Source organism: Pieris brassicae, chromosome 11 (genome assembly GCF_905147105.1).
Source record: "Pieris brassicae chromosome 11, ilPieBrab1.1, whole genome shotgun sequence".
NCBI lineage: Eukaryota > Metazoa > Arthropoda > Insecta > Lepidoptera > Pieridae > Pieris > Pieris brassicae.
In genome coordinates, this window is record NC_059675.1 from 2,250,191 (window position 1) to 2,311,138 (window position 60,948).

At 33.2% G+C, this 60,948-nt stretch overlaps 5 protein-coding genes across 10 annotated transcripts; 2 read left to right on the forward strand and 3 right to left on the reverse strand.

Moving 5' to 3' along the window:
- Positions 1–21,722: 21,722 nt before the first annotated feature.
- On the reverse strand, positions 21,723–27,506 carry LOC123715965 (chaoptin-like). The gene is made up of 3 exons (XM_045671369.1): positions 27,417–27,506; positions 26,612–26,638; positions 21,723–25,470 (listed from the first exon to the last, which is right to left on the reverse strand). The coding sequence occupies exons 2-3, from the start codon at positions 26,625–26,627 to the stop codon at positions 22,190–22,192; spliced, it is 3,297 nt and encodes a 1,098-aa protein (XP_045527325.1). The 5' UTR covers positions 26,628–26,638; positions 27,417–27,506; the 3' UTR covers positions 21,723–22,189.
- Positions 27,507–28,046: 540 nt separating this feature from the next.
- Positions 28,047–31,899, reverse strand: LOC123715964 (toll-like receptor 6). The gene is made up of 2 exons (XM_045671368.1): positions 31,706–31,899; positions 28,047–31,553 (listed from the first exon to the last, which is right to left on the reverse strand). The coding sequence occupies exons 1-2, from the start codon at positions 31,716–31,718 to the stop codon at positions 28,267–28,269; spliced, it is 3,300 nt and encodes a 1,099-aa protein (XP_045527324.1). The 5' UTR covers positions 31,719–31,899; the 3' UTR covers positions 28,047–28,266.
- A 2,719-nt stretch (positions 31,900–34,618) lies between these two features.
- LOC123716611 (leucine-rich repeat-containing G-protein coupled receptor 5-like) lies at positions 34,619–38,174 on the forward strand. The gene is made up of 3 exons (XM_045672443.1): positions 34,619–35,026; positions 35,427–35,467; positions 35,952–38,174. The coding sequence occupies exons 2-3, from the start codon at positions 35,458–35,460 to the stop codon at positions 38,081–38,083; spliced, it is 2,142 nt and encodes a 713-aa protein (XP_045528399.1). The 5' UTR covers positions 34,619–35,026; positions 35,427–35,457; the 3' UTR covers positions 38,084–38,174.
- Positions 38,175–38,924: 750 nt separating this feature from the next.
- Positions 38,925–53,589, reverse strand: LOC123716235. Of its 6 annotated transcripts, none has more exons than XM_045671873.1 (13): positions 53,445–53,589; positions 52,831–52,934; positions 52,201–52,272; positions 50,531–50,683; positions 49,212–49,410; positions 48,874–48,993; positions 47,754–47,899; positions 46,700–46,831; positions 46,098–46,166; positions 45,272–45,412; positions 43,956–44,081; positions 42,506–42,597; positions 38,925–39,292 (listed from the first exon to the last, which is right to left on the reverse strand). In XM_045671873.1, the coding sequence occupies exons 1-13, from the start codon at positions 53,536–53,538 to the stop codon at positions 39,094–39,096; spliced, it is 1,647 nt and encodes a 548-aa protein (XP_045527829.1). In that variant the 5' UTR covers positions 53,539–53,589; the 3' UTR covers positions 38,925–39,093. The 6 variants fall into 6 exon arrangements, with proteins under 6 accessions (XP_045527829.1, XP_045527828.1, XP_045527830.1 ...); XM_045671872.1 differs by having other exon boundaries at positions 48,874–49,026; XM_045671871.1 differs by having other exon boundaries at positions 38,926–39,292; positions 48,874–49,041.
- A 542-nt stretch (positions 53,590–54,131) lies between these two features.
- Positions 54,132–60,239, forward strand: LOC123716422 (eukaryotic translation initiation factor 3 subunit J). The gene is made up of 7 exons (XM_045672162.1): positions 54,132–54,449; positions 54,527–54,612; positions 54,748–54,858; positions 55,818–55,956; positions 59,022–59,186; positions 59,372–59,511; positions 59,840–60,239. Exons 1-7 carry the CDS (start codon positions 54,434–54,436, stop codon positions 59,900–59,902), a joined length of 720 nt encoding a protein of 239 aa, XP_045528118.1. The 5' UTR covers positions 54,132–54,433; the 3' UTR covers positions 59,903–60,239.
- The last annotated feature ends 709 nt before the right edge of the window (positions 60,240–60,948 follow it).

Genomic DNA, 60,948 nt, shown 5'->3' on the forward strand with positions numbered 1-60,948 from the left:
AGGCTGTAGCTAATCAACGCACAAAAATCCTCGTTCCGCGAAGCCTGTGAAGTGCCCTCTGTGCTTCTGGAAGGAGTTAGGCTGGCTAAATTAGCCAGGGCTTTTACGCACAACGGACCAACTACGCGTCTAAGTGCGGAAATTGAGTCCACCTTGGTCAACACTTCTCCCCTATTTATTAGTTCTGTGGTTCCTCCTAAATTGTGGGTCTTTATATCTGTAGAACTCGGATGTATACACGTAATTCCTGGCACTCCTGAAAACGCTAGTGACGCCATCGTAAAATTACTAATAAGACGCACCCTTACTGTCAAGTTGACTCACAGCTTATACTTGACATTAGGTTCTATTACCGACAAATCAATTTGTGCAAAAAAACAAATGTTTTAAATAAGCACGAAATATATAATAATATCATGAAAAAAATAGATAGAATTGTAACTGAGAATTTACAGAACTTCAAACAATAATTATAAATGTTCAATTTTTTTTATAGCAGCGGGTCAAAGCCCACGGTATGCCTATTTTAGCGGGTGCGTTGCCAGCCTTGGGGAGTCGATTCCGCAGTTTACTAGTTCGCAACAGAAAAAGACCTGTGAATCATGAAAGTCATCCAGCCATCAACTATTCAAATTATAAATATTAAAGATTATAGTTTTATGCGCAAAATTCTAACAAGTTGTAATTCAAAATGCTTTTATATTAATTAATAATCAATTAATCATATGATAGACGATCACACACAGTTCGAAAACGCAAAACCACAGACTAAACCAGTTGACAAGGGCCCAGCTTAGATCTGTCATCGAAACACGAAGCGTCTGTGAAAACAATGGATTAACTAGGTTTAAGCAACTGTTTGGCTTAGCAACCATTCAAATACGTAAATGTATTAAAGAAATATTAATAATATTTGTATATAATATATCTGAATATATAGCTCAAAGTTCGCTTCTCTGTATTTATATTCTAAAAATGTCTTTATTAATTCAAAAAATCATATATATATAGTTCAAGTCAACTGGAATGGATGACAGCCGAAGTAGACACGGGGAGAAATTGCTAATGGAAAAAAATTATTTGGAATTGTATAGGAAAAACGCCTATTGTACGGCAATTAAGATTTATAATAATTTACCAAAACATTGAAATAAATACCCACGAGAGTTTTTAAAAATCGACTTAATATACTTTTGAAAAAAAAATCTACAAATGATTATTTGATTGAATCATTATAATTAATATAAATTTTATAATGTAAACTTATATTTAGTAATGTGATGATGTAGTGATAAAATAATATAAGAATTGACGATAATTGTTATGATTCATAATGTAACTATGTAAAATTCTACCTTTTAAGACAAATCACGCCTTTATGTGTGGCAGAATATGGACAGAACCTCAGAAATCTTTGGCAAAAACGTGCTGTGTGCACGGTTCTTTTATAATATAATGTTTGTATATATATTATAACGTGTGATAATGCTAAACATTACAGTGACTTATCTATTAACAATTCTAATTAAAAAAAAACGGGTTATGAGATTTTGGCTGTAAATATTGTCTTCCGTTCTATACCGAAAAAGCGCATATAAAAAATACAATTGCGTAATAATAAAATAAGTTATGCAATTGTATAAACTATACAAATAAAAGTAGAAAATTCAACGTTTGCATGGAGAACGCGACAAAAAGGCAGCAATGGAAATAATTACAGAACTTTCTCGAACAAAAACTGTAACAATTAAAGTGAATAATTTGAGCGCAAATGAATTCAAACGGCTTAACTTGAAACTTAACTACGCACTCGGCTTCGTTTAATGGACCTGTATATTTGACCGTTTAAGTATTGTTGGACACTGTTTCGTCCACGAACCTTTATAAAATGTAAACTGACCTATCAGCAGTTATTTTACACTAAAGTTATATTAAAAACGTTAATTACTTTCCGACACATTAAAACATTAACAAAATCTTAGAAGATGTGGTGAAGCTGCTCTTCCTTCGACCTGTCTGACCACTGACTCGCCGGCACAAAGTCCTCGTGGCTAAAGTCAAGAAGTTTAATATTATATTAGCGGTCGGAATAACTTCGTTAGCGCGGTTCAGAGTACAGCGTAGTGATTTTCAACCGTAAATTGTAGGTGTCACTACAAAATACCCTGTAAACTCCTTCTTACGTCTTTCGGTTTAACGACGAACCCCTAAAACGTCGAAATCAATAGGCTTTTGATGGTTTAGCTTGTCTTCCATACAATGATACACTCTACATAGCATTACACCCACTCTCAATAACGACAATTAAGTAATAATATACTTTTTAAGTTGATAAAATTAGTAAAAACTGCGCAGCTGTGTACGTTCTTTTGTCGCTTTATAACCCTAAATAAACTCAACTGTCGGCATCATGCATACGAACTTTCTAAGAAATTCGTTTATTTGTTTACAAATTGGGATTGGATTAATAGGAGTTATGGCTTATGTATACGTTTTTCTTCTCAATACTTAGCGACAACTCTCTACAACGCCATAAAATACACAGTCTCTTCAGTGTTGGTATATAGAGTTTATACTGTATGTTATGTATCTATAGTTTAATTGTGTCGTCATTATATTTTTTAGCTATTTAAATCTTTTTAGCGCCGAATTTTTCGACTCTTAAACACTTATTTTATTAAAGAATGAGGCTATTTGTGGGACAAGCTAGAGCTTTTTACCTGAGTGCACGAACAAGATGGCCGCACGGCTTCCAACTTTCTATGTTCTCCAACTACGTTCCGATAGTGATTTGATATATCTGAGACACTATAGTATCTTCAAAAAATTAATGAATCAATTTAACTATAGCTACACTTATGAGGAAAAATCGATCTTCTCGAATCGAGCATCTTTTCGATTTATATACAAGATGTTACTGTGATTAACATAGTTTCTATGTCATATTTTAAAAAAAACCTCTAATATTATTTAGGATCTATTTAAAACGGTACTCTGATTATTACCTACAGTATTCTATCATTATGTAATCCCATAAGTACTGTACTCAAATCTTATGTTATGAGTAGGGCTAAGTAGTCGATGTTTTAATCTTAAAACTGCAAATATAGATAAACTTTGGGGGTTTATAAATGAACTGTGGCTCAAACATCAGTTATCTGCAATACAAAAGAATACAACCCATAATTTAGGATTAATAAGCCACCACTAAGTAACTAACTATTTTTTATTATTATTATGGACGATATTTATTAAAATGTATACAATTAAATAAATTTTATTGTCGCTTCCTCTATATGTGAACACTAACCAATCAAACCTGCGATCTGGAATAACAATTCGTCAAAAATCGAACCCATAATTTGAATTAATAAGCGTTAACCACTTAATTGGATAACTATTCTTCAATGTATTTATTGAAATGTATATATTTTAATTGTCATATATGAACACTGACTAATTATTCGTATCACAATGATCAATTTGTTCATCGGTGAAGGTTTTCTAAGCAACAAATTTGTATGCACAGAGTACCATACAAACGATATTCGATGGTATCCATTCCATTCGATTGACAAGATAACTCCACAAATGAAGGCATCGACAAGTTATCTGAATGGGGCCAATTAACTATCTCTCCGCGTCATTTCAACCCTTCACTACCATACTCACTATACGGAATAGGGTTAGTGCTCTTGTTACTAGTGACAATTTATTGCGTTCATTTTTAACGTTATGAAACTCGAAACGAGCTAACGAGATACAAAGGTGCGTTTCATTAAAATTTTGATTAAAATAATACGTACGAGGGCTTAGCGTCGCACGCTTTTGATATTAGACGTTTTTAATTACAGTTTCTAGATGTATTTTTATGACACATATTTGAATGGCTACAATATTACGAAACAAAGTCATATTTATGTTTTTTTAAAGCCCCTAAGGTATCTAGAGATTACCTTTTATTTTGTAATCGTAAATTAATTTTTGCTGCTTAATTTATTAATAAACATTTTTTTACTTACATACAACAGTTCCTAACCATGTCATATACGCCTGTTACTCACAAGTTGTCATTCAAGTGCCAAGTGTTGTCATTTCCCATCCAATTTTTTCTACATTTTATCAAATATGTGTCCAAATTGTTAATTATATTGCGCCCAGGGCTCGACTGCGACCGAAATGTTATTAGTTCAGGAAACTTACTTTAAGTTCGAACGGCTCATCACCAACATCATAAAAATAGTTTTAAAGGTATATATTCATGTGAAGCTATCATGTGTGGTTTTATTCAACTTCTCGTGAAGAATCGAGTGCGGTATGTTAATTTAAAACACTGTTTAATCATACCAATGTATATAAAATTTCAATGCTACCTTGTACGATTCATAAATAACATTTACTATAATGTCAAAATTACCTGGCCAGTGTATGGGCTATTTACCTTACAGATACGCCACTTTTTCCGCCATTGAATCGATCTATTGAACCTAACAGCCAATGGGGCTTTTCATCGGGCAGAGAAAAAATTAACTTTGTATCTCTCGTATTTAGTTTGCGGAACAATGCGCTATTCAGAAAGTAGGCTAACGGTAACTTGAAACCTATATCTAGTGTTCTTTTTTCAAATTAGTGAGCCTTTATTGAATAACTAGTTTCCTGGAAGTCGATTGGTAACTTGTAAGTGGACAAATATGTAGGGTAGGTATTTTTGTACTACTTCAGTAAGTACCAGTCTAGTGGTAAGGTTAGACTCCTTAGGTCGTGCTTTTGATCCCTGTCCCATTTTTTGAGCAAAATCAACACTTGGATAGCAAATAAAACTTACTGATAGAAGGCCTCGTATCGAGGCGAGATACTTCCATACATAAAGCTTCCCTCCCCTGGGTTTGATTCCCCGTGGATGAGATTTTACTGTGTTTAAACAAACACGCTGATAGAAAAAATTAACTTTGTATCTCTCGTATTTAGTTTGCGGAACAATGCGCTATTCAGAAAGTAGGCTAACGGTAACTTGAAACCTATATCTAGTGTTCTTTTTTCAAATTAGTGAGCCTTTATTGAATAACTAGTTTCCTGGAAGTCGATTGGTAACTTGTAAGTGGACAAATATGTAGGGTAGGTATTTTTGTACTACTTCAGTAAGTACCAGTCTAGTGGTAAGGTTAGACTCCTTAGGTCGTGCTTTTGATCCCTGTCCCATTTTTTGAGCAAAATCAACACTTGGATAGCAAATAAAACTTACTGATAGAAGGCCTCGTATCGAGGCGAGACACTTCCATACTTAAAGCTTCCCTCCCCTGGGTTTGATTCCCCGTGGATGAGATATTACTGTGTTTAAACAAACACGCTGATCGCCTTCTTGTCTTTAATAATGTTCATGGGTACAGATTTCTTCAAAGGATAAATTATTTTCAAAACAATATTTCGTTTTATTGTACGTCACGTGTCTATACGAAACCATAGAAGCGTCGTAACTTTATATAAAACTGCTATAATGAAAGCTCTTATCTTATAAAACTATGAAATCATAAAGGAAATAAGCCGAAAATAATACGTAGCTGACAAAAGGTAGAGAAAATATGACGACGTCAACAATATTTTGAAAAGCACCTGAATTTAAAAATGTTGTTGGTTCCGTACCATTTTTATAAGACCATATTTTATATTAATCGTTCTGATTTAATAGGTATCTTTAAACTTTTAAATTATCTTTAAACAACTGAGCGTTTTTTAATGTGGTTTTTGCTGCTCTATGTGAAACCTGCCCACTGAAGTATTTCGGAAACACTAATACTGTACTTTACTTTATTCAACTATCATAGGACATCGTTATAAGAATTAAATTATACCACATCTCCAGAAACAATATCATTTTTGAGTCAAAAGCGACCATATTTCACAGTTATTGCACTCCTAGACAGTATTTTGATGCCAGATGCGCTTTTATACGAGTATATTTAAGAAAATATTGTGTTCTTTATCAAAAACCCATCTACGTTTTACAAATTGAGTTTTGCAGTACACAATAGTTCATTTCTAAACATTATAAAATATTAGGACGTAATTTATTCTAATAATTTTTACAAATGTAATAAAATAATTCCACTAGGAGTAGCTGGTAACATATTCTAAATTCAAATTATTTGTTGTTAGTAGTAGTAACGATAATAACGATGTTATTATATGGTAATCAGCAGACTGAGTAGGCTGGAGCCTAGGGCGGCAAATGTGGGAAGCAAATTTCATATTTTTTGCTACCAAAAAGATTGCTGCATGACGGGTTTGTGATGTTTTACAGATAGTCTGCAACTAATTTTGCTGACGACTTTCTCCTTTCATTTGTACGTGTAACAATCTTCCATATTCTAAAGTAAAACAGCTAGTTCGCTGCCCACCAACCATGAAAAGACCTCTGCAGCTCAGCTCACACTATAAGTGAAAAGAGCGACATGCAGAAAACGTATTCTCTCTTTCCCTATGTCTACGTTTAACCCACATATGTCATTCCTACCCCTGGTTGGAGGCTGCGAACTGGATGTTTTTACGTGAAATTTCAACGAAATTGTTGGATTTTAAAAATAATCTTGGATATGACAATTGTAGAGGCAAGGGCGGCAAAAACTTCAAAAGCCTATAACTGATTTTTTTTTTAACCGCCACTGATGGTTACCATAGTAACAACACGCAGTTGTTAATGTTTCAATATTATGTTACTTATTTCATTTTTTTTGACAATTAATAAAATGCCTTTAAATATTTAATTGTATAACTGTCTCTGTGTATTGAAACGACCAACGCAGCGGTCGTTCAAAATCATACATTAATAACAGGAATGCTTAGTTTTGTCAGACGAGATTGATTTAAATTTCGCAAATCGCAATATGTGTAAATATCGCAAAATAGTGTAATGTTAATTGTATGCCCTCGTAACAGCGTAAAACATAATTTGACAGAAAATGACGGAAGATAACAAAAAACTGGAAATCAACTCAACTAAAAATTTGGTAATTAATGTTAGGATTATAGTATTAAAACTAGAAACAATATTGTAGGGTTGCCTCGAAGAATGTTAGCGATATATGCGCTTGTTAGCGATAAGGCCACTTGTTGCCTAATAACTTATGTAACCTACTTACTTTTTACTACTTATAATTATGTATATTATGGTAACAAAGTATAAATAAATATGGATATAAATAACTAGGCAAAATTTCCACCGGATCCCCATTGCCTGAAAGCCATCTCGCAAACACTCGAAGAAGAAAATTGCAACGACGTCTAGAGACTCGCTTAAATTCACAACTTTACATCATTTAAGAGATGGACGACATTAAAAGTGCAAGAAAAAATGTTATTATTATTCAGTTAACCTACCAAAAATTGCCTATCTATATTGAACACGTCCGTCTCTTTTCATTACAGCTTTAATTCAATTTGATGGAAAGAGATAAAAGTCTAAATTTTGAATTTTATTCATTGTACATGTGTAGTGTGTTTAAGTTTACTCAAGATTGCCATGTTATTGGTAGTATTAAAAAGAGAGGATTTGGTATGTTTTGTAAACCCCAAAAGAGATTATTCTTCTACAATTTGTTATTTGTTCTATACATAATAAAAACTAATTCAGTTTGATTACACCGTTTAATACGTATATAAAGTGTTTGACATGGCAGTTATTAGAAATAAATTATCTTTTATAATTGACATAACAAGCGATTGTATATCGATAGGAATGTAAAAATATTATCATATGTCATTCAATTAGATCATCTATTATATGTATATATATATATATATATATATATATATACCATTACATTACCATATATATATATATATATAACATTGACAGAATGCGGATGTAAGAAATGCGGATGTAAGAAATGCGGATGTAAGAAAAATTAATATCGTTTAAAACAAATGCTTCGATCGGAGTTATTATATTGATAAAATACATACAAAAAATTACAATCGCTAATTGTTTGTGGCATTAATCTTGAAAATCTAAGTTTTTCACATGTCGCCTGTTCCCGTGTCGAAATACCAACAAAACTATTTAGAAAGAAACAAAGAATGTTGTCAATCATAAAGCATTAAAATAATAAACACTTTGTTTCTGAAATATTTTTAGTTATTGTACCAATTCGAAATTAATATTCATAATTAAGACAGTACAGCGTCTGTCGGGTCCACTAGTACATATTTAAAAATGCACACTTGATAATATTTAATTATACGATTAGGTGATGCATTCAATCATTGTGATATTATTTTTATCTATCTTCTCATAGTTAAATTAATTTAGTCAGCTTTACAGTGTGATGGAGGCATTTATGGCTTCCTATGTTTACTTGGTTTTGTATATTGTTAAAATCTTATTCGATTGACTTATTGTTCGATGTTATACCGATCGAACTCGCCGTCCTATCGTAACACAAATGTTTTTTTTTTAGCAGTACGAAAGGAGGGCTGGGCTGTCCTTAATTACATTTTTGCTATTGTATTGTACTGTATTGTAGCATAACAATTTTCTCAAGGATTCTCTATTCTCCTAATTTCTGATCACTGAAGTCGTGCATTTTTAGTTATCAGCATCACCTCAATATATAATAAATAAATAGCGCGGCAAGCAAATATTGCCTTTGTCTGTTAAAAATCCTTTGTTGTACAAAAGGAAAATAAGAATTACTTTACTCATCATATTATATATTATACTAGCTGCCCCCGCGAACTTCGTTTCTCCTTAATGTTGTTTTAGTTAGCCTTAATACCGTGACACGAAAGAATAATTTCACTGTATTGTCGTCACTATAATTTGAATTTAATTTACACTTCGGTCTAAGTAACACGTGGTTGGCTATGCTAACACCAAAAATTAAAAAAGGAGAAATAATTGAATTTCACTGTATTTCGTTTAATTTATACTTTAGCCTCATTAACACGTGGTAATCATGATATTTAATTGTAGCTTATATGACACGTTTGTCGGTTTACCATAGCAGTGCCATCTATTGATTACTTACTCAATCCAGTCGAAAAGTATCGACATCTGTTAGAATCTCTTGGAGTTAACAGATAATTGTGACTGTCAATTAATTATAGACAAATAATTTGCAATAAAGTAAAATTGCGACTATAATTAAAGATCTAAGCTATCCTATCTCTTAAGTTGGACCAGACTGATCACAGTGTGCTAATTTAATTTGAAATCGGTTAAGTAGTTTAGCATCGTGACCGGAGATTTATATATATATTAAGATTTATTATTAGCATAGATTAACATACATAAATAGAAACAGACTGTCAAAAGACATTGTAAACAATTGACATCGCATCCAAAAAAAAACATAACCATAAAGCCTTAATTATGGGTACGCTTCGGAGCACACGAATTGGTCATAAGTTTCTATTAGAATCGAATTTTTGGCGTTCAAGAGTTTTTGTGTTTTTTTTTCGTTTTTCAGTTTGTTAAGTTTGTTACACCTTAATAAGGTATATTTACTTTTCATTGCTATTATTCGCAACAAAACCTTTCATCTATTGTAGACCTCAAATGTGAGAGTAACAAATTACTAAGTGTTAACTTGCAATATATATCAAACTATTTAATATTTGAAGTTGTCTTATCAGTTTTTACCATCCATATGACCTCGACATCCGTCGTTCCACAACTAGGCAGTTTTTACCGGGCTCCATCACTATGTGAAAGCAGCTGCCCACTCGACACACATCAATTCGACTTAATGTACTTCAAGAAAATAGCGTATCAATTCTTAATAGGCCCACAACGCACTCGCAAGCCCTCTGGCATTAAGAGTGTCCATGGTGTATCACTTACCATCAGGTTAGCTTTCAGGCCACGTTCACTGTGTTCGTTACAAATATGCGAACTATGGTAAAATGGTTGCAGCTCCTTACGAATATTTTCTAAAACAAAAAGCTTGGCGATTAAAAATAGTGTTATTGCCAGTTCTTCTCGTCCGTTTGACGCCCTTGATTTTAGAACTGGCTGTTTAAATGTAAACTTAGAAGCATTTAATACGTATTTCTTTATGGACCATAAGGGAACATTGTGTTACCTTATGATTTTGAATTTGAACTTGAATTTATACAAATCGCAACCCTTTATAATATTAGTGTAGAAGAGGTTCATGCATAGCAGGCCCATGCGGACAAGGCTACGCTTTTACCGTATTCTGCCTAGGGCAATTTATGATGCTTTTGTTCAGTAGGTATGCAATCCCACATTGTCCTCCATAAAAAGAAGAAAACATGTCACATAGTCCTCCGAATAAAGCAATCCTGGAGTCAAGCAGATTTTTTCGTCACATTCTACAGAATTTACTCCAAGTAATATTGTTAAACTAAGTATGTAGAGAATAGTCTCCAAATAGTCTCGAGGACGTACAAATTTACTCAGCGCCAGAAGCGCCATTTAAGCGTCTCTCGCTCACCCTGAATATTATTGCAAGTGAGACAGATATATGTAGTTGCACACTAGTTATTTTTTTAATAATAAATACGTTAGCAATCATAACAATCAAATATATAGTATTTACTATATTCTTAACCTACATGCTGACAGCGGTAAATTTATTAGTTACATATTAGAACTTTAGTTCGTTGTAGTAGTAAAAGTTGAGGCGTTACGTAGAAAGAGACAAGCATATATATCTCTAGGATTGAACGTGTAAAAGAATGATTTCATCTCATTCTCTCTCTAAAATTGGATTTGTATAAATTGAACACAATTATTATTGTTATTATTATTATTATTATTTATATTGTTTTGTAACATACTTTATGTAATACGCTTTATTGAAGTAATATAAATAATCCGAATAATTACAGATATATGTTTGTTTCTCTTATCATTTTAGCAGATGCGTTCATTTACCCTTTTTTTCTATTCGATATAAATCATAATTATCGTTCGTAAGGAGTAAACTCCAATCGTGCGTCGTAGCTGACACACACATTTTTTATTATTTATTTATATTACCATTAGCACGTATACAGTGTGTAAACAGTGTGAATATAGATATACAAATACATGGAGTGATCATATACTGGTACACGATCATCTATTGGGGCGTTAGTAGTTTTTTTATCTCTAGTAAATTAGTTATAAAATAGACTTAAAGGTATTCCTATATTTAATGTTAACGTAACATACTCAGACCCCAATTGAGATATCTCTGATAGTTTAATTTAATTCCATTTGCAAAACAGTATAACTCACTTTTGAAATGTTTAGTAATCCTTTATTACTTATTACAGTTATTTTACATAGTACAGTACAACATACTTAATGTTCGTTATTATTGTTTTATATTCTGGATATTCTAGCGAGTAAATTTGTATTTGTTCATTATTATTATTTTATTTTAAACCTTAAATTATTTCCCGATCCACTAATATCTGGTTATCCTATGTGTTAGTAAATATTTTTGACAGTTAGTATGTATCAGGAACTCGGTAAAGGCTTGCCATCTTTCTCTATCTCGAGCAATTTGCATCCATTGAGGACCCGAAATTTTTTCGATGGCATCATCCCATCGAGCGTAAGGTCTCTGTACCGTTTGCCTGGTGGGTGGCAATATTATTATTATTAGAGCTTTATTAATGAATCCATACAAATATTGGTTAGTTAACATTTCTTAATATGAGTATTAGTCAAAGTCAAAAATCATTTATTCATATAGGTAACACAATATACACTTATGAACAACAACAAAAAAAGAAATATACATTAAATGCTTATAATTTTACAATTACTGTCAGTTCTCAAATCAAGGGCGTAGAACGGAAGAGAAGAACTGGCAATAAACTCTCCGCCACCCTTTTTAATCGCCAAGTTTCTTTTTTTGTATTACACAACGTTTGTAAGGAGCTGCAACCAAGACACCAGTTGTAGAGTAAAAATTTAAGTAAGTTTTTTGTGGTCTAGTATTGTATGGCTCCTTTTAGGGTAAATATTTTTACATTTCTCTCTCTTTAAGAAAACACTTTTTGAACGGATTGAAGCTATGTATTATTGTTATAAACTTATAATTATTTACATAATTCACCGTGACCAGGCACGCTGTTAAGCACGCGAAACGTCGGAAATTAAAAAAAAATGTAAATAATTATAAGTTTATAATAATAATACATAGCTTCAATCCGTTTAAAAAGTGTTTTCTTAATGTGTAAAAGCTATGTCAACACAAGACAATACTATTTCTTTCTCTTTCTCTGATTTTTCTCAATGCATCGTTCCATGCAGATCGAATTATTTTGGCTGAAATGAATCTTACTCATTGTTGAAGGTTGTAATTTTAATTGTCAGAACAATACACAATTAATTTTGATTTGTTGACTCATTTAGACACCATTTGGCACTGTATAGGGACAGAAAATCTTTTTGGCTGGTGAACTCTTTTAAATTCCTTCAAATACTTATCAATAAATAAAGCAATAATCAATATTGACAGCCTCTCGCTGCTGAAACTTTGCAATTAAAGTAAGTTGGCCGTAACGAGTTGAGGCAGCCTTGTGTAGTTTAACACTTTAATTGGTGATATGAAACTTAGATTATCTGTGACCCTGTGATATCTTCGGATTCTTATTACCTATTCGTTAAATTTATTTTTATCATGGTATTTTCTTCTATAACCAAGAACATTTTGTGAACTTAAAAGATTTATAACAAAATAAAAAAAAAAACCTTTCAATTACAACTCAAACGTAATGACGTCTTTGAGCTGTATATTGAAACTTTTATTTAAAACCTTTTCAGGAATATGAATTACGGTGCTTTATGGCATCCGTATCCGGGTAACAAAGACTAGTTGTCTAAGAAGTTTTTTTAAAGGGGGCAAAAAAGCCTACGGGTTGCCCATAAAGGGCATCGTAGTCCATGGACACCCATTTTAGTGGACGCGTAGCCGGCCTTTGAGGGAGAAGAACACTCTCAGGAAAGAAGAAATCATAATCTGAAATCATCTATAAATAGATGCAATCAAGTAGCAATCAGAAAACTAAAATAAATTTAAAAAGATTAGTCCATGTTGCAGTGTACCTTTAATGCTTGCATGCCGCTTCCTTACTATATTGCGATAATATTTAACTGAAGAAAACATCAGGTCACCGTTACGCCTGGGCACTTTAACCACGGCCCATGAGTCTCTACACCAAAGAGATCAAATTGAAGTTCTGAATCTCTATACTGGCGGACCCGACAGACGTTATTCTGTCTTAACTATGAATATTAATTTCGAATTGGTATAATTAACTAAAAAAATATTTCAGAAACAAATTATTAATTATTAATTATTCTAATGCTTTATGATAAACAACATTCTTTGTTTGTTTTTCTGGCGCGTATATAAAATTTTTTTTTTTGTATTCCGACACGAGAACAGGCAACATATAACTGGCCATGTGAAAAACATGGATTTTCAAGATTAATGCCACAAACTATTAGCGACTGTATCCGATCGAAGCATTTGTTTTTAAACGATATTCATTTTTCTTACATCCTCTATGTCGATATTTGCAGCTCGAATTCTGTTAATGTTATGTCAAACGCTTTAAGGTTACATAGAAAAAGTTTGAATTGAAAAAGCACTATGCACTGAAAAAAATTGCTACCATAACAAAAGTATTCTTAAATTTTCAAATTTTCCGCGCATTTTATTAATATTTTCTTTCATAAGACCCTTCTCCTGACAATAACAAAAACAACGAAAAAATATTTAGCGAAATCGGTCCAGCCATTCACGCCATTGCCGTGACTAAGGGAATTCATTCATTTTTATGTATATAGATATATATATAAAATTCTAGTGTCATAATGTTTGTTCCCATACTCCGAAACGGATCGACCGATTCTTATCAAATTTTTATGCGTATTGAGTAAGTCTGAGAATCGGCTACTATCTATATCTCAAACCCCTAATGGATAAGGGGTGTTCACCTCAATTTTTTTTATTTTTTAGACAAAATATTTTTTTTATTATACAACATAGAAAAATACATACAACCCTTAATTGTCACCCCTCTACGATCAGCCCCTATTGTTTACTATAGTAGATAGTTTTGAATTAAAAAAAATGTTTCCTATAAATAATATACATGGCAAAACGACGTTTGCCGGTTCAGCTAGTATTAATATACACATCTGTGAGTCTTAACATTAGTATGGGCATATAAATAATTGATAATACAAGCAATGTATGTCTTGTATTATAAAAACTGGTGCTATCTTGAAGATCTGACCTACGATTTATTTATCAGTTTCGTGATAATTCTTAATTTACATAAACGTTATGCCGATCACGCCGGCGGTTTTAGGTATAGGGCGTATCGTTTACCTCATGTTGTCTTATACCGCACGTTAAAAGCACACGTAGAAAGCGATTGGTGCACAGCTTTTATACACAATCTTAGGTTAAAGCCACTGGGCCACCGCTGAATGTTGTAGATCCAAGCAAAATTATGCGAAATTAACAAATTCCTTATAAAATGTTGTCTGCCCGAATGCAATGTTGGTTTATTGTGCTTGAGTGGAAAATTTCAAAATTAAAGTATATCCTTTGCGCATAGAACAAAGAATATTTTCACTTCAAGTTTATAGCAGAAAGCACCACAGATTATGATACATAGTTGCTCTTTAGAGAGGACTAAATTTGCGTTATGTGAAACCCTTTTTTTATCTAACATGACACTGACATTGCCAGAATGATCGCAAGTGCGTTGCGGGGCTTTTTAGAATTGGTATGCAGTTTTCCTGAAGGACCCTAAGACTTCAGTGGGAACACATAGTGGTGGTGCGCGGCAAAAACTGCCTTGAGAAACACTCAGATGTGGAACGAGAAAATTCTACATAAATTAGAACCATCAATGCTATACAAATTAATAATATTTTTTCAAATACCGTCAATTGTATTTAACTTTTTGGACTCCGTAATAATATTGTGTTTAAAGTAACATAGCCGATTCCTATGAATCTCTGATATATTTCGGCAATGCTACTATCAAATTTCATTCGACCACACAAAGACTTTTAGGGAAACAATTAAATTCTCGTATCCAACTGAGATTGTTACACTGTGCCTAATATTTTTTACCCGAGAAAATTAACCTGTAATTTTAAAGTGGACCATGCATTTTCCTAATGAAGTAGCAAGATACGTGGTAGTATATAAATTAATTTCTCGTGTAATAGCGCACTCCTTTGAGATTTATATTGTATCAGGAAAGCCTTTTACATTGATATGCTCCACTTAAACTTTGCTTGGTACTTGAAAAAGAAATAAACATCGAATACAATAGATATTCATATTGTTGGAACAATGGATCTAGTCGGTCGATTGGTAAGCTGATAGTAGCAGTATCTAAGCTAGCGAGGCTCGCTTTAGATTCCTACAAATAAATGAGGTAAAGTAAATACGCAAATAAATTGTGTGCAAACAAATGTAATCAAGACCTACATAGTAATTATAAAAAGGTATTTAAATAAAACACTTTTTAACCGGATTGAAGCTATGTATTATTATAAATTTATAATTGTTTTATATAATTTTAAATTTAAATTTAGTCGATATCAACTCCGGGGAAATAAATACAGATAACACAACTTTCTCTACAGCTGTGATACTTTTGACATTCAACACTTTTGTTGAATGTCAAAAGTATCGTAGTGACGCACGCTGTAAAGCACGCGAAACCTCGGAAAAAAGTATAAATTTAAAATTATGTAAAATAATTATAAATTTATAATAATACATAGCTTCAATCCGATTAAAAAGTGTTAACAATAGACAATACTAGTAAAAAGGTAATTAAAACAAACTTAAAAAGTTTGATCTCTGTGGCAGTGTATCTTTAACGCTGGCAGCAATTCCTCCGTGTATTACGATACTTTTTCGTTGAGCGAGGAAAACAGCAGCCCTGAGATCACCGTTACTTTCTAGCAGGCGCCAACTTAAGTCTTTAATTAGCGCCTGTGAACTTAAACCCAACGGCCCAACAGTTTCTACTCCAATATTATTAAAATTAAAATAACGTAAAATTATAACTAAGAGAAGCTTAACCTAAACTATACGATATAAAAATAATGATTAAACTGAAATGGTCCCCGTTTTCAGACTATCCGTCAGCAGCATTTTCTCGCTTGAAAATACCACCAGCTCTGGAGTCATCAGAACTGTCAAGGTGGCTTAATCCTTAATTAGCGCCTGTGAACAAGATGGCCCAAGTCTTTACTTCAAAGTGAACAAAATCAAAAGGAGGTTCTAGAATTTTCGCTATTATTTTCCGCCTGCTCAGCGGCTGCGTCAGCTTTCGTGCTTGTCCGAGAGAGATGAGATGGTGACTTCGAAACCTCTTCTCTTCTTCACCTCTCTTCTCTAAACTTTATGTAGTATATCTACGCACAAGTATCCATAGTAGTTAAATTAGGGAAACATCGAAAGATTTTATGAAGATGTAGATGTATGAAGTGTGTATTAGATTAAGATTGCCAGAAAATAGGTAAGAAGTTTTAAAGTAATAGAAAGTATAATACAATATATTGTAGCAATATTGGTGTTAGTTGATGCTCCTTATAGATTTTAATTTATGGTACATCAACCTTGTATATGTACCTGCTTTGTCAGAAAAGCTAGATTGTCCCGGTAATGCGCCATAGGCGATCACTATTTAAAATGTAATTGTAATGTATTGTAAACCTTGTAGAAGATTATTAAAAAGCTCACAAGGTATGAGAGTTTGCATTCAGTGCTATATATAGAAATATTACGAAATCTAACTGAGAAGGAAAGTCTCGACATGAATTTTAGTAATATTTTCCTTACGTTCGAGCAAATCAAAAAACAGAGATAATTTTCGTGAACTAAACACAACAACTAGCTCAATGTAAGCGGAACACCTCTGAGTAATAGCAATCTTTCTCACTTAGCTCAAACCGGATTCCATAGAGAATTCACCGAGTACTGAAAAGCTCTGTTTGCTATTAATTGTATTTCCTTCAGAAATTCACTTCAAATTCACACACGTCTTATTTACTGAGGTGTTTGTTTCACCTTACAGAAAAAAAAGAATGGATAACCTGAAAGATATTTCCAACACACAAATATACAATATTCTTAACCAACATATACTCGTGGTATTATTCGTAGTATAATAATAATAATTTAAAATTAAACCGGTTTGGTCCCTGTGGCTGTGTACCTTTAACGCATTTCCTAGGTGTATAGCGATACTTATTCGTTGAGCGAAAAAGCAGCAGCTCTGGCTTTTTGTCACCGGTACTATCTACCAGACGCTAACTTAAATCTTTAATTAATGATTAGAACATTTTGTAATTCAAAAACGTTATTTCCGCAAATAAAAAGTAAACAACAGTTCATTATTAGTTTTCTTAAGAAAGGAAACTACAATAAATTATTACGATTAGGCAAGTCGACGCTCGCCTTTAACACGGGAAGTAATTTATCATTGGAACGAATACAATGTCTTTGTTAATTACATTAGTTTATTTATTTTACAAACCCAATTCCTGCGCCTTGGACCTAAAGTTCATAATAAGATTTTATAGGAAGTTTCAATAGCCATTTAGATATTTAAATTTAATGTTTAGTTCTTAAATTTGTTGCCAGGTGCTAGATTATAATAAAAAACTTAGCTGCCCCGCGAAGATCGGACCGTCCCTCTTTTCTGGCTTCTTCTATATTTGCCATAGTCATTTTGTATGATGATTTGATATTTTAAAAGAGTACCGAGCGTTGAAAACTCTCGGTACTCTTTTACCGACTCGTTTTTCTCTCGGCCCTTTGTCTTATTTGCCGATGCGTAGACATGTCTACCGACACAAATTTAATGACGTGGAATAAGTGATACCTGTATATTATATTCCATAATAAACATTTTCTTACGCGAAGTAACGGTATGCTTTCGCTTGTTAATAACACATTGATTTCTGCATCACGTGCAGTCGTGAAGCACAGAATCTGACCGAGATTGTGTTGTATTATTTTTCATTTGTCATCATTACAGTGGCATCTGCTCAATTATAGTTTTGTTGGACACCTTTTTTGTTAAATATTCTTATTAATTTGACGGTGCTTAAACTTAATAATTAGTCCTATATTACGCGAAATTAGGCCCAAGAATATATCAGTCGAGGGACATTTAATGAAGAAAATTAAAAAAAATTATATTCTTCTTTTTGGTTACGCAATTTAGGAAAACAACGGTTCTTGTGTTTATTCAAACCATAGCATCGTTTAAATGAATCCTTTACAAGCAATTTAGGATCCCGAAAACTACTCATTTATGTATCCCAAAGCCATCCGAGTCGTAAATAGCGCGTTTTACTGACCCCCTTACAGGTATTCGTTATTGGTCCCTTTGACCTTACGACGTAGGCTGGGTCCAACTTGTAATCGTAAGATATGTTCGTTAAAAATACCTATTTTTAGTACCATTTGAGTGTAATATTATGGCGTTCCGCAGCGTTATGGTGGAAATATAGTGTACCATACATCGCATTCTTACCATCCACAATTGTTTCAATGGATCTTCATACCCTTGCCTGTTTTGACAAGAAAAATGTATGTTAAAGTTACGTTACGTAAAATTTTAGTGTTTCAACTAATGTCTCTTTTCATCACAGCGAATACATAATTTGACTGAACGAGATGGAAGAGTACTCAAGTTATAAGAGTTTCACTCGTTTCGAGTTGTTGACTCCATTCATTACAATACTACTTTTACTAAATCAGCCATAAGTAACATGTACCACGTCATATTTTCAAAGCGTCTAAATTTTTTTATTATGTACCCTTACTTATATCATAGTATATAGGTAAACCTTAACATGACTGAGCTTTAATCTGATTAGTTTTTCTTCTTTTTCTTCTTATCAAGAATAGCACACAAAGTGTCTTCCCTTTAATAGAGACTGTACGTAGTGTTATTGGACAGTGTCTTATGTTAAATATCCTTTTTTAGTCAAATGGGTTAGTTTTAAACAACTTATTAGTCTAAAGTTAGGCTACATCGTAATATTAAATTGTATCTTTGTGCAATATATTAAAAAATCGCTTTTAATTATGTATGTAACGTCCGCAAGCATTTTTACTATAACATACGATGGTAAACCTAAGAAGACACACAACATGAAACTACAATATTATTTCGATTGTTTTACTGTTTAAAAATAATTATAACCTTTAATTTTTAAATATTTTTTTTTTTCGTTTCCTTATATATTCCTTATAATATTTAGTCAGATACGGTGTACGTACCACGTTTCCATTTAATGGAAAATAATAAACACAGTGCGCCGAAAGTAGTATGTGCAAGATTCATAATTATAAGCTCTTTAGAGTTAAGACTATAATATTTTACTATTCAACCAGACTTTCGGGAACACACAGACTATGTTATAAATAAAAAACTAAAATAATTTATTATCTATGACCCGTCAAATACGGCACCGGAACTTCGCCACAGTGAAAATATTTTATAATGATTGTTTAAGAAGATAATAACTTCTTATTGAACAATAATTATCAAACGAATATAAAAAAAATGTTTTTACTGGGGGCTAATATCGTAATCTCTCTAATAACGTATATAGCTGAGCCATCGGTAAAAGGAAAATATTTTTTGAATTAATTAATAATTGAAGCTTCATATAACAAAGTTTTATTATTAAATCAGTCTAAGGAAAGCAGAAAAGGTATATATTTTTATCATGAGGGATGAGCATTGATTCGTCATGAATAATTTGACACCTTAAACATCAACATCGATCCACAGATAACGTAGAAAGAATACTATTTTGTTCGTGTTATAAATCGAATTACAAAGTTACACCATCTATTTTATAGACGGGAATTCCCCGAAACATCAACGAAGGAAGGAGCAGTGTAAACAGTTTTATCATTAGCCCACTCAAGCTACGATAACGCTGATAATACAACTAAGTAAGCACTCACACGAGTATTGTTAGTATCACATTTATGGGAAAATTATTTTTAATTATCTTTAAATAAAAGCTCGCGTGATGCTCGTTTTCTTTAAGATTTCATTACACGGTCAGTAATTTACAGAGCCTTCGTACTTAGCCAGAAAGTCGTTTATTCGATTCCGGGTTTTGACTGTTCAAAGACAATTTTAATCACCTAATGTTGTCAGAGATTGTATTATTTGCATATTTTCTGCCAAGAATTTTGGATCGAAACTTTACAAACATTATTTCTAGGTTAAATAGAACAAACGGATTGGATATACTCGTATTATATGTATTCTTTGTGGTGTAGAAAAATATTTAGGTGTTGAAATTTTCGTTCCGTGGAAATTGGGAATTTGGAATTAAATACACTTCTTTTTATCTGTAACGATGTTATATACTATTTACAGATAAAAGCGTTAGTATACACGATGTTACACTGCATTTCTCATGTTGTCGTCTTCATGTCATGACCAAGTCTAGTCGTGTTCGTAAGTATTTATTGGGCACATAGAAATAATTCGCAAGTTACCATAGCGATAATACAATGTGTTGTTGTTACAGGCTGGTTGAAGACCGGCATTTATTTATTTACACTTCGTTACACTACAAAATAAAAATTAAAATTAACATAATAAAATCAAAAGGAGGGCAACTGGCGGCCTTATCGCTTACGAGCGATCTCTTCCAGGCAACCATTTATTTAATTATTTACATTGGACTTTATAACCAAGACCTACAAAAATTTGTAGAACCTCTTACATATCATTTACAAGCTTGATTTTTCTAGCTGTCTCTTTTAATCACAGCGTAAATTAAAACAACATAATAAAATTGACACTCTGTAGTCACAGACACCAGAAATCATTGTACTGTTTTTTTTTGTTGTTTTTTTTTAATTTATTTAATTATTTTCTCCCATATAAAATTTACAACAATAAATAAGATTACAGTTGAGATGGTTTTGGGAGATTGGTTTCCAAACTAGGTAAGAACCTGTGATATGGATAACCAGGCTTCCATTCCCAGCAAAGTCATATTGACTGGTAACAAAAAGTACATACACATATGTGTAGGCAAACAAATTTAACGTTTTAAATAAGGAAAGTAAAACAAAACAAAGCAGTCAACGAGTTAGGGGTTAGTAGAAATAAAGTTGTATGGGTGTATGTGAGTGTGATTGTGTGTGTGGGTATGTCAGGCACACGCCTGAGAACATATGTGAAAAATATTTTAATAGATAGTAGATTTTCCGTTTGGTCATAGTTCTAAGTGACTAAAAATGTATGAACTATTTGCTTTACACATTTTTTAGTTCTAGGATATATATTCAGAATTTTTTTAAGTTTGTTATACAAGTAACAGCCCAGAAAAGAGAACGATCGCTGAGAAAAATTATAAAGGCATTGGGTTGCACAAACGCTATATAAGGAACGATTATGTAACACCATGACATCGGTCAATTCATTCTATCATAATTAACTACTACACCATATGACGTGCTGACGCAATGAATCCTAAAAATAAATAAAACAAACGTTTAGTCTCTATAGTCAAAGCGAAATATGAGCTAGTACATTAAAGTCAACACTACATCCAAGCATATACTATTATAATTGATATTATATTTATCTGCTATGAATAATATAATAATTAACATATACATAAAATCCATAATATCGACTACGTTGAAAGGAGAATGAATAAAAGGCCAAAACCAGGTTCAATTAAATGATAACTTTAATATTCATACAATATCTAGTACACATACTAATTAAGATACATTCTAAACTAGACAAAGTGAGACAACTCTAGACAAAAAAATTTATATTAAGTATTTTTTCTCAGAAACAAATTTGTTGACATGTGTTTGCTATTGCTTAAAATATAGAATACCTTCTTAAATATTACATTATACTAATCTTGTATTACAATATATATAATATAAAATCCGCGCTTATAAATCAGTGCGATGACGCTGTATCCGAATTGCGCTTGCAAAAGATACACCTGCTAAGGATACGAGTATAAACGACTTACCCACGTTTGGGTCAGCCATTGGGATCCTCCCATATTTTAAAACGTTTTTTATAACATTTACAATTATGTCAAGAATCTAATATCTATATAAACCACCAAAGTATATCCAAAGGTAAAATCAGGCAACAGTTGGAAATATTTCTGTTATAAGTTCGAATTTCCAATGGCGTCTGTAATATGTTGTGTGCTATACGATCTTTGCCTAGATGATAGAATGACGTGTTTATAAATTTTAAACATAGTAAAACATAACAAAATTATAAGTATTAAAGCAACGCAGATTTCTGTAAACAAAGAACCCTTGAGTTCACGGTTTGCAGTTAGTTTCTCTAATGGTTTGACTGTTGGTATACCATCAATTTTTTTATTTACAAGTAATATTTTATCACTTACTTCTGCCAAAATCTTTTCTTTTTCAATTGTAAGAGCATTTTCAAAATCTTGCTTCAGTCTAGCAATGTAGGCTATACTTTCATTAGTAGTATTGTATTTTAGTACTGGTAAAGATGTTGTTTGAGCGACAGTATTAAGAGTAACAATCATTTTTAATATTCTCTCTAACAAAGAATTACTAACGCTTTGTTCGTGTGCGACCTCGTGGGTTATATTTTTTAACGACTGACTAACGACGCGTATCAACTCACTGGTATTTTGGTTATTATTTTCGTAAAGAGGCGTCCTTATTGTTTGATTCAACAATGTTTCTAGTGTATCTAATTTAATATGTGTCTCTCCATTTATTCTCTTTGGAAGATTTCTATTTTCTACTGATAAATTTAGTAAGATATCTCTAATATCGATAAGAATATTATCAGTGCCATTCATTTCATGGAAGTTTCGTTTATTTTCATCATGACCAACACAGGAAACTCCGTCTATGTTTTCATTATTACTCACATCTAAAGTGATTGCAGTTATAGTCATACTTGATTTCTGTTTTAGTTCCATTAAATTGTCGCAATGAATAAGATTACCACCTATACTCAGGACTGATAGATATACTTGAAATGCCTCGACTTTGATACTAGAAATCTTATTATAATCGACAATCAGAGTATTCAAATTTTGTATTCCATAAAATCTCTCACTTTTCAACTCTACTAGCTTGTTGTAAGATAAATCAAGTTCACCTAAATAGGATAAACCACGGAAGATACCATAACTGATTGTATTCAAATTGTTATGAGACATTTTTAGGACATTTAAGTTATAATTGTCTTTGAAGACTCCTGGTTGTATAAAAAACAAATTATTATGGCTCAAATCTAAAAACCTTAATCTTGTTAAGTTAGTGAAGGCTCCAACTTCTAATTTTTGTACTTTATTGTTATTGACCCGCAAGGTATTTAAGTCTTGTAAACTTCTTAACCGAAGGGTGGTAACATTATTTATATTACATTTTGACAAGTCCAGATCAGTTATAGTTAGTTGTATGTTTTCTTTAAAAGTAAGAGCTTTTTCAATTCCTGACATGTTAAGTTTTTGTACATATGGAACCTTATTTAAAAGTGTAGAATTGAATCGTAAATTTTTATTACATGATATATCTAATGACACGAGGCGTTTCAAATCACTGAATGTTTCGTCATATAAAAAAACAATTTTATTGTGGGCTAAGTTAATTTCATTAAGCATGGTTAAATTAGCCACAAATTCTGGTCCTACAATTTCAATTAAGTTATGATCTAGGTATAACACTTTCAGATTAATCAATGATGTTCTATTGATATTAAATACGCTTAATAAATTGTGCGATAAATCAAGAACATTTATATTGCCGGTATTGATAAAACTATTAAAACTAACTTCGTTGACAGTGCTGTGTGAAATATTCAGAGTGTGAAGGCTGGCCATTTCATTAAATGAGTTATTTTTAATAACTGTAAGTGACGTACATGATATATCGAGAGCAGGCAAAGAAATCAATCCTTTAAAAGTATTGTTTTCCAATGCCTGAGATAGAGGGTTGTTACTTATATCAAAACTTATAAGCTCATTTAGGTCTTTAAATGAACAAGATTCAACTTTCGAAATATTATTGTTAGAAACATCTAACATTTCCATTAAATTTAAATTATCAAAGTGGCCTTTTTCTATAATTGTTATCAAATTACCGCTTAAGGATAGAATTTGTAATTTCAAAAGGGAAATTACCTCAAAATTCAAATCGTGAATTTGGTTATCTGATAGATCTAAACGCCGTAAGTTCCGTAACGAATCAAATGAACTTTTTGATACATTTTGAATTTCGTTATTATTAAGCATGAGAAGTTCTAACATATCTAGTCCAACAAAAGCAAAGTCTTCAATAGATGTTAACCTTTGGTGGCTGATATCTAGTTCAACTATAAAAACTAAACCTTCGAAAGTACCCTTTACCAATTCTCCTTCCAAAAGATTTTGTCTTATGTCAAAGAAAGATATACTTTTCCCCTTAAAAATACATTTAGGCAGCTTACGAATCTCATTCAATGACAAATCAATAGATTTCAAAGCAGTTGTGTTAAAAAACATACGTGGATCCACTGAATTTAATAAATTCTTCTTGATATTAAGATTATTCAAGAAAGGCATATTATCAAAGACATTTTTTTCTATTAATGAAATAACATTATAGCTTAGATCTATTTCGATTACTTTATTTAAATATTTTAAGTCAGCTAATAATATGCTTGATAATTCATTGTTATTTAAGTACAAATATTTAAGCTGTGTAAATCTAAACAGAGAAGAGTTTATTTCTTTTATTTTGTTATGAGCTAAATTTAAATATAAAAGATTTTTCACTCCTTCGAAAGAAAATGCATTTATTATTGATATTTCATTGTGTGATAAATCTAAATATTGTAATTCAGAGAAAACATTAAAATTTGCATCACTTATTTCGAACAACATATTATGAGATAAATTAATTTTTGTTAGACTAGTAAAAGCAAATTCATAATTATTAATTTCAATTTCATTTATCAAATTATTGGACATATCCATTTCGGACAAAACCGGGAAACGTTTCATTGAACTAAGCTTAGCTGTGGTTATAAGATTAAACGATATATTTATAAATGTCAAATTATTCATAGCTGGTAGTGTGGGGATTTTAACACACTTATTGTCACTTATATCCAGTAATTTAACACAACTTTCATACATATCGTAATGACGTTCTGATTCAATCATGCAATTAGGATTCTTATCGTCATGTACTTTGTATGTTATGTATGTCGGTAGGCAATAAATATCGTAATTAGACATAGAAATTGCAGATTGTCTGCAATAGTCCATAATGTGATTACTATATCTTAATGGGATATAATTTATATAGCCTGTACACTCTTTTTCTTCTATGCACCTTATTTCATCATAGCGTGATGTACATTCCGCATTTGTTGTTGATTGCAGCCATATGTAATTAATCAGTATCGTCCCTAAAATATAATAAGTTATTTAACAAAAAACCCATTAACCCAAAAAAAAGTGTAATTCAGACTAATCTGAATAAACCGTGACTAACTAAAAGGCGTTTTAGAGTTAAATAATGCTAAATTTATGCCAAGATTTAGATTTTTACACGTGAGACAAAATGGATTAATGGAATCGATTATGACGTGAGTGATGAATACCACTACATTTTATTGGCGTCATTACGTGACGCCCATCGCCCACTTGTGAAATAACCTACTTTGACACGTTACTTCACTAGGGGCAACCACCACCCTTCCTAGTGGGAAACCTAGTCCTGCTAATGCTTTTGGGCTTCAGCCAAATAGGCTGGCATGACTCCCTGGTTCTCCAATGCGGAGGAGTATGGAACCTCTGGACGTCAACCATCGTAACATTCAGCACTCGGACAGTGGTTGCCCTTTGTGGGTTTCGATCTTGGGGCAAGCGGAAAGGCCTTCCACGCTCACCATTAGGGACTCACCTTTACCAACGTTAGGGGCTTAATTCTAACATCAAAATTATTAACGTCCACCTTCTGAGGTATCTAGATGGCCACCAATTGATTAGTGATTATCAATATGGCTATCGTTGTGACCTAAGTGAATGACCTTCTTGTGTACCTTACAAAAAGATGGGCAGAAGCAATTGAGTCCAAGGGAGAAGAGAGGTTATAGAATTTTGGATGTAGCGAAAACTGTTTTCCCGCTGATTGGAGCATGAAGGGCGTCATCGATGAAGCATGTTCCGACCTAAAGCTCGTGAAAGTTAGGATCCTAGGTCTTTTCTCCGGTCTTGTATCTTCTCGTTTTGAGTTTATAAACCTAGTGTAGTAAATATAAGTGCAAGTGCGGTATCTCGGACACATGAACATAGTGTCAAAACAATTCAGAACACTAAGACTGTTAATGAACATTACCTTAGCTTAAGATATTCACGAGTATTTTAGAAAATAAAGTCAACATAATATTACTTATTAGCCGTAATTATTGTATAGGCTAGATTATAATTCATGTAGTCGCACTCTTTTTGTGAACTTTATTGCAATTAAAAAAAAAATCAGTACATTATAGAAAAATCTTCTATTCGTGCATGACCATTTCTGATAAGTTTTCTAAGTATACTTACATAAAAAGGCTTTCATTGTGAATAAATCTGTGAATTAAATTAAATAAATTGAAAAAGTTTATGGATTATAATTACAGTAATGTTGTCCTACTGGCTTAAGCGGGCGACCCACAGCCCTAAGATCGTGCATTTGAATCACGGCTGTGCACCAATGGAATTTTCCTTTTTCATGCGTAATTAGTTGCTGAGGTGTGTAGGAATACACGTAGGAACGGTGAATGTGCCGGGCACATAGGAAACCGGCATGTTTCAAATCGAAAAATCGAGGACAAAGGGCCCTAAAAAAGATCGATGAAACAGATGCAATCTAAGGCGAAAACCCATATATAAGCTTATAGTTTTTGTTTTATAATAAGCGACATAGACTGTTTTAGTCCTTGCACATAAAGAGTTTTATGGCAAAAATAAATGAAACTGTAACTGAAAAATCTTTTAAAATTAAATATTTTGATATTTAATTGATAATTAATAAATGAAGGTTAGGTAACACGCCCAAAAGTAATACAAAAAATACACATTAGTAACTTTGACAAAGTTGGTGGTGCAGGTGAGCACATCATTTCAGAAGCAGTTCCTGGTTACACTGATTATCTGCGATAGTCAGTGTATTTAATACATTTCGCGTTCATAGACCCTTGCAAATATATACCATTATATAAAAAAATTGAATCATCACTTCTAATTGATTGAAACTTAAGGTAGGCGTATTACTCAAAACCTTAGGCTCTCACAAAAAAAACGTTCAATTAATACGTTCTTTCGTGTGACGTTGTTCCTATAAATTAAATTAGATAAAATTTCGTACCTCATTAATTTTTCACAACTCGCAATACAACAATTTACTCTGTCCAAACGTGGCAATGTAACAATTTTTACACAATAAAAACAGCTTCGCAAAGAATATAACAGACGTATAAATAGCTTATTTAGCAACTTTGTAAAATATATTAACAAATTAGAGATCCGTTTAACAATAGCAGTGAAACTAAAGACAAAATTTGTTTGGTTATTTTTTTAAATTAAAACGTTATTAAACCGATTTACATAATCCGGTTATAAAATCGATTTGTAATTTTTTTTCATATGTTCAAGCATAATTCCTCCACCTGTGGCCTGGAACTGGACGGTTTAGTCACATGATTCCGATTTGCAGCAATTTGCAAGTCCGAATTATTAAAACAAAGTTGTAGACGACAGAATTAGGAAAGAAAGACGGGCATGAAAGGTGCCTCTTAAATAAAGTTCAACGGACACTAAGATGTGTGTGCGGCTGGTAAATTTAAAAAGGGTTGAAAAGTAATTATGAAGCTAATATTTCATCCAATACCACAGCTGTAATAATTTGTTACGAATGGATAATTATACAATAGCTCAGCACAAAGAATGGGATGAATAAAAAAATAATTAAAAATATAGAAACTTTATTTACGTTTTATACAATATTAAATAAATATCAAATAACAATGCCTTATTTACGTGTTTTAATAATGGTAAAGAAATATAAATATCTCAGATTACAGATTAATTTAAGATCTAATTTACTACAGTTTTGAATAGATTTAAATTTAAGTTATGTTTATAATGTAAAACTTTTCATGCCGTTATATTTAAGATCAAGGCGTCCGGTCTGTCAAACTGATTACTAATTACAAATGTTATAGGTTAGAGCTCTCCATAATGGTACTAATCTGCTGACTGCTTATTGACCTCCGGCGTGAAGACATACGCATATATATTTTATAAACTATGAATGATAAGAAAATGACAAGTATAAGGGATGTAGAGATCTCTGTGTACAATAAACGTGACTTTAATTTAGAGTCTTGCACAACTTTTTCACTTAAAGGTGTTGGTGAGGAAACACTTTCTACTTTCTTACTAATGAGCGATATCTTTTCGTTAATCTCGGAAAGAATATTTTCTTTCTGAGTCATAAATGAATGTTCAATTTCCTGTTTCAGTTTATTTATATTTGGTAAATTATCGGTTGTACTTTTCTCTTTTATACCTTGATGAACTTCTGATATGGACGAGTTTTTTGTAGCTAAAACCTGTAAGATTTTATCTAGCAAAGTGTTTGTTAAGCTATTGTTATGGAGATTATTTAAGGAAGGATATCTAGTAATATTTAAAAACGCTGTCATTAATACACTGCTTACATTAAAAGCGTGACTTAAGTATTGCAATGTAGTTTTAGTCTCTTTCAAAGAGTCAATAATCGTATCCAACTTTGTTGAATGTATATTTCTTGCTATTTCAGATTCAGTGGCAACGCTATCACTAGCCCGTTTTGAAGACATACTTATTAAAACATCACGTATTTCAGTAAGGATATTTCCGGCTGTATTTATATTATCTTTATTTTGATGGTCTTTGTATATAATACGCCCAGAACACGCCACACCATCAATAATATTATCACCCACATAAGCCAATTTTAAAGCAGTTACTTTTGTATCTTTATATTTATTTTTGAATTTCATTAAATCATTACAGGAGATAGGATTACCGCCAATACTTAAAAAAGAGAGGTAAAGTGAAAATTCTTCAAGCCCAATTCTAGAAATATGATTAAAATCAGCTATCAAACTCCGCAAAGTTTGTATATCATAAAAACGTTCACTTTGTAATTCTTCTAACTCATTGTATGAAAGATCGAGGACATTTAAACTTACTAATCCATGAAATATACCATAGTTTACGGATATTAACTGATTATGAGAAATGTTAAGAGTTTTCAAATAGCTGTTATCTTTAAACACGCCTGGCTGTATGAACCTTAATCGGTTAAAACTTAAGTCTAATGTCTGAAGCTGCGTTAAATTTGTAAATGCTCCCATTATTAACTTTTGAATATTATTATTACTCAACACTACAATACGTAAGTTATACAGATGAGTTATTCCCAACGACGATACATTTGTTATGTTTAATTTTGACATATCCAAAAACATTAATGGTATACTTAGGTCAAATTTAGTTATACTTGATATACCTGGTATTAAAAGATTTTTGATGTTTTGTATATTTTTCAATGTTAAATTGGCTTTCAGATTATTATTGTAAGATAAATCAAGATATGACAGTTCATTTAAATTATGTAAAGTATCATCATTTATCGTTGTTAAATTATTATAAGACAAATTTATAATAGATATGATGCTAAGACCTGAAATGGGTGACAAAATAACAATTGAATTATGGTCAAGTTTTAGTATTCTTACAGAATTTAAACTTTTTATATTAACATTAAATTCTGTGAGTAAATTGTAAGATAAATCAATAATTTGTAGTTTACCTATATTAACAAAGCTATTATAACTAACTTCTTTCACAGTACTGTGTGAAATATTCAGAGTGAGAAGGTTAATCATGTCATCAAATGAATTATTTTTAATTTCAGTAACATAGCTAAAAGAAATATCTAAAATTGGTAAGGCCCGTAAGCCTTCAAACGCATATTCATCTAAAACAGTTGATAAATTGTTATTGCTTATATCTAAGTTTTCTAGGTATGCCATTTTCTTAAAAGTATGCGGTATTATATACGATATATTATTATAGGAAATGTCTAATTTAATTAATTTTTCTGTTCCTCTGAAGAAGAATTGTGAAACTGAATTGATTACATTTGCTGTTATCGAGAAGTACTCTAGGTTAACAAGACCGCTTGTATCAAAATTTAAAACAGTTATCTGGTTGTTTGATAAGTCTAGACGTTGCAGAGTGTCTAAGGAATAGAATGATTTTTCGGATATACTGCGCAAAACATTATTATTCAACGTAAGAATCTCTAACTTTTTAAGACCATAAAAAGCATAATCTTGAAGAGATGCTATGCTTTGGTAACTCAAATCCAAATCGAGGATGCCAGATAGGCCTTCAAAAATGCCTTTAGATAACTCATTCTCCAAGTTATTTTTCCTCAAGTCAAAGTACGTTATATTTTTGTCTTTAAAAATATTTTTTGGTAAACTTTGTAAATTATTTGCTGATAGATCAATCTCCGTTAATGCAGTATCTTTGAATAAGTTACGTTCTAAAGTTTTTAGCTCATTGTGATTTAAATGTATGGTTGACAGATGCCCCATGTTATCAAAAGTCGTATTTTCTATGAAGGTGATAGCATTATGGCTCAAGTATACTTTTTTAAGTTGAAGCAATTTATTAAAATCTTTGTGCAGAAGTGTCTTTATTTCGTTGTTATTAAGATATAGATATTGAAGTTGACTACATCTAAACAATGATAAACCTATTTCTTTTATATTATTATGTTCTAAATTTAAATCAAGTAGATTTTTAAGGCCTTCAAAAGTAACTGTATTTAATGCGTCCAGATTATTATATGACAAATCTAAGTATCGTAAATGGCCAAAGTCAGAAAAAATTGTGTCCTGTAATTGGGCAATACTATTATGAGACATATTTAGTCTGAATAGGTTCGAGAACACATATTCTGCATCATTAATTTCTATATCTTGAATTAAATTGTAAGAGAGATCCATTTCATTCAAATGTGAAAAAGAGTACCGAGAACTTAATTTAGCAGAAGTAAGCTCATTGTGGGATACATTTACATTTATCAAATTTGTCATTTCTGCTAATATCGGAAATGATTCATACTTATTATAGCTAATGTTAAGATTTTTAATTGTGTTTAAAATCCTGCTATTATATACCGCAGGAGTGTATGAACTCCCGTCAGCCCCATGTTCTGAATAAGATAGTGACATATCCAAGACGTACCGACCGTCAATTGAATATGTATTACATGGATTAGGACTATAATAATTATTGTAATACCCGTTCACTACATATCCAGCATCAACCTTTTGTGTACATACTGCAACATCTAAGCAGAGTGTTTTGTTTATTATATGGGTACATACAGCTTCACATACGTTGTCATTCGATTTTAATAAAATTATTACAATTGTTAACTCTGAAAATAAAACTATCATTAGTAGTGTTATGACAATTGATCTTAAATCTTGGTTTATAATCAGAATGGCCTGCTCGGGTCCACGTGTATACTTTGGATATATTTAATTCATAATAATATAGTATACTTTATTTATGTTAATAAGTACTTACTCCACAAATTCATCGTTGTGTTAATGTAGTACGACGCAATATTTTTGCTGATGTCGAAAACTCTACTGATATTAGTGGTTTAAACTCGGTTACATTAATCAATCAAATCACATTTTAGGAACAGCCATCGACATTTTACACTTAATGCAAGTGAACTAACTGGTAGACTGAATAACGCTGACCGCGCAACAAAATATAATATTGGTACTACACGAGTTGGAGTTAGAATTCCGTGAGTAATGTTTTGCAAAAGCGAAAATATTTTACAAGAATTAAGTCATTAAAATTAACTAACTGAGTTTAAAATGATTAATGCTTAGAGACCAAAAACTAAACCATATCGTGTTCTTGATATAGAAAAGCATTCTTATCATAAGGTAAATGTGAAATCTTAATTAAGAAAGAGGGTGAGCTGCTGATCCCACCAATGGATCCGCCATTCTAACTCTATTTGTTCATTTACGGCTATATCCAATATTCAAAAACGTTATGTTTTATTAGCATCAGGACATGACGACTCCTTTACTTACTGGTGAATTAACCTGTTGCAGAGTTTATTTCACCAGTGCCATCAGTCAACCCTCTTCCTAGTGCCATACTGCTGCTTCCGTGCTTCAGTCAAAAGGGCAGGCACGACCGGGGCAATAGCACAGTCTCACAGCAAACCAGCAAAGTGATGCAATACGTAGGTCCATCTTATTGTACTCGCATTGTGGCTATCTAATACCACCGACAGCGTGGGTAGGTCGTCGATGCAAAAATCAGATTTCGGTAACGAGCATGTCCATAAAATCTTATCGTGTTTGGACATTCATAAGCAGGCCCATTGCCATCCCCTTAATTGTGCTCCTGTACTGTCCTAAAGTACTGTGCGAAATAATGAAAACCAATATCAACGGCCACCTCCTGGGATATCTTGAGGGCCACCAGCAGTTTAGTCATTGTCAATACGGCATTCGCCGTGGTCGTTGAACGAGTGACCTTCTTGTATAGCTGACACATAGATGCGCAGATGCAAGAAAAAAATGGAAAGGGGCTAGCGGTTGTTCTGAATATAGCTTCGATAGGGTGTAGCATGAAGCGCTCCTCTCAAAGCTTTCAGCCATCTTGCACCCCGAAAAATTATGCTTACTTCAAGGTAGTCATCGACGAAGCATATCCTATCGCCAACTTTATTTCTTCTGTATACTATGGTATGGTGCAACTTAGCAACATATCAACTTTACACTGCAGGTTTTTCTCTGGCAGTCTATCAGTAACGAGACAAACTTGTGTCTGAAGTCATAGAGACCGTTAAGAGGAGTTCGGATAATAACTGGAGCTGAGTTTTATCATCAGACGTCGAGGCAGAATATGAAATTCCGCCCATATCACCTCGGTGTTCGTCATTACACAGCTCAGCTGTTTTTAAGGCATTTTTTGCCGCGCACCACCACTATGTGAACCAGCTGCCCACTGAAGTATTTCCGAACAAATTCGCCTTCGCCCAAGGGTCCTTCAAAAAAAAGCATACCAGTTCTCTAAAGGCCGGAGCGCTTTCGCGAGCCCTTTGGCATTTAGAATGTCCATGGGCATATCACTTAATTAGCTAATATTTTGCTAATTATTAATAAAGTGCCGAACCATTTGTAATCAGGGCCACACTACACTTTACCGATTTACCATATCTCCAGGATGTTCACTTCCTAAAGGGTTGCCAAAAATTATTAATTATAAGTTTTTTTACCTCACTTTTACTTTTGGAATCTTGTGCTTAAGCAAATAAAATGATTTAGAAATCTTTATTATACTTTTAGCGGTATTGGCCTAGTGGCATCAGAAAACGCCTTAAATCCTTGAGGTTCGTTAAGTTCGAACGCCGGCTGTCCACAAATTAACTTTCTCTCTATGTGCAAATTTAACACACACGTACTATGAAGTCAAACACTCTAAGGAAATTCACCAAAAAGTAAGCGGAGGGTGTCAGGCCCAGATGGTCTACCAGATGACTTACCCATTAGAAAAAACAAATGATAACAAAACTGATACGGAACTGTTCTTAAAAAAATTATCATCTGGCCGTTTTTATAGACCACAAATTTCAATATAAAATATCTCAACAACGTACGATTCGGCGATTTTTTTTATATATGGCAGCCCTGTTTTACAATTAAAGATAAGTGTATACATTGTCATTAGATACTTAGTAGTCAAACTCGTTAGTAAAGTTTGAATTTTTTTTTTTAAAGATAGGGTCTTTATGAAATTACAATAGTGTGGAAAGATTAATAAAATATCCATAAACTTTCTGCTTTTTTGAATTTTAAATACCATCGTGCGGAGCAGTGCAGAACACAGCAACAACATTATTAAGAGAATAGAGTATAGAGTTTTTATATATACGAGTTGTTCCTATATATGATTTACGAATATCATTTGACACCACGATCATCTAGATCTACTACAAGGTCAACGGACGCAGCTTTAACATTAGAAAAACACAGTTGGATTCTAAATCTTGCGTTTTGGTTGGTTAAAAAATAAAAGTAATAAAAATACATATGTATTGATTTTTTAATATCTAGAAATAGTTAATACGGGTTTTCTATGACATAAAACCTTTTGTGTATGTATTGTTTTTAACCTATGATATAGTATATAAATAAAACTCAACACCTTGTGGGTTCGAGTCAAAGATAAATGCTACAAAAGATATAGATATGAATGATACAAAATCCATGACAAAAACTTACTACGTGTTAATATTTTTAATAAAATGTTATTTTTGGACATGATCTCCTTGCAGGTTACAATTTATACAGCTCACGATTTAAAAAACTTAAAAATCTCTGTCTACTACAACGAGTGCTGCAACATAATCTTCTAATTTAAGGCTCTGTGATGCTCCTTTAAAACCCGATAGGAGCTAGGTCTTCTGAGTATGAAGGATGTACCATCAATGCAAAGCCAGCTTTTTAAATGGCAATGACCTTTGACACTGCATGCTTTCCTCACGCAACTTTGGTATTTGGTCTAAAAAAACAGTGGCTCCATGATTAAAGTATTCAATCATTACCATCCCTTGGGTGTCCCACAAAAACAGCCCAAGATCTCACAGGCGGATGGAATCGCTTTAAATTGCTTTGGAGTTTGAGATGCTCTTTTTCATGTTATTGAAACGTACAAATGTAAGTAGCCACATCTTCGTTTATCTTTGACCGAATACCGGTGTGATTCCCATTTCGTTAATTCAGCAAAACTTGGCATCAAGTTAAGTGTTCATCAAATGGACTTTACTCAGTGATAGTTGGAGCGGGTAACTAGTTGTGTTTATTATTAATGGTAAGTCTAAAATGATTTAAAAATTAAGTTAATTATTTTAACAATCTAATTTTTTAAAGATTCACGTGTATGCCAGTAATTTACACAGCATAAAACTAGTTGTTATAACCTAATTTCTTGACCAAATTTGTGACTGACTGACTATTTTTTCTATATCAAAAGTTTTATAGCAAAGATACCAAATAAAATAGTTAAAAATATGTATAGGAAAAACTAAAACTAAACTGAAAGTAATTGGTTCAATCCTAAATAACTAGAATTAAAATGTAAAAAATTAAAAAAAAAATACAAAATTTAATAGAGAATAAGGAACTTTTGAAAATAGAAAATATATAATAACCATTCTAATATTATAAACTATTTTCGCCTGTTTTTAAGCTTTTCCATTCTATTCTTTCAGGTTTTCTTGGAAAACCTAGTGATACAACAACATGAAGTCAGGTAAGGGATTTTATACCTCTTATAAACAATCAACAACTTTTATTGTGTTAGGCAGGTTCTTCTTGTGTCATAAGATTTCTAGGTCAAACTAAGCCCATTAAAACGCCCAAGTGGTTCGAATAATGTCCTACATTACTAGACTATCTCTGTTCTAAACCTTTACTTTAGAAGAAATGTTCTTGCTTTAGTTAGTTAAACAATGAGATACGATTTTCATTTTAATTCTACATTTCAGTGTGTTAAAGTGATCATATATCATATTTGAGAGTATGGTAAATAATATCCCTTTCATTCACAGTACACATCAATCATTCAATTTTTAAATAATTTAAGAAACTCTTATCGCCTTAATCAAAATCAATATTATACTGCACGTATTCAAAGATAACTGTCTATTTGATAACACTTGAGATCCCAAGATGGAACCGACGACCACAACATGGTTCACTTCTTTTGTGTTTAATATAGTGTTAATTCTTTTCAGGAATAATACTGTTGGTCATGATAATGGCGCCCCTTGTAAGCTGCAACTGCCCCGTCGACAGAGTTCACACCTTGGATCATTGTGTGTTTTATCTCCAATGCTTTCACAATATAACTGCAGGAAGTATATCACGGGAATGTCTAGGCTCAACTAATTACGATGTCATTGTAGATGTCACTCTTGTCGATGCTACTGACCAATTCGATACAACATCAGATCAAGAATTTTTGTCTTTGATAACATCTCTAAAAGTATCCGGAAATTGGTCCGAAACAAAACTTACCTTTTTAGAAAACATGTATAGACTCAAGGCGTTACATATCAACAACAATAATATCAAAATGATTTACGACAGCCCTTTTCGTCATTTGACTAGATTGGAAGAATTAAATTTGTCTGGAAACCAGCTTTCTCATATTGAAGAATTATTTCAATTTGACTCTTACCCAAACAAATTGAAAAAATTGTGCCTCTCACATAATGCCATTCAAGAGATACCCGGTGACACATTCTTTGAACTCACAAACCTAAAGGAGCTAGACCTCTCCTACAACTCAATTACAGAGTTATATGAAGAACCATTTTCCAACTTGACAAACCTTGTCATTTTGAAGCTAAACCATAACAACATAAAGAATCTGAACGGAGCAATGAATAATCTTTTTAATTTGAAACACTTATATTTGGCACACAATCAAATAGAAAACATAGTAGAACAATCAATAAAGATTATCTATCACCTCGAGACTATTGATATATCTAAAAACCATTTGGAAAATTTAAAAACGAACTTATTTTCAAGACATTGGAACCATTTTGATGATCATTCGATTTGTAAAATTAAATTGTCCCAAAACCATATATCGTACGTTCCTAATGCCACGGTAGTTCCAGAGTTTAAGACACGCCTAATTAGGAATTCGCATCACCATAAAGTAATGAATATTTTCACCGAACTTGACTTGTCCCAGAACTCTATAACTCATGTAGAATTTAATGCATTCCAGTCCATCGTCCAGTTAATTACTTTAGATATATCATGTAATAGATTGATTAGTTTTACAGTTAACCCCAATGATTTACGATACGTGAAGTATCTGAATCTAAGTAAAAACTTTCTTCAAACATTGCATTACAGTAGTTTTGCTTCTATGATCAATTTGCAGAATCTCGATTTGTCTAACAACAACATGGACTTTATTCCCGATCAATCATTGATAAACAACCACCAATTGAAACTTATAAATATGACATATAATGAAATTGTAGAAATTCGGCGCATGCGAATAACTTTTAACCGCGATGGTGGCGTATTAGACCTTACCAATAATGGAATTACTGTTTTAAATCTATCACCAGGCGATGCTTACGGCCTCACTATTTTGATATTACGTTCAAATAATATAACTGAACCTTTTTTGATCAAACTTAACCAACAACCGACCCTCGTTCATCTAGATATGAGCTATAATTTGATTGAAGAATTAGATGAGGAATCCTTACAGCTACCTATTACGTTAGGAATTTTAGATTTGAGCTACAACTTGATCCAAAGGATCGGGCCATCCTCTTTTCACCGAGTCGCCCATTTAAAGACACTTCGTCTATCTCATAACAAACTTGCTTCTGTGGAGTTCGGGGCTTTCGAAGGGCTGGCTGTACTAGTAAACCTTGATCTTTCCTATAATAACATTGGAAGATTGGATTCGAAGACACTAATGGATTTAAAAATGTTAAGTGTCTTGTCGTTGCGGAATAATGACCTCTTCTATATAGATCACAGCAGTTGGTTTGCTCATAAGCAAAACTTAAGGATTTACCTAGACGGAAACAGCTTCTCTTGTGATTGGTTGGCTGAAGCTTTGAGTGATAATAATAATGGCTACTCTAAAATGCGACCCACCGTTTTGAAGACAACATTTACTGGACATTCTATTGAGGGAATTCCTTGCAAGCAAGACGTGGGGAATTTTGTTCAGCCGAACAAAAATTACATGATAGCTGATGAGAGGCTTCTTGTGACAAATCAGAAGATATTAGAAGCTGTTCAGGAGCAGACTTCCTTCTTAAAGAAACACATTTGGCGTTTCGTATTGCAAGACGCGGAGAGAAACGCAAAATCAACTAAGTAAGCTTTATATCAAAATTATATAAAATTTATTACTAAGGGGTAAATAACACTGATGTTAGCATTTATGATATAATAATAAATGATACTAAATACATTTGTTTTTTATTTACTTGAAACATTCCTATTAAGTACAATAAATAATTAGGTTTATAAGCTTCGGCAAAAAGTAACAGTTATATATATATATATATCTTGATTGATAAACAGAGCTTTTTGTAAACTGTAGTTTCTTGTTTGCCTGGCTTAATATAAAAGCACATAGCGTATTAAATTAAATAACCATAACTATAGTACTTTTAGAAAACGATGAATGAAACAGACGAATAAAATGTACTACTAAACGAGTTCGTGCAAAGCTTTAACAGTATATATACTACACGAGCAATGTTGGCCTAGTGGCTACAGCGTGCGACTCTGATCCCTGAGGTCGTAGGTTCGATCCCCGGCTATGCACCAATGGATTTTCTTTCTATGTGCGCATTTACCATTAGCTCGAATGGTGAAGGAAAACATCGTGAGGAAACCGGCTTGCCTTAGACCCAAAAAGTCGACGGCGTGCGTCAGGCACAGAAGGCTGATCACCTACTTGCCTATTCGATTAACAAATGATCATGAAACAGATACAGCAATCTGAGGCCCAGACCTAAAAAGGTTGTAGCGCCATTGATTTATTTTATACTAACACTATAGTTAGACGCAGGAAATTCTTAATTCGGATATAAGACATGCCTGTTTAATTATTTTAACCGTAAAAGTCACTTCTTTCTACCTTAATGTAGGCAACATTAGGATTTATCTTAAAGTTTTACAATTTTATATATACATTTTTAAGTTTAATACATAACCGTTTGTAGTGATCAAATGTCCCTTTAAATGTAAGTAATAAGTTAATAATATTATTAAGTGTATTTTATTTATCGTGCATGCTATTTAAACATAGCAAATTGATAAGTTCTTTTGAAATTTAGTTCTCGACATATGACAAATAAAGGCATTAAGTATTTATTATTATTAATATGGTATTTTTTCAAAAGCATCAAAGTCTTCAAATTCCGCGTAATTGTCGCCGTAATCAACTGGAAATATTGCCCCGCATTCCTCTTCTCCGACAACCTCGTCTTTACTAACATACGAAGGACTAATGTCCATCAATTCTAGCAATCCCAGGTCATTGTTAGTTGAAACCATAAACGCAATGTTGACATTCTCCCTGAAAAGAATCAATAAAAGAAAACACTTTTAAACCGGATTGAAGCTATGTATTATTATAAACTTGGTCCTTCACCACGTCGCGGTCACGGTGACCACGAACGCTGTAAAGCACGCGAAACGTCGGAAAAATGTAAAATAATTATAAGTTTATAATAATACATAGCTTCAATCCGGTTAAAAAGTGTTTTCTTTCAATGTGTAAAAGCTATGTTAACAAAAGACAATACTAATAATCAATAAAATTAAAAAAAATTGTCAATATGAAACTTTTCAATCAATTGAACATATTTTCTGTTGACCTACGTGACGAGTGATAAGTGTACTTGGTTGACTATATGAAAGAAAAACGAACCCTTTTTCTTGAGAATATCTTTATCCACTATAGAACTTATATGTTATATGGATAGTTTGTTTAGTAAAACCAATTAACATCCAGAAAAAGAATATATCACGTTTTAACAACATAATGTAAATACTTAAAAATTATGGACAATCTATGCCAAATATATTGCCACATTTACACTCAGACCTGTCGATCAGGGAAGAAATTGGCAGTCTGTAAAGAGGTCACTCGCATTGTTATTGCTCATGTCGTTGCTATTGCAATTGTTGAATTGGTTAACAAGCAACATCTTGCAAGCAAGCAGCAAGCAAGGGCTGAAGAAATATGGTATAAATGTCGCAGCCAACTAGCTTATTTAGCCGATCAATCAACAGCCTCTTAACTAAACGGCGCTGTTTACTGCTCATGCCGTTGCTATTGCAATTGTTGAATTGGTCAACAAGCAACATCTTGCAAGCAAGCAGCAAGCAAGGGCTAAAGAAATATGGTATAAATGTCGCAGCCAACTAGCTTAATTAGCCGATCAATCAACAGCCTCTTAACTAAACGGCGCTGTTTACTGCTCATGCCGTTGCTATTGCAATTGTTGAATTGGTTAACAAGCAACATCTTGCAAGCAAGCAGCAAGCAAGGGCTAAAGAAATATGGTATAAATGTCGCAGCCAACTAGCTTAGTTAGCCGATCAATCAACAGCCTCTTAACTAAACGGCGCTGTTTACTGCTCATGCCGTTGCTATTGCAATTGTTGAATTGGTCAACAAGCAACATCTTGCAAGCAAGCAGCAAGCAAGGGCTAAAGAAATATGGTATAAATGTCGCAGCCAACTAGCTTATTTAGCCGATCAATCAACAGCCTCTTAACTAAACGGCGCTGTTTACTGCTCATGCCGTTGCTATTGCAATTGTTGAATTGGTCAACAAGCAACATCTTGCAAGCAAGCAGCAAGCAAGGGCTAAAGAAATATGGTATAAATGTCGCAGCCAACTAGCTTATTTAGCCGATCAATCAACAGCCTCTTAACTAAACGGCGCTGTTTACTGCTCATGCCGTTGCTATTGCAATTGTTGAATTGGTCAACAAGCAACATCTTGCAAGCAAGCAGCAAGCAAGGGCTAAAGAAATATGGTATAAATGTCGCAGCCAACTAGCTTAATTAGCCGATCAATCAACAGCCTCTTAACTAAACGGCGCTGTTTACTGCTCATGCCGTTGCTATTGCAATTGTTGAATTGGTTAACAAGCAACATCTTGCAAGCAAGCAGCAAGCAAGGGCTAAAGAAATATGGTATAAATGTCGCAGCCAACTAGCTTAATTAGCCCATAAATCAACAGCCTCTTAACTAAACGGCGCTGTTTACTGCTCATGCCGTTGCTATTGCAATTGTTGAATTGGTTAACAAGCAACATCTTGCAAGCAAGCAGCAAGCAAGGGCTGAAGAAATATGGTATAAATGTCGCAGCCAACTAGCTTAATTAGCCCATAAATCAACAGCCTCTTAACTAAACGGCGCTGTTTACTGCTCATGCCGTTGCTATTGCAATTGTTGAATTGGTTAACAAGCAACATCTTGCAAGCAAGCAGCAAGCAAGGGCTGAAGAAATATGGTATAAATGTCGCAGCCAACTAGCTTAATTAGCCGATCAATCAACAGCCTCTTAACTAAACGGCGCTGTTTACTGCTCATGCCGTTGCTATTGCAATTGTTGAATTGGTCAACAAGCAACATCTTGCAAGCAAGCAGCAAGCAAGGGCTGAAGAAATATGGTATAAATGTCGCAGCCAACTAGCTTAATTAGCCGATCAATCAACAGCCTCTTAACTAAACGGCGCTGTTTACTGCTCATGCCGTTGCTATTGCAATTGTTGAATTGGTCAACAAGCAACATCTTGCAAGCAAGCAGCAAGCAAGGGCTGAAGAAATATGGTATAAATGTCGCAGCCAACTAGCTTATTTAGCCGATCAATCAACGGCCTCTTAACTAAACGGCGCTGTTTACTGCTCATACCGTTGCTATTGCAATTGTTGAATTGGTCAACAAGCAACATCTTGCAAGCAAGCAGCAAGCAAGGGCTGAAGAAATATGGTATAAATGTCGCAGCCAACTAGCTTATTTAGCCGTTCAATCAACAGCCTCTTAACTAAACAGCATCGTTTAACTAGCGGCCTGAAAGATATTGAGCCAGTTGATCAAACAGCTAGGCAAATGACTTGGATCGGTGGCGTTTCATTACTTGCCTAGCCTGTTAATATTTAATTTACTGTGAATATAGCGTCAGCAAACCACAACTTTGATAGTGTATTCTAAAGTTTAGTGACAATGATAATGTAAATTTAGCTGTGTCTGACTGAAGGAATTTATATTTAAAGAAATATTTTTTTATGTCAGGTGTTTCATCTTTCTTATTTCTGTCGCATGGTCACTATCCTACGAATGGTCTAAGCATTATCCAGCTTGTTTATTAAATGTTATTGTTGAATATCCTTCAGGCCGCTAATTTTAAAGCCTAGACTGTTAATTGAACAGCTAATTAAGCTAGATGGCTGCGACATAAACATTGATTCGTTAAGAACTCGCTTTAAATTGTATTCATTTTTTTCATGAAGCGGCCAAGGCGTTCAATATGAGCGCAATGTTGTAGATACAAATGCACTCAGCCTAATAAATTTTTACCATTACAGGGTATAGCATAAATTTTCCTTCCATAAAATGTGTATTACAGCTTCAACTGGAATTTGGACAATAAACTCATACATTCTCACTAAACCAATAAAGTAATGTATTTAAATATGTGTGTGTGTGTAGTCTGTGCGAAGTCTTGATGTACATTTCCCTAGCATGCTGTGATTGCTATAATAATACTAACACATCATACGAAGAATTCAAAGAATCGTATTGCTTAACGCTGTATGCAATATGATATGCGTTGTAAGCTGTTGTTAACTTGAATATACCCATCTGAAATATATAATAGACATAGGAATTTCACACATAAAACTTTTTGCTTATAATTTTTTAAGTTCTAATAAAACCTTACAATGAACATAGAATTTGATTACAAAAATAATCTAATTATTTGCGCAACAGATTCTATTTTATTCACTACAGTCTACAATAGTTAGTAATTAATTTTTACCCCGGAATTTCTTATTTATCAGAAACCATGCAATATATTTGGAGCTATTCGTGTGTGCATTTTACTCTAAATTTATTAAAGGAACAAACCACGATTTCTACTTATTTATTATATGTCAAAAAGTCTGATTTCATATATACCTCTACAAAATAGTGTGCGTGTCCGTACTAGTGTCCACACATAAGAAGTGAAACTTCTTTAAGACCTTATTTTTCGAAAAATGATCTACTATATGCAACTTTACAGAAATTAGTTAAATAAAGTTAAATCAGATAAAGTTTAACAAAAGGCTTTTATTGTCATAGACATGAATACAAATAAAACAATTAATTCATTTTACCTTATTACTACTAAGATTATTACAGAATTTAATTAATTGTAATAGAATTATTCCTGTTATTATATATTTTTGTTATTAATGACTTCGAATCAACCGTGGTAGCGACAAGGAAAAGATGACGCGTAATCGAAAAATGTGACGTGTAACCGAAAAATGTGACGGTAATTTTTTTCCAACGTCTAAAGAAACTTCTCACTTCAAAAATAATAATTTAGAAATTAATATCTAAATGAAACAATAGTGCTTTTAGATATACTGGGGTGCGCGTCGAATTGGAAATGTTCTCCTTTAGTTGAATTATTGAATTCGGCTGATTTTTAAATATACTAATAAATAATAAAAATATATGTTTTAATTTTTGGTAAAAACAATTAATCGATGTATAAAACTTAAGGAGCCAGTGAAATTAAATTTAAGTATGAATTTATTTATCAACGGAAGGCCTCACGAGAAAAGAAAAGTTAACATGAATGCGTAAATGGACTAATTCCGACACGATACGCAAGCAAATTTAATTAAATTCATTTAAATAAATAGTTATAGAATGAAAACCATATAATTAATAAGTTTAGCAGATAAAAAAAATCCAACAACATGTATTATCATTTATTTATTTCGAACCACCTTAACTTAGGGTCCTTCAAGAAAAGAGTGTACCAATTCATAAAAGGTCGGCAACACACTTCCCAGCCTGGCAATGTCCATAGGCGGCGGAATTAACAACAGGTGAGCCTCTTGCCCGTTTGCCTCCAGTTACAAAAAAAAACATTAGTCGAGCTTTCTGCCAGTTTGTTGTAAAATAAACAATTTTTCCTCCCAAAACGCATTTTCTTTACTTACGTGTATTATCGCCTCTCTGTATTTAGATAAGATTTTCAATGCTTTGTGCCTTTTTGCAATGTCGAGTAAAACCAATACGTGTGGTGGCAGAAACTCTGGCTCCGGTATTACATACTCACGGACAATCTGAACAAAGAATTAAATAATACACCAGTAAAACTTGTAAAATATTATTACAAAAAAAAAAATGAAATCTTTATAATAATAAAGACAACTTTTAGAGAATAAAAAGATAAAGCACACGACATGATTATTAAATGTGAATTGAAAGCTGGCATCATCTTTACATAGCCAAACGTCGTATGGAATGGGTCGAGTAATAACATTCATTAATTACGTCCATCCAACTCGAAAAATTATACCAACTCGATAAAACAATATTAATTCAATCTTTCATTATTATAAATAATTGCTGAATGTAATGGTTGCAGCTCCATACAAAGTTTTTGTAAAACAAAAAACCTTGGAGGTTTAAAAAAGTGGCGGAGTTCATTGCCAGTTCTTATCGTCCATTCTACGACCTTTTTGAAAACTGGCAGTACATTTAAATTTAGAACGTTTATTTTGTAAATGTAAATGTAAATTTTATTTAGTTGTACATTTTCATTCACAGTGCAGGAGTTATTGAGACATAGATGGCTGATCACCACAGATAAATATATGTGAGGTCAGGACATTCATATTAAGGGCCTCATAGCCTAGCGGTCTTTGTATGTGACTGCTGTGGTGAGGGGTACTGGGTTCGATTCCCGGTTCGAGTGCAAGTTTTAAATTTGCTCTCGGCCTTTGGTAGGGTTGTACGGACCGGGCGAGTGCTTAAACCGTCAGGAGGGCACGGTCAAATTTCTATAGTATGCAGTGGGCATCGAACTATAGAAAGGAGACTGTGTAGGTTTAGAATGTAGCATACGTTCTAGGCCGAGGATGGAAATTACAAGTGGTCTGCAATTTGACATTCATTTCAAAGCTGGGGTCTCAACCTCGAGAGGCCCGGAATCGCAGGTCCTGAATGACCTCTGTGTGTCGGATTTAAGCCCGGGTCCCTTGGGTAGAATGCCTGGCGAACCCCGAGGGCCCATCTTAAGGGCGTGTGAAGGGCTGAGGTGTTTTTAGTGGGTCGGGTCTCGCTACCCCTCTGAATAGCAGAGGGATTTGAGTGTAGACCCAGCCCCACAGTCCCCGTTTCAAGCTCGATATAATTGGCGCGGGCCTGCGCAAGCGCATTTTCACCTCATACAAAAAAAAAGGACATTCATATTGAAATTTGAGAACATAGCAGGTATCGGTTTTTTACAATTTTAATAGTCGCTTTATACCTTAGGAAACAGTATATCAAGTCCATTTGTCTTGGCAATGTCATTTGTGGGTGCATAAAACCCTGGAATAAGAAGACCGGGAGGGGGAAAGTACTCATTGTCGTCTTCTGAACTAACGGATTCGTCTTCATCAGGCAACACCTAATATGGAATGTGTTTAGTGTTTTGCTTAATTTCCAATTAATATTTCTATAAACCAATAAATATGGCTAACACCGAAAGATAATATGTGCACAAATCGTGTGATATTTTTTGTGGCGGAACCGTGACCCAATGGCCAAATATTTATGCATCTATTGATTTGAATTTCATCAGTAAAAGTATAAATTTATAAATAAAAACGCGTCGGCGCAATTTCGTTCCTTCATGGAACACTTCAGTTAATTTATTATGTATATTTTATGTTTCAGTAACAAAAAAAATTTCTTGGTTTTTTTCAAGACAACATGGTGGTCTTAAAAATGTAATAGACAATCGTTCAGCATCTTTATATAAAGAAATTGTTTTATTTTTATATTCTGAAACTATCACGGTACCGTACAACGGTAACAAAAACCATTCCAAAATGATACTAGGGAGTGAAAATTTTAAGTGACAAACTTTGGTCAAACCGCGAGTTTAATTGTGATTGGACGAGGGAATGACGCACCATGTCGCGTCTGAACACCTATTGAATTAGAGATACCGTTGACCAATCACAATTTGACAGAACGCACACATGCGTAAATCACATCGTTTCGTCTTTTACACATCTATTCAAGTGATTGTGTGAAGTTTTTAGAACTCCATAACATACGTTTGGGAATTTTTATTTTTAAATTATTACCTCAGGTATAATAATATCCACGTTTTCATCGTCAGGTTCTTGTTTGATTTTGTCCAAAGCTAACAAGTTCTGAAATTTAATAACACAAGAACAACGAAATAAGTACTATATATATTTGGTAATCCATTCGTGGACAGTTAATATGGTGTGTGTGTTGTCGGACTTTTGAAGTGCCCTCAGTAAAATTGGTTCGGAAATAATTCATAGTAGGTGTGGGGCAACAATATGCCTTTAGGTGTGATGATAGAAAGTGGTAATAGTGGGAGATCTGCTCAAAGTTTACAAAAAAGTATTACTGGCATTAATTACTTCGTATATATATTTTTACATAAATACAATTAAACCTAAAGCAACTTTTTTATTTTATCTTCCTAACATACATGTTATCCAGTCGACTCGCAAGTTTAAATTTAAAGCTATACAAACGTAACAAATACTTATGCTATAAGAAAGATTTAAATGAGCTTAAATCTCTCGAATTAATTATATTAAAATATAATTTAATGGACGACCATCTACAAAGACGCACAGACCCCAATAAGTCAAACATCTCAAAGTCACGTACCAATACGTATTAAGTTAACCTTAAACGGCCTACTAACCCCAGCCTTTAAAAGCTCTAATTTCCGTCGCTCTTTCTCAAGTCGTCTAGCTTCAATAGCGTCCTGAATAGCTTGGCGAGCTAATCGTTGCATCTCAGAGAGGCGACGAGCTCGCTTCTCTATTGCTTCTTCCTGAAATTATGTTACAAGGGTAGCCATTATACTTGAATAGTATTAGCAGTGTTGGCCTAGTTGATTCAGCGACTCTCATCACTGAGGTCGCGGGTATATTTGTACGGGAATTAGGAATGCCTTAGACTCTATGGCGTGTGTCAGGAACGGAAGGCTGATTGAGGATCAGAAAAACAAATGATCACGCAACAGATAGGGAAATATTAGGTCCAGACATGAGAGGTTATAGCGCTACTATTATTTTAATAATTTATAAAATAGATGATAATTAATATGGATTTTGGAACAGCCATTGCATTGGTCATGGGATCGCGCCTTTCACACTGAGTCGTACATTCAAATCCAAGTAGTGCACTTTTTTGTACACACAATTATTGTGTACCGTGTAAAATCATCTAGAAATAAAAATATCAATATGATCTCACCGTTTTAACTAAAGAATTCTTTTTATCGTTGTGTAAACATAATTTGATGCAAAGAAGACATGATGGACTCATTAAGCTTGTAAAAGGTTACTCAACTAACGGCATCATTGGACGTTGGAACAATATATTTAAAAAAAAACAGTAACTAACTTTAAAATATAATTATTAAAAGTAGTCCGAGTAACGCAAGGTTCTTAAGATGCTGGCAGTGTTCTCCTATTGAATAGCTAATAATTAAGTGATATCTATTTAATTTAATACAAAGTAAAAAGCGTGAAACGTTATCGGAGGCGATATGACGTCACATGACATATTGTAACATTATATGACCTTAAGAAAATACTTTTTAAACGGATTGAAGCTATGTATAATTATTTACATAATTTTAAAACGCTTACAGCGTGCGTGGTCACTGTGACTTAATAATGATAGCTTCAGTCCGTTTAAAAAGTGTTTTCTTAATGTGTAAAAGCTATGTTAACAAAACACAATATGACCTGTTTTCTCCGTTTTTCCTCAAGCTTACGTTCCCAGATCTCTTCTTTAGTATTACTGAAAGACTTGTATTTGTCGAAAGCTGTCTGCAATATTTCATTTGTATCCGAAGGAGTGATATCTTCATACAGTATTTTACGAACTAAAGCTAAAAATTCAGCAATACATAAGTATCTACTAAATTATCGCTATTAATTTTATATTATTTATGAGCGTTGTCTTCAGTGTGCGACTCTCATCCCTGAGGTCGTAGGTTCGATCCCCGGCTGTGCACCAATGGACTTTCCTTCTATGTGAGCATTTAACATTCGCTCGAAACAAATCGCTAGGAAACCGGTTTAGACCCAATTTTCACGAAACAGATACAAAAATCTGTAGCCAGACCTAAAAAAAGATTTTTTTATTATATTTTTAATTATATATTATGTTATTGTTAAATTTTTGCTCACTTAGTAGTTAGTAGTAGTAACGCACTTCTATATTATGCTATTTGTAATTTTTGCTCACTTCGAGCATTTCACCGATATTTTTTTTGTACTTGGGACTTCTGGAAAAGATCGCTTGATAGCGATGACTCCTACCGTTTGTTGAATAATTTAAATTACTTGATAGTTTAGTACTCAAAGTGCAACGAAATAAATATGTATATTTTTTAAGAACTTATATTATTTTGTTTACGAATTAAAAAAAATTGAAACAGTTGCCGCTACAACCATTTTAGGTCTGGGTAATAGATTTTTGTATCTGTTTTATGATCATTAGTCAATCTAAAGTAGATGATCAGCCTTATAAGCTCTGTTAGACTACAAGGAGCACGAATCTCTACAATAGGTCATTATTTTTATTAGGTATCATCAGTTTAAGCCCCGGTGTGGATTTTCTATGTGCACAATACTTGTTTTGGTAAAAGAAATTCGGAAATCAGAACGTCTCAAAAACACGACAGCTTGTACCTTTCACTTATTTGCCTATAAAGGTGAAACTAAAAATGAAGTTCTGTTTCGTACATGCAATAAGGTTCTTTATGGGTGTGAAAACTTCAAAAATTCCCGTCGAAAGGACAGGGTTACAACCCTATCCGTCCTATAAATAGGAGTTCTAAATAATTATCACACCACTTACTGACAAAATGCTTATCAATATCCAGTAGTCTAAAGCATATGGCTAGAGCTGGTGCTGAAGTCAACATGTGCATGGATGCTTCATTTATGTCTGCGTCTCCGGCATACAGTATATCTTCAGCTGTAGTTCGATCCAGATTTATTTCTTCGCGTCCTACCATTAGTATATCTGGCAAATGTGGTCAGTGAAATTAAGTAACCAGAAGTTGAAGACTTATGATGGATCATTACTACTTACTCAGATCCGTCGTATATGCAAAAAGTATTATGACAACTCAAACCTGCTTAAACAGACACATACAGAAATTAAATAAGTATCAAAACAAATCGATGGCTTACTATTCAAATCCCATCGTTCGTAAAGTTCTGGATGTGCGTGCCTGGCGTGGGGCCAGTACAGCACAAAGTTTAGCTGTTGCAGGTGAGGAATCATCAGCTTAGCCCGGTGCTGTTTTCGAGCCGCTTGCCGTGCGGCACGACGGGCTTCTTGCTGTTGATTTTCAAGCTGCTTTTCTTCGGTGTACTTGGTTTGCCATTCCTACTCAATGAATGTATACATTATTTGGATATTCAACATTAATATACAACACGTGTACATTACAACCAAACAAAATACAGAATATTACATTTTAATAGAAAATCATTTAGTTTTAATAACATTCTTTAATTATTTCCGAAAATTTAATATGCAATATAGACGTAAATTATTTATTCTAATTGGACCATTTTAAAGTACCTATTCATGTATTTTCTTCTCAGCGAAATGCCAATTAAACAGAAAGAGTACTTATACAAATATATTATAAATACGAAACGATTCCAGACTACTTAGTAGAAACAGACACTGGCAGATTTACATATTTTCAAGGTATTGTATAAGCGTACGATGGCTCGATCTGAACCACCAAGGCTTATCTCGAAATGAAACTCTAAGTGGAATTGAAAATGTACCGTTCATTGGTCGAACGTTAAAGCCGTGTTGGCCTAATAGCTACAGCGTGCGTCTTTTATCCCTTAGGTCGTAGGTTCGCTATCCGGCTGTGCTCCAATGGATTTTCTTTCTATGTGCGCATTAGTTGGAACGGTGAAGGAAAACATCGTGATCGGCTTGCCTTAGACCCAAAAAGTCGACGGCGTGCATCAGGCACAGAAGGCTGATCACCTACTTGCCTATTCGATTAACAAAATGATCATGAAACAGATAAAGAAATCTGAGGCCAAGACCTAAAAAAGTTGTAGCGCCATTGATTTATTTTTTATTGGTCGAAATGGTCAAACCAAATTTCAAAGCGAAGCAAGTTTATGACTCACATTCATCCGGCACGGCTTCGTAAATCCAACAAAGCATACAAATAATATCTTAAACTAAGGCCTTAACTAGGTACAGGCTGGTAAAGGGTTTCCTGGAACAACATCTGGCTGCCAGTTCCAACCAGTAGTAGGAATGATTTGTATGATTTGATAGATAGAAAGGGAACAGGGAAACACATTTTCTGCAATCTTGTTTATTTTTGATTTCGCTTCCCAAATTCGCCGTCCTAAAAATCTGCGGCCCTAGCAGCCTTCGCAGCCTGCTGGTTAATCCGCCAGTAATCATAGAAGTATATGCATATTGTTTTAAAACATATACTATTAAATAATTTAAATTTATTCCTTACAAGATCTTCCGGCATCGGTTCACTAATCTCATAAGTCGGCCGCTCAAAGCTGATACCCTTCTGGTGTTGTTTGTACAGATCGATTTCTCTCTTAGCCATCTCCGCAAATCTTATGTTGTCCACACCTCGGAAAATCGACGTTATTCTTTTGTTCTGAAAGATAAAAAAACCTCATTCGTAGACAATTAAAATGGCAGATAAAAGTTATATCTCTATATATAAAATTCTCATGTCAAAATATTTGTTCCCATAACCAAAACGGCTCGACCGAATTCTTATGAATTTTTATTTATCTATCTATATTTTGACTGATAAAAGGGTGTCCACCACAAATTTTATTTTTTTATGATACAAAATACAACCCTTAATTGTCACCTCTCTACGATTAACCCCCATTTTTTATTATAGTAGACAGTTATTTTTATTCAACTAAAATACTGTTTCCTATAAAATAATATACATGGCAAAACTACGTTTGGCGGCTCAGCTAGTAGAAATATAAATATACAAGCTGCTGCAAGCTGGAAGCCGACACAGGGTATATTTTACAAATATGGTACTCAAGTCTAAAATTTGTACACATTATAACAAATAAACGCAGTTTTTTTAGATAATGTGATTAGGGCTTTAGTAAGAAATTGCTTGAAGTCACATACATTAGTGCGTATATTACCAAAGGCATCTACGCGATCTTTGATAAGATCCAAATCGAAGTGGCTTAACTAAGAGCTAAGCTATTCAAATGTTCTAATAATTAACATTCCCTTATTCAGTCCCAAGGTTAAAATCAGCAGAAATTTTCAAATTCCGTCAGCAAAAAGCAACCTAAGAGTTAAGGTACCTCTCATTCGAATTCTTCACGGTTATAACGGATTAAAGAGTACTTACCCGGAGCTGGATATATTCGGTAGTGAGTCGATCTATTTTAAAGAAAGCATTGTTATGTGTATTTTATACCTAATCCGCTGTTTTGTTGGTTTAATAAAATATATATAATAAAAAAAATATATTAATAGTATTTTTGAAGTAAAACTTCTGTAGGTGCATGAGGGTAAATTTTTAACGGATTAGCATCACGAAGACGTGCAGCGTTTTTGTCGAAGAAAAAAGAGAGAGCTGTCTACAGCGGTCTCTAGACCGATTGAGAGAGAGTGAGAAAGGGCGATCGTAGCCTGAAGCAAATAGCCATGGAGTGGAACGACAATACATGCTATTTTTACAAGATATTTAGATAATGTTGAAACACGAACTTATTGCATATTTTACTAACCATAATACTGTAGTAACAACAATACCAATAGAAATCGCGTCGATGTAAATATCGAAGAAATAAATAAAATAAAATATAATTTGTGTTAATTTTCGACATTTTTAATGTTTCAATGTTTTGTTTGTTTAAATTAAGTTCCTAAAATATCTTCCTTTTTACCCTCCCTCTAAGTCTCGGAAATTTGAAGTTTTAGGTTTGTGTAAATATGAACAAGACTTAAAAATTAGTTGGCCAAAGAAGTTTCACTTCTGACATGTGTATGCACGCTCTTTTTTGTAATATTTATGTTTACCAAAATTGTTAAATATTTATGAAAGGTATTGTAAAATATATGATATCTTTAATGTGATAAACTTAAATAAACAAATAAATAACATAACTTATCATTCTAAAGTCTTACCAATATAAATATAAAGACGGGTTGGCTTTGATATCTAAACCTGCGTAATGCCTCTACTTCATCAGCTAAGACCTGTCAACACAAAGTCAATTAATTCAATTATAATTATATCTTATACAAATAATGTTTGAAATAATTTTTATAGGGGGAAAAACGAGCCTACGGGCCGCGCAAAAGGTCAGTCATCGCAGCCCATGGACACCCATCTTAGTGGCGTTGCCGGCCTTTGAGAGCGGAGAAATTTCCTTAAACAATTGGAGTTCGTTCTCCCAGGGAAGACCCCATGAGTCGACTCCTCACTTCGCTAGTTCGCAAAAAAACAAGTGTCTTGTGAAGCGGACCGTGGAAGACTTCCAATCATCGAGGCGATGCGGCTGATATATTTTAAATCGGAAGATGAACTTTAAATACGTGAGGACATTTAAAACAATCTTTTAATTAAGAAACATTCTATAAGTGACATGTTTAATTCGTGCGATCTGTTTTTAAATTTTCATCGTACAATAGACAAGCACTGACAGAAATGTCATGTGCCTTGCCAGAGTTTTATCGCCCTACGTCAACATTAGTCGTATGCTACCCTCTTAATTTATAATAAAGTAGGTAATCAAAATTCATTGAAAAATTCACCCTTAAAAGAACCATTTGACCATCGCTCCAATCAAGCTTCATCCTGACAAACAGGTGGTCTAAGGCAGTACAAGGTCCTGAGAATTCACAAAATACTTCCACACCTAAACGGTAATTTATAACACTAGATATTATTGTGGTAAATCATTTATATTAATTCCATCTATGATGCGGCAATAAAAACATAATATTTATACATATAGCAAGAAAGTCTATGTAAGAATGTTTTTACGACAAAAACAAACATTCGTAAGTTAACAGCAGTTAACAACATTATAGTAAGTAAATATTACAATGTTTTTGTTAGTAAATATATTTTTAAAAATATATTTATTAACAAAAACATAAATTACAAAAATACTCGACCGTCGTCGTTCCTTTTGATACACTTCATACATTCTATATGAATATGACGGGCCAGCTGTGTGGTGATCATCAGCTACCTAAGCTATTTGAAGAGTAGGGTTGCTAACCCGGAACAATTACTATTTTTCTTGGAAGTCAACTTTAATGCTGCTTTTAGGGGTCACACCTATTGCAAAGTGATTTTGTCTCAAGCTACAGAGATTCTGAAAAGTTTCGACTTCTAGTACCAGACATTACACAATACTTACAGATTATTCTATCTAAGTTATGTTCAAGCATATAGTCAAACTCCCTTTGATTATTTATATCAATAAATAATTGAATTTGTTTCTTTTTAGCCATGATTTAGATTTTCGTGCAGTATATACCTTCATTAATTTCATATATAATTGATTTGAATGATATTTTCACGGTGGTCATGAATGTAATATTTTAAAAAAAATACACTCCAAATATGTATATCACCAATGCTTAGTTATTACAGTCGACGGTCAGTCACAGCACACACTTCGGCCATATTACTGTGCGTAGTTTCAAAAGACTAATTTGCTTTGTTCGGAACTTAATAAAAGCATAGTATTATGAAATACAGTATATGTAAGGTTTTACTGATGGTTTTAAAACTATCGAGAGGAATGTTTGTAAATTTTGAGTATACTTATTTCTCTTAATTCTTAAATTAAGTATTGTTAAGCGCCACCTTCACACACAATAGCGATGTATTGTTGACACTCACAGCGCTTAAATAAAATAGAGATAGATTTTAAAATCTTACATTTAATATTTGAATGGATAATTTTATTACAAGAAAATATTGATTTTTATTTTATAATAGCGTAAAACCTATACGCAAAAGTTAATCATAACATTTTCTAAGGTGGCAAACTCACAGAAATGTATGGTATAGCTGTCAAAGTCAAACCGCCATATTGAAAATTTTAGTAATTCAGAAATTATCGTTTGCGATGGAGTCATATTTTTTCTCTAAAAATACTGATAGTGAAACTGTGGAAAATTGTTCAAAATTATGTCATTTTCGTGTTGCTTCTCAGTCTGTTCGTGTGCTTTACAAAAAACTATTGTTCGTTTGACAAAATTCGCCTGAGAATATTGTCGGTTACTAAATCTCGCCGATTCGGGAGACATCTTGTGATTGTAAAGGCGCAAGTAGCCTGTCTGATTTTGTCTTTCACGTGAAAAGCTAGCATTTGTATCGGTGCTTCAAAAGTCCGTAACGATGGACGTTTCTTGGGGTGTGTATACCTTAATTTCTGTGAATATTAAAAAGGAGTTTTAGTGTCGTCTTTAAAGTGAATGTGGTTTTTTCTAGACGCAGATAACTTCGAGCCCAAACTTCCGACCACGTTGGCGACTTCCAATAAATGGGAGGGCGAAGACGAAGATGATAATGTCAAGGTATTATGAACTGTTGCCAATACGTGCTATAATGTTTATGATATCAATGTAATTAAATATCAACTTGTGTTTGTGCCAACTTTCGCTCATAACCTAAAATGATTGCGTATGTGTTGACGTCAGCTTATTTTGCAGGAGAGTTGGGAAGATGAAGAAGAAGAAAAGAAAGATGAAGAAAAAAAGGAGATGACTCCTGCCCCTACCAAGCCTAAAAAGAAGATACAAGATAAAATAGCTGAAAAGGAGGTATGTAATTTCACTTTGACCTTTACCATTTGATCTGATAAGAGCATTATCAATAATTAACAGGGGTTAATAAAAGCATAAATTGTATTAATGTGGATTACAAAGCAATATTTAAAGAAATTGTTTAAACTACCTGCCTACCTGATATATATTATTATTCAGCCTTGAATAGTATGACCTTCTAACACATGATATTAAATATTTGTAAGTTATAATGTTCTGGTTAATATACCTAACATTTTCTGTTGAATAAACAGCTTCTTTGTGATAACTGCATTGGTGTTATTCGGTATCACCATCATTAACTGAAACATATTCCAAACTAATAATAAACCTTATAAGCATAGGGAACTAAGCATATGTCATTGACTCATGAAATTCACTAAAAGCCATTGTAGTCTGATCATCATCTGACATCATTTATTACCATGAATTCACATTATATATATGTAAATGAATTGCTGTTTCTTTGTCTTGCTAGAACTTGAGAATTTCTGAACCTATTTGGCTAATATTATTCTTGAAATATTTGTTGAAGTTCAGTGAAGCTTTAAACATATTGTATAATTATAATTATAGAAACAAGTACAATAATAATGTTATAGAAAACATAAGCATAAATTATTTAATTTTCCCATACAATTTGTTTCTAGCTTCAAAACATTTGATGTCACTGTTTTTTTTTATAAATATTCAGGTTCATTCTGAAATTTGTCCATTATCATCCTATACCAAACCAAATTAAATTGTTTTAATAAAGCCGTAAATGTTGATTTCCACATAATAAAACTTCCCTTGAGTCAACTCCAAACTAACAATTCCATAAACTAAGCACTTAATGAAATTATTCTAGTTACATAAGCTGATTAGCATGCCCCACAGCATGTGTTAACGTAACAATATGATAAAAGTATGTGCTAAATTTATTATATTACTACATTATTGCATTACTCTTACAGCGTCTGGAACGTGAGAAAGCTGAGCGGCTCGCAGTTGAAAAAGATGAGGAGTTAACGCCAGAACAGAAGCTTGCTGAGAAGCTTCACCAACAGAAGTTACAAGAGGAATCTGATTTAAGACTTGCCATGGAGACTTTTGGTATGCTAATCTTTAAAAAAAAACAATTACATAATTAAGAATAATTAATAATAATAATTAAAAAACATTACATATTTAAGATTATTTTCCTCTAAAAAAACACCCTTTGTCGCTACTCCCCTCTTTGAAGGCACTCTCCTTAAAGCCTCAGCTAACATCGGAATATTGGGTGTTGACATATCGAATAACGTCCTGTACCGCGGTCATTTGGAAGGGAAGGCTAAATTAGCCTCCAAAAAGCTTGGTGTGCTCAGCAAAGTGAGACAGCATTTCACTCCGGGCCAAAACTTGCAACTCTTTAAAGCGCAAATTCGGCCCCACATGGAATAGTGCTCTCACCTCTGGGTGGGAGCTCCCCACTACCAGCTCCTTCCACTTGACCGTATTTTACGAAAAGCGGTTTGAAACGTGGATGACCAATTCTATCGCAGTTACCATAGAGTGTTCAGAGGAGTTGTTCGGATTAATACCTGCAGCTGAGTTTCATCATCGAACGTCGAGGCAGAATACTAAATTTCCCCATTGTCACCTCGACGTCCGCTGTTTCATGACTGAGCGTCATTCAAGGCAATTTTTGCCGTGCACCACCGTTATGTGAAACCAGCTGCCCACTAAAATATTTCCGAATCAATGCGACTTAGGGTCCTTCAAGAAAAGAGCGTACCAATTCTTATACGCAGCAACGCACTCGCGAGCCCTCTGGCATTTAGAGTGTACATGTGCGGCGGCGGTATCAATTAACATCAGGTGAGCCCCCTGTCTGTTTGCTCCCTATTCCATAAAATAACAAAATTATTAAAGAAATGTACAATAGTTTCTTAACCCAGATAAGCCTGAAACTAAAATTTTCTGAAAATTTTGAAATAAGTTAATTATTTAGTTTATTAGATCTTATGCAACATAAAAAAAGTTATGAAAAAAAAATTAAGTGTAAGCTTTCAGGGAAACAGCCATCCTATATGTAGGACAGTAGGATAATAAGAGGAATTAAAAGAACATTTATGACAAAACAGAATGTAATCAAAAAGTGTAGTTTATTAGATAACTATTGATTATATTACCCATTGTTATATGTAATTTACTAGATTAACACTATTTATGAATGATATGTTTCAAAACACTTGACACACACTCCAACATCACATTTCTTGCAACGTGTCAAACATTTTTTGTGACATTGACGACAGTGTGTTTGCTTCGATTGAGGAATAACCACATGATTCATTTGGTCTTTACGACTATCAGCATGTTCATGATGGGAGGGTCGGCTAGGCCCTCTTTTGGCATTTTTTCTGTTTGATTCAATCAAAGCAATTGCTACCCTTCTGCGAAAGCCAAGATGATCCAGTTTTCCATGATTTATTTTATATAACTGCCATGCATTATGTTCGGCAAGATCAATCATGTGTGTGAGCAACGGCATGTACCATTTCTTACCTCGTATGCCAATTCGGTAATGTGAAATATTTTCATCAGACCGATCCACTCCTCCCATATATTTGTTATAGATGGACACCATATGTGGTTCTTCTATGACAATGTTTCTCTTTTCACTTTGTGAGAAGCGTTTGGCAGATTGTTTAGGATTTATTCCTACAGCATTAGAAGCAATACTGAATATATTATTGTCATGCCATTTAGCAATAATGAACGTGTTGTCATGTGTCGTTCTGTAATCGACAGCACCACGTTCCTTTTTTTTCAGTAACTTCGATGTAATCAGAGGACAACTAGATGTCCTGTTTTCTCGAACTGTCCCAGTGCAACGAAGGCCTTTCTTTGTTATCTCTTCCAGCAAGGGCGTCCCAGTAAAATAATTATCAAAAACTACGTGGTAAGGAAGGTCGAAGCCACGTGAAATCAGCACATCGCAAAAAGTGAGAACAACGCCAGCCCCAATTCTTTATATATTGGATTGCACATAGTTGTAGCACCTTGGTATGGTTCCATCCATAAAACATACCCTAACCGTTTAGCACCAACCCAAGCTTTGAACCCGTACCTAATAGGTTTACCTTTTATGTGCTGTTTGCAGCCATGTCTACCATAGTAGGGGATCATGGCCTCATCTACACTGTAATGCTCTTCAAGAGGAGAAAACTCTAAGAACCTTTTATTTAGAAGTGTAACTAGGGGGCATACTTTTGTGTATTTGTCTTGCAAATCCAGATTATCATTGACATGAAGGTGGCGAAAAATAAAATCAAATCTATCCCTAGTCATAGCCAAGCTGATCAATTCATTCTTTGTATCAGGGGAGTTTTCCCAATACATTCTTCTACGGGGGAGCCATGAATAACCACTAACCAACAATATGCCGATGAAACATTTCATATCTTCAGTGGTTATGTCTCCAGGAAAATTCTTTTTGAATTTATTGCTCTTTGACACCAACAACGAAATAACATCTTCATCTAAGAAGTTTTCAAACCACTCAATTGGGCGCTTATCTTGGCAAGCGCCTTGAACATCTGGCCAATTCACGGGATTTTTTGCCAAGTCCCGTTTTCTAGTAAAATATAACTTTTTATACATACCTGTCATTTGCCATGTCTGCAACGCACTTTTATTACACACTTATAAGGTAAAAACTGTTAAAATAACTGTCTTTTGATTTTTTCTAATAAAGCTGACACGTTTCTTACTGCAAATCATAAGACTAAATAATCTTAGATAAAGAGGGTATTCTGATATTTTTTTTTATTTCTACTGTCCTAAATATAGGACAGTAGGCTTATCTGGGTTAATTGCTTTTCCAAATACTAATTAATATTGAATTTAATTTGAGACAATAAGTGACAGTTTAAAGTTTTCATACCTTAAGCATGAGATGCCAATGTTGCCTGTCTTAAATGGTATCTCATTAAGTACATAATAAGGTAAAAGTAATAAGTAGTTTTGTGATGGATTTACTAGTGAGACTGTTTAGACATATCTGTAGTGCCATGTTGTATTTTTAATCTGTTTATTTTAATATGAGATATATAATTTATGTATAGGAAATTTGAAAAAAATATTATAAAGAATGTGATTGAATAACATCTTCTGTTTAACTTATATTACAGGTGTAACAGAAACTGGTGGTGGCAAGTTAGACAGTTTCCACCCGACAAATAAGGAGGAATTTACAGAATTTGGTGAATTGCTATGCAAGAAAATCAATTACTACAAAGCAAAAGATGAGTTTCCAGCTTTTGTTGATGATCTTGTCAAAGATATTGTAGTTAATAGTAAGTTTTCACTTTTCACTATAGATCAGACTCAATTGCATTTTTTTAATTAATACCTTTCGTACCAAAACAAAACTTATCCTGAAAATTCAAACTTCTAGCATATTAGGTATTTTGATTAACTAAACATTTATCTTATACTATAAAAATTTAATTATTTTTTATTTAAAATTATTGTCTTACAGTGTCATCTGCTGATATAAGAAGAATAAAAATGACAATAGACAATCTGTATATTGAAAAACAAAAGGCAGAGAAAAATGATAAGTCAAAGAAACCTAACAAAGGAAAGGGCAAGGCGAAATTAAAAGTGGAAGGAGACAATGTGAGTATTTTTAGACATGTTTGTGTCATCTGTGTAACAAACTCGCAATACCTTTAATGAAGCCTTGATTGTTCCATTATTTTATTCCATACTTAGTCTTTGAAAACTTTTTCAATGAATATGGCTCTGTTTATATATATACCAAATGAGTTGATTCGACATTGATTTCATATAATGATACATATGGCAATATATCTATATTGTTATTGACAAGCAATTAAGATATTTTACCAGTTTTATGTTTTTATGTACATATTTAAAATCTGCTATTTAGATGCTTTGGTGGCATTATTTTTTCAATATTAACAACATAAAATAATTTTTCCAGGCCCATCTAAATCAATATGATGCATATGGGAACTTTGATGACGACTTTGACGACTTCATGTGAACTAACAACTTTTTGCTCTCTTAGCTCAATATCTTTTAACCTTTCTGTATAAGTATAGTACAATATTTACAAAATATATGTATAGTGTAAAAATTGCATATTTTTTTCCAAATACAAAAATATTTTACCATCAATGCTTAGAGAGCACATATTATTATAATTTGAGTTTTAATTCCGATATTTAAAGCATTCTGTGACATTCATCGGCTCTAATTTATCAAACAGGAGTTAAAATTCATTTTATGGATAGCAACTTTATTTTGTAAACCCGAGTGTCGTATATCTAATGGTTGCAATCTGATGTTATGTTATGGATAATAAATTTTTTATTGTGATATATTTGTGTTTTATTTTGCGCATTGCTGATTATGTAGCAATTATGACATATAATCCCCAATTTTTCCGGTTTTTGAAATGTTTTTTTTAATGATAAATCTCAAGATATATTTTTTAGTTAAGTGTGGTGGAAAATCATATGGACGTCCGATTCGTTTTAAAACATTATCGAAACATTTCCTTTCGTAATCAAATGTTATTTCTTAAGATAAGTAACAAGAGCCGATTTATATTTCACAAGAGATAAAAAAAGGAAAATTCTCACGTTTCAAAGTAAAAATTGAATATTTGTTTATTACGAAATTCTTTCGTAATACACGAATTGTGTCGACTTAAGCTTAATCCATATTTGTATGACGTATAAACTGCATTGTTTAACCTTGCAAATATAATAAAGTTGGCATTTGGAATTACAAAAGCGGCGCCTACACTACTTAGATATCTACTTAACAGATTCACGTACATTGGTTAGAATCTTAATATATTTTGAAGGATTTATTGCGTAACATTTTCCTGTCCCTCTCTTATGAAATTAATCAATATCTACAGGGCTTGAAGCATAGTTAAAAAATTGCTTTGTACCCGAGACATCAGACTGGATTGTATATGACTTATTTTGAATTTTCTATACAATACACAGATAAAACTTAATATTAATACATAGTTTTAGTTGAAGGTTATTGGAATGACTCTGCTGCTATTTTTGAGGA

Coding starts and splice junctions, on each gene's coding strand:
- LOC123716235 (XM_045671871.1), bottom strand. CDS start 53,538: ATGGCTAAAAAGAAACAAATTCAATTATTTATTGATATAAATAATCAA. Junction 50,684..52,200: donor CCGTCTTTATATTTATATTG/GTAAGACTTTAG, acceptor TTTATCTTTCAG/AACAAAAGAATAACGTCGAT. Junction 39,293..42,505: donor TTGAATTCTTCGTATGATGT/GTTAGTATTATT, acceptor GATTCTTTTCAG/GGAGAATGTCAACATTGCGT.
- LOC123716422 (XM_045672162.1), top strand. Junction 54,613..54,747: donor ACGAAGATGATAATGTCAAG/GTATTATGAACT, acceptor CTTATTTTGCAG/GAGAGTTGGGAAGATGAAGA. Junction 55,957..59,021: donor ACTTGCCATGGAGACTTTTG/GTATGCTAATCT, acceptor CTTATATTACAG/GTGTAACAGAAACTGGTGGT.